Genomic DNA, 70,849 nt, shown 5'->3' on the forward strand with positions numbered 1-70,849 from the left:
TTATAGCAGAGCCAGCAATCACACCTGTTTTAATCACATGCACTAAACTAAAAAAAAACAGAGTGCAATGACGCTCACCACCACCGGGGGAAACTAGAACTGAAAACACCAGTGTAATGACCATAACGGCCACCGGGGGCAAAATCCAACTCTGAGCACACAGCTCAAGGGAAAAAAAGGTTACTTTGTGCATTTAATCTGTCAGATCCAACCTGGATCATGACAACTACCTTTTGTCTTGAGCCAGTTAGGAGTGATCACAGCTAACAATAGCATAACACAACAATCTGATGATTTAGGAGAGCTCTGATGAGCCACCAAGAGGTTTGTGTAGGAAACGCTCCATTCATCAGGGATAGTTATTAGGCAAATCTGGGCAAGAATTCGGCCATATTTTGCACCATGTGCTATTCACTAAATTCATATCTGCTTTAAATATTTCTTTACTTCTACCTCAAAAGTTTTGAACAATGGTATTTATACTGTCTCATAAGGTTATAAATCTTATGCCATTTAATAATGTTAAACACCTCTTCCTTTGCATGTGTTTTGTGCATAGGAAGCTATTGACTGATTAAGGCTCAAAAACTGTTTTTTAGTATTTGTTAATAGAGAAGTGAAATTAGATCAGAGTTGCCAACTTGACTTTTTATTTCTTTCTAGAAAGCCTATCAAAAAATCACAGCCAAGGAATATTTTTTACAGTCACACTGGAAAGCAATAATAAATCATTATGATTATAAGGGATCCATACCTACAGCCCATAATTCTGATATGAAGACATTAACTGCATTCACTGCAAACTCTAAAATGAAGATAATTACAGTAAAAATAATCCATATAACTTTCTACAGCTTAAAAAAATCATGGCTGCCTTAAAAAAAAATTATGGACAGGGCAAAAAGGTGCCATTTTTTACAGACTGTTTTGGAATTTCTATACGGTTGGTAATCCAGAATTAGACGTCTTCTTCCTAATATACTCTATCAAATCTTCATCTTAGGAGCTATTTCCCAAACCTTAACACAGCAACAACAGTTCATCAAAGCTGTAATGTTTGGCTTTGTACCATGTGTACACCTGGCTGTAGCAGGAGTTAAAAATAGTTGATAATTGGGGGTGCTAGGTGTCAGAGTCCCACCAATCTAGGCAAGTCCTTTAAGGGCAGATGTTATTTTGGTTTCTGTCAATGGGATTCTGTTATCGCTAATGCTCTTCATGTATGCTCTAATTGACTGATGGCATAACAAAGATTATGGGAAAAGAGGCGAAGATATATTTTACATGAGCGGTAATAGGTTCACAATATCCCAGCACTCTCTTTTGTAACATGAACATGTGTCCCCAAAGTTTTTATGATCGAGATAACATACGTGAGAGATCCCTGGACCATGGCCATTGTTCTATAGGATTCATTTGGAATCTCATAATAGTGTCAAGGTAGATTTGGCCTTCGCAAGGACTAGAATTTTCTATTTTTCTCATAATCCAGTAAACTCAACTCTTAGGTTGTTCTTCAAATATATATAGTGGCTTGAGAAAGAATTTACCCCCGTGGCGTTTTTTTGCGTTTTGCTGCCTCACAACCTGGAATTTGACTGTTTTTTTGAGGGTTTGTATCAGGTTTGTATGTAAAAAACATGCCTACAACTATGAACATTTGTTTTTCTCTTTATTTGTTGTTTGTTTCACAACAAATAGGAAAACATAAACAAACAACAAAATATTTTCAGTTAACAACAAACAACAAATAGGACAAAATAACTGAAAACATCAGTGTGCATGACATTTCACCCCCCCCTAAAGTCATTACCTTGTAGAGCCTCCTTTTGCGGCAATAACAGCTGCAAGTTGCTTTGAATAGGTCTCTACAAGCTTTCCACATGTTGCCACTGGGATTTTTGCCTATTCCTCAAGCAAAATGGCTCCAGCTCCTTCAAGTTAGATGATTCCTCTGGTAAAAAGCAATCTTAAAGTCTAACCACAGATTCTCAATTGGATTAAGGTCTGGGCTTTTACTAGGCCACTCCAATACATTTACATGTTTCCCCTTAAACCACTCGAGTGTTGCTTTAGGCCATTGTCTTGTTGGAAAGTGAACCTTCGTCCCAGTCTCAAATCACTGAGAGACTGAAAGGTTTTTCTCACCATCCATCTTCCCCTCAACTTGGACCATTTACCCTGTTCCTGTTGCCGAAAAACATCCCACAGCATGATGCTGCCACCACGTTTCAGTGTGGTGATGGTGTTCTTGGGGCGTTGAGCTGTGTTGGTTTGGAGCCAGACATAGCGTTTACCTTGGTGGCCAAAAAGTTAAATTTTGGTCTCATCTGACACTAGCAACTTTCTCCATACATTTGGGTAGTCTCCAACGTCTTTTTCCAAACTCAAAATGAGCCTTACAATTTTTGTGTGTAAATAAAGGCTTTTTTCTGTCCAGTCTTCTAAAAAGGCCAAAAAGACCACCTATATGGAGTGTATGGCTTATTGTGGTTGAATGGACAGATACTTCAGTCTTTGCTTGGGAACTTTGTAGCTCCTTCAGGATTACCTTTGGTCTCTGTGCTGTCTCTTTGGCTAATAAAAAAAGACTGACTGTCACTTCCAAACAGAAAAACTTGTGTGTACAGGTGCAAACTGAGAGTCTTGCACTCTGTAGTGCTATATATAGCATGTAAACAGGAAATATATGAAATTTGAATTGCATTACTACTCTAGATAATAAGTAAAAAATGGAGATGCTGAGCACATAATTTGGCCAATTGATGCGGGCCCAGCAGCCAATGGCAAGGCGATCTTTGGTTGCTGGGAACCTGTATCTAATGTGAATCCTCTCCTAGGCTGAAGTCTGCATTTATGGGTAGGATCTTGCTGCAACTAAAAAAAACGCCACAGGCTGGTGGGTGGAGTGCTCAGTCAGAGAGCCAATATACAAATATCAAAAGACCAACTGTCACTTCCAAACAGAAAAAATGGAGATGCTTAGCACATATGTATAAGTCTGGTTAAAATACATACATATTGTTGTCTTCCCCGCCAGGTTCCAGCTCCACTCTTTTTCCCACTCACATGAATGCAATGCCGGCTCGCTGGATCACACTGGGATCTATGTGTGAGCCGGAAGTCACTTTTCCAATGTAAGTCTATGGAGCATTCTGACTCTGCAAGGGCTCTAACATGAAGACCACAAAAAGAGGAAAAAATCCTCCAAAAAATTCAGCTACAGACCAGACAGGCCCAAATGCATCTGCACTAATCCAGGGTGCAGCTGACCCAAGTAAAATGGCAGCTGCACAGGTGCATAAATACAAATGAAACAGCCAGCCTACAATCAGGGATTGGCCGTGTGGTACACCAGTGCAGAAGAAATAATCCGCATGTGGCAGTGTCCACACAGGGAATGCAGGGCTTCTGGCTAACAACCTCTTAGTAACACCATATAGGGGGGCTGCCCAGTGCCAACTAGAATGCATCCCGTGTGAACAGAGGCCACAAGTTTGCAGAACCATTTGGGCCCAACTGCACCCTGGAAAAAATATAAAACGTGCACAACAAACATCAATATATGTAAGGTATTGGTTGATATTAAGGCCTTAATACGGAAGCTGACAAACTGCGTCAAAGTTCCTTACACTTGTCAGTCCCTACTTAGTGCAGATGCATTTGGGCCTGTCTGGTCTGCAAGGGCTCTACAAGCTTACACTGTGAATGGACCCATAGAAGCGCAATTTGCAGCGCAAAACAGCCTTCCTCCAGCTTATCACTATCCCGCACACGCCTTGCCCACCGCTCCCCCTGATGTCCTCATTTGAATAAAGGATTATGGTTTCTGAAGCTTTGGTGAGTGCCACCTTTCTTTGCTCCACTTTACATTGTAAAACTGACTTCCATCTCATACATAGACTTCAGTGTGATTTGGTGAGTCACAATTGTAGTCACGTGAGTGAGAAGAGGAGCGGCGCTGGAGAGAGATCAAGATACAAACAAGCAGCTGTACAATGTGGGATTAGGGCTATATAGATTGGCTTATTGACTGTAACCTATTTTAGGAAGATGGTGTCATTGTATATAAAGCACAGTACAAGTGTAACTGTATAAGGAAGACACATCCAGCTATTAAGGGATGCATTTTGCAGACACTCTTTATTTTAGCTTTGTTTACATGGTATGTACAGTAGTTTCATAATCTCTAGAGCTTGAAGGAACAGATCTATTCTTCATCATGGAGTTTTTGCTGTTGAAATAGAACACAAAAATAAAGTATATCAGAAACTGATGAAACTTTCAATAAATCAAGTAAATAATTACAATAATTTAGAATAATGCCATCTAGCGTCGGTATGAATCGGCTCTCAGGATCTAGTCTGTCAAACACAAAAGTAATCTGTAGCTGCTGAACAGGAGCCTTAAGAATCACCTACTACCTTCAAAAATCTATAGCTCTTCTTTTGATTTGCCAGCCTGGCAAGGTGTCATATGTGTATCACGTCATAACATTGACATGACATTGCACCAGGCCGCTTAATTAAAACAGAAGCCAGTAATGCAGTCATATAAGAGGTGATTCTCATCTAGAGGCTAGAGATTACTGTCATGGCTGATAAACTGGTTCCTGTGAATCGATTTGCACCAACTCTAATGCCAACCCAAACTGTCCATCATTAACGTGGACTGTCATGGTCCGAAATGCTTGTGGATGATAATATTCTTCATACAGGCCTGTTTAGTTTTATGCATACACGATAGACCTTTTATAATTCACACTTAACTAATGTATGACAACATATGATCAGGGGGTTCAATATCATGTATCTTTCTATCACCATTGATGGTTGCATAAGTAGGAAACAGTAGCAACAGGAGAGTCAAGACCAAATATCAGAAAATACTAACATAACTGACTTATTTTGTCTTATTTTTCTTGAGTCTCAGAGATGATAACTAATTTACTACTTATTACTATTCTATTATAAAACGTACTAAGTTTATCGAGATTGACAACACTGACCTTGCCTCCCACATCTCTGCTTTTGGCTCTCAACTTGTTGACTTGAGACTCTGCAATGTCTGCCCGTTCTTCGGCTTCATCAAGCTCATGCTGGACTTTACGGAATTTGGCCAAGTTTGTGTTGGCTTGTTCCTCCTATAGGTGAAATACCAAAAATTTGTTTAATAACATGTTTCATAACGAACATGGAAGAATGGACCAGTTTGGGTTAATTAATATACTTACAGCTTCTTCTGCTTGTCTCTTATAAGCCTTGACTTTTAGTTGCAGCTTATCAACCAGGTCCTGCAGACGAGCCAAGTTCTTTTTGTCCTCTTCAGTCTACAGAAGAAACAATTATATCAATAAAAATATACACATTAATGTATTTATACACATTTAACCTTTTACATGATCTTAAAGGGAATGTGTTGCAATTTTTGTATTTGTATTTATAATTATTGCATATATAATCAATTATTTTTAATATATTTTTATTGCTTGTGTGTAAATGTCTGGGCACAAGACTTACATAGTGAAATACAGCAGCCCTTGAGCATAGCAGACGCGGTCAGTGTCTGGCTGCGTCTCCTATGTTGGCTGCCTCTGTTGTGAACTGGATATGCCCGCTGTGCTGCCCAGTTCACACCTGTGGGAGGAGTTGGGTGCAGTTTTATTGTAGTCCATAGCCGTGCTCTGAACTACAATTTCCCTGTCACCGCTGACAGTGTTCTGTGGCAAGCGGTGACAGGAGCAGTGAGTAGTGAGTGGTGACGGTGTAAATCTGGTGTGTACAGGATGGGCTGCAGCTGTGACAGGAAGTCCGGGGTCAGGTTGTCAAGCTGTACTTATCGCTGGAAGAAGTCACCGCCACAGGGCTGCTCTGAATGATGAGAGCGGTGCTGCAGCAGTAACGTCTTCCAATGGTGAAAACAGGTCAGTAGCCTGGAAGTAGTGCAATGTCAGGCTGCCGACCTGTGCTCACCACAGATGCCACCGCAGTGTTCAGAACATAGCAGTGTAATCATCATGCTGCTGTGTTCTGAACACTAACTCGGCTCTACTCGCTCAGTGTAATGCCTCTTTCAGACAACTGTGTGTGGTGCCTAGACGTCTGAATGAGGATTTACTGCTGCGTCTGAAAGCACATTGAAGTCAACAGTAAAGCCTCATTCAGACATCCCTGCATATCAGACATCTGAATGAGGCTTTAGACTGAACGAGCATAGGCATGCATCAAATCCCATCATGTGTGGCATGTCTGCTTGGCTGTGCATCTAAGGCTAGTTTCACACTTGCGTTTTGGAGCGCAGCGACGGCCTGCGCACGGCCGCCGCTAAGCCCCGCCCCCGCCGGTAGCTCCGCCCACCGGCGCATGACGCTGCATGCGCCCTGCGTCCCCTATCTTTATCACAGGGGGCGCAGGCCGTGCGCAGTATGCGTTTGGCGGCGCATGCGCCTTTTTGACGGTGCGCCGACGCAACCAAAATGCAGCAGGTTGCGTTTGGCGCAGGTCGGCGCACCGTCAAAAGGACGCATGCGCCGCCAAACGCATACTGCGCACGGCCTGCGCCCCCCTGTGATAAAGATAGGGGATGCAGGGCGCATGCAGCGTCATGCGCCGGTGGGCGGAGCTAACGGTGGGGGCGCGGCAGGGGGCGGGGCTTAGCGGCGGCCATGCGCAGGCCGTCGCTGCGCTCCAAAACGCTAGTGTGAAACTAGCCTAAGTCCATAATGTATGACACAGTCCGCTGATCTGTGCATCAAATCCCATCATGTGTGACATGGTCCGCTGGTCCGTGCATCAAATCTCATCATCTGTGACACAGTCTGTGTATCTAACCCCCCATATTGTGTGATACACTACGCTGAGCCTTGTATCTAATACTATCATGTGATACACTGTGCTGAGGCCTGTGTGATACCCTATACTGAGTCCTTTATCTAATCCCATGTGATACACTCTGCGAATCTAATCCCAGCGCATGATACACTCCACGTATCTAATCCCAGGTCGTGATACAGTACGCGTATCTAATCCCAGCACCTGATACAGTCATTGTAGTTAATCCTAGTTTGTCATACAGTCAACATACCTAATTCCAGCCTGTGATAAAGTCTGCATATCTAATCCCACCGCGTCATACAATCCGCATATCTAATCCCAGCGCGTGATATGTGGAGCAGCACCAACAGAATCAGTACTGTTGGCCATCCTCAGTGACACTATCCACATCTCAGTATCACTTTGCAGTCACCAACAAAATGGCTCCACGCTGTCATGCTAAAATTCATCTTCCCTTAATCTTTTGCAAACACCCATTGGGGGAGGAGTTACATCAGACACATGCAAACAGATCCAGCCCACATTTACTGCAGTGGTAATGCGAGCTAGCAGTACACTAGGTTTTCCTGACAAATTAAGTAGTTGCTCCCTCTAGTGTTTTAAATTGGAAAATATCAAACTTTTCTAAATTATTTTTCATATTTTATACTATTAAAAAAAATATGAAAAAATAAAATATTATTACTTTTTAAATAGTTGAAAAACATTTTTATGACACATTCTCTTTAATTCAGCTTTCAAAAAACTTTAATCTTTATATCATACCTGGTAAGTGAGCTCTTTAATGCGTCTCTCATACTTTCTGACCCCCTTCACAGATTCTGAATTGCGCTTCTGCTCAGCCTCCAGCTCATTATCCAGTTCCCGGACTCGAGCCTCCAGTTTCTGCAGCTGCTTCTTACCACCCTTCATGGCAATCTGCTCAGCCTCATCCAGGCGCTGCTGGAGATCCTTGATTGTTTGCTCCATATTTTTTTTCATTCTCTCTAAGTGAGCACTGGTGTCTTGCTCCTTCTTTAATTCCTCCGCCATCATGGCCGCCTATCAGTAAAAAATGTGAAAAGTATTACTATTTCTGAATATTTTTTTCTGCCATCATGAATAGGTCACAAAGAACTGAATATTTTCTGTTTACATACATCGGTAATTGCTTTCTTGGCCTTTTCTTCTGCATTTCGACATTCCTGAACTGCCTCTTCAACTTCCGTCTGTAGTTGGCAAATATCAGACTCCAGTTTCTTCTTCTGATTAATCAGGCTTGTGTTCTGATGGGATTATTAGGTAAAAAATGCAAAAGTTTGGAATTAAAAAATAAACCTACTGTAGCAATAAAAAGGATACAAGTGGTATGTGGGAGTTGTTCCAAGAATTTGAGGTTATAAAAAAATAAGGAACAATATGAGATTTGGGGACAGTAAGATATTAAGGCTTCTTTCTGACCTGTGAGTGCAGAAGTTGGACTCTTTCACTGGTTTCTATCAACTCTTGCTCTGCAAGTTTGCGTCCTCTTTCTGTCTGCTCCACCAGAGACCGCAGTTCCTCTAGTTCAGCTTGGAGAAGCATGTTTCTCCTTTCCACAATTGCGATATTTTCTTTTAAGTCTTCGTTAGCCCTTAGAGCATCATCCAGTTGAATTTGACTGTCCTATGAATGGTATCCATGACAGATTTCAATTTATGTTGACATTTGGTTATAAACAAACATTCATAATGTCTCATAAAAACAACTTACTTTAAGACTGCTGTGTGCCACCTTCAAGTGTTTGTGAGCCTCAGATGCAGAACGATTGGCCTGACTAAGCTGAATCTCCATTTCATTAAGGTCTCCTTCCATCTTCTTTTTAATCCTAAGAGCCTCATTGCGGCTTCTAGTTTCTGCTTCTAGTGACGTTTGAAGTGAGTCCACCAAACGCTGGTGGTTCCTCTTGAGTTGTTCCATTTCTTCATCCTTCTCTGACAATTTGCGCTCAATCTCAGACTTTAACTGGTTGAACTCAAGTTGGGTACGTAAAATCTTCCCTTCTTCATGCTCCAAAGAGGCCTGAAAAGGAAAGTCAGATGTTATTAGGCTATAGTAATGAAAAAAGACTATATTTTAGTATCTAAAATAACCTATTTTTCATCAAATACAGTGATGTGCAAACCTCAGCTTCTTCCAAAGCAGACTGAAGTTCCATTTTCTCCTGTTCTAGTTGTTTTCTAATTTTTTCTAGTTCGTGTATGCTCTTTCCACCTTCTCCAAGTTGTTCTGTTAGGTCTGAGATTTCCTCTGTGAAACAAATCTTTCTTGAATTAAATTCATTTTTTCATTGCTTTCCACAAGTCTCTACATTGTTCATATAGAAAGCACTGCCATTGAAGTTTGTATCCTCTTAATATATTGCAATCATCATATTCTATAGCACTGTGTTCTTACAATTGCTCATTTTCCCTTTCTACATAGATAATTATTCTCTTTTCTATGTAGAAACAGGAAGTCTGTTTTCCATGCATGAATCATTCACCACTGCACCTCCTGACCCAGCTGCTCCTTCCTCCCCCTGCCAGGGACTTTTGCAGTAACTTATGACTCATGCAGGGAAAATTGACCTCCTGTATCTACATAAAGCTTAGAAGGATTCAGCTAGTCAGTTTTTAATCACATTATGTCATAGACCTAATGGAAAAGAGAAAGCTGGGTAGAAAGGCAAAATGAACAATTGTAAGTACACAGTATCATATAATATCATGATTACAATATATTAAGAGGATAAAAGTTTGATGGGAGGAGTGCTTCTTTAACAACCAATAAATCATCCATTGCTTTTATTAACTATTGCAACCTAGAATACCATGTTAAAACTGCAGTCATTGCCTAAAGGTTACACATTAGCTGCTGGGACAACATACACATTAGGTTAATGCAGGCTAATAGTCTATGGCTAGTTGGAGTTAAGGATCTAGCATGTTTCATTTTGGATAGCCGATCCTTTTGTTATCTTGAGTTAAGCCACCTTCAGACATGTCTGCAGTGACTTTGTTATACAGAACAGAGGCGTGCTCTGCAAAGCAATATATGGGAGAGACGGCCGAGACAGCTTCAGTAATAACAATTGTCCAAATCATCGTTCAGCTGACAGCCATCTAAGGTGTATGGGGGGCTTAAACCACTCTGAGACACCTTTGGTACCATCTTATCGCCAGGAAGAACAAAAGATAAGATGCCTTAATTCAAAATACCTTATCCGATTCCTAACATAAAGGGGGTTTTACACTAAGCGATATCGCTATCAATATCGCTAAAACGTCAATGGTTTTGTGACGTTATAGCGATATTGCTAGCGATATCGCTATGTGTGATACTTACCAGCGACCGGCTCCCCTGCTGCTCATCGCTGATCGCGCGAGAATGTCCGGCTCCATTTCTCGTCGTCTGCTTCTTGCTGGGCTTCCTGCTGTGACATCCAGCGACGCGTGGAGGCGGGCGGGAGGACGCAGGATCGCTGTGTGTGAATGGTAAGTATCGTGCGCTGCGTCGCTGCTGCATCGCTGTGAGATCTTTCTGTATGAAAGCTCACTAGCGATCATTTAGCGATGCACCAGCGATCCTGACCGGGTCGGATCGCTGGTTGGATCGCTGGTGCATCGCTAAATGTAAAAGGGCCTTTAGAGTCAAGAGTTAACAATACACATCATAAGGTCAACCGGTCTTGTAAAAAGTTAAATTGTAATTGCAGATTAAATTGTAATGTGCATGGGATTCTTTAAATGGGATTTTATTTAAAGTTTGCCCATATGATTATTATGAAGATTATAGTGACATATTTATTACAACGTACCTTGGAGGTTTTTGTTCTCTCTCTTAAAAGTTTCAAGATGCTCCAGGGACTCCTCATAAGCATTCTTTAGCTTGAATAGCTCAGTGCTAAGTGTACGAGCTTCTTTTTGAGACGACTCTAACTCAGTCTGTGACTCTTCAAATTTCTGTTTCCACTCTGCTAGGATCTAAAAATCGACATGTCTATTACATATTTGCCACAAGAGATTTTCCATGTTTTTCTCATTAGTTAATTATAATCACCTTATCAAAATTCCTTTGTTTTTTGTCCAGTGCTGCAGATGCAGCATTTGACCTCTCCAGGTCGACCATCAGGTCCTCAATTTCATTCTGCAAGCGATGTTTTGTCTTCTCAAGAGATGAACATTTTGCATTGACAGCCTCTACAGCCTCTTCTGCCTCCTGAAGCCTTTGTGCCAGTTTCTTCCTATCAAAAAAGGTGTAATGACATATAGGTTTTCAGATTTGGAGGCTACGCCGATGTGTAATCAAGATGGATAAATGAGCAAACATCACTCATGCAAATATTAGCAGGTGTCGTGCATTATTTCACCCACCTTTGCTGCCCCGAATGAAGAAGAGCCTTCTAACAAACAAGCTTTATGCTCGTCTTATACAGAAGCAGGAAACATAATCCAAGCAAAAAGCTTCTCTGTTGGAAGGAATTTTACAGCTGGGACACATTCAGACACTTGCCTGTGTTAGAGAAGCAGTAGATTACTGGAACAATATCAGGATGGAGCCAAGCAAAATTCAGCAAAACAACACACATCAATCAAACCAAGGAAGCAAGTAATGATACATGGGTTCAAGTAAATAAGTCCTGTTAATTCCATATAAACTGCATAATCAACATTAATGTGCTAGTATCTTAAATCATCTCACTCACTTGGCCTCCTCTAGCTCCTCAGTCCTTTGAATGGCATCAGTTTCATATTTGGTTCTCCATTGGGCCACTTCTGAATTGGCTTTAGACAAAACTCTTTGCAACTCAGCCTTGGCTTCTTGTTCTTCTTCATACTGCTCTCGGAGCAGATCACAGTCATGGCGGGCAGACTGAAGAGCATGAGCTAGGGCATTTTTAGCCTTTACAGAGAAAGAGATTTTGAATTATATTAATAATATGAGATAACAAGCTAATAATCTATTAGCCAAACATCAGTTACTCCCGTCCCATACACAGGTACTCTGGTTCAGCTGAAAATGCATGTTTTTATGACACCTTTGGTTGCAGATTCTCTTCCCTGAGAACAAAAGAATTTGGTACTGAAATTCAACGTGACCAATTACCAAACATTTTTTGTCATGATATCATCTCTTAGGGGAGAGTTAGGAAGCCCCTATACACATAACACAATTGGCTGGTTTTACTGATATTGGCAAACGTTTGCTGACTTTGTAATGTGAATGGGTACAATAATACGCAGTTTAAAACATTTCTTAGATTACCTTATTCTCTTCCTCCAATTGTCTTTTAAGGTCTTCCAACTGTTGAGTGTAAGTTTGTTTTCCTCGTGTCAGCTGAGATACTAATGCTTCTTTCTCATCTAGTCTACGTGACAACTCTCCATTTTCTGTTTGCAGTTTTGCCTTCTGTGATATAAAGTCATTCAATGATCTTTGCGCTTCTTCAAACTTAGTCCGATGCTCATTCATTTGGTCTTCTAAAGTGCGACACATCTTTTCTAAGTTGGCCTGTGAACAGATAATTACGATAAAATCAAGTAATCTAAAAAATATGTTTCTAAATATATTAAATCAAAACAACTACAAATGTAATACATTAAACCTGATGACACACAGGAATAAGCATATGAAAGTCGTCGTTTTCGCAAATGCTCTTTGTAATATTCCTAATGTATTCTGATCTAATTTAGTCAACCATTTTCATCCAATATTTAAGTTCTCAATGTTATTATATTAACAACTAGTTTTAATCTCAAATTTACAGAGCCATGTTTTGGGCAAATAATGCTTATATAGCTACAAGCATATTTTTTACATATGTTATTGGTTGTACAAAAATACATTTTCTGCGTCAGAAAGGAGCTATAACGACTATACACAGATTTAAATCTCCGTTTCTCACCTTGGCTTTTACCACCTGTTCCATGTTGGATGCTACATCATCTAGCTCAAGTTTGAGCTCACTCTTCTCCTTTTCCAATTTCTGTTTTACCCTTTGCAGGTTGTCAATCTGCTCACTGAGCTCAGCCACCGAGTCCGCATGCTTCTTTCTTAGTGTAGCAGCGGTGGCCTCTGATTGCAAAGTGGATTCCTCTAGATCTCTCCTGAGTTTCAGGAACTCTGCCTCTCGCTTCTTGTTAAGTTCAAGTTGCACTGAGGTGGCTCCTCCAGCTTCTTCTAAACGTTCACTGATTTCCTCCAACTCTCTGGACAGGTCAGAGCGTAGCTTCTCTACCTTAGCCCTTGCAGTTCTCTCTGCTTCCAGTTCCTCCTCCAGCTCCTCAATTCGTGCCTTAGGAGAGATGAAATATATGCATCAATTATTAGTCACCAAAGGAAGCATAAAAATAATACTAACATGGTCAATCATAAGTGTATGTTCAAAGGCCCTACTATAGCTTTGTAAAGTGTATTTGAAATCATATTGGGTCAGTTAGCATCAAATTGAGGATACAATTAAAATGTCTTGCCTTACCTGGTTCTCTTTCAGTTTCTTTTGTAGTTGCATGCCCAATAATTGCTCATCTTCAATTTTGCTGCTTTGCTGGCTAATCTCAAATTCTTTCCTGTAACAAGAAGATAATGATAGCATGTATTATATAAATGTAATGTAGGAAACATATAAAGACTATTTGCATGTTTGTAGTGTAACTGCATAATGAAAATATAATTAAATTACGGTAATCATACTTCTTCAACTTCTCCTCTAGTTGTTGCTTGTCATTCTCAAGATCCATGACATTCTCTTGTGTCAATTTTAGATCACCTTCCAGTTTACGCTTGGCTCTTTCTAGATCCATTCTTAATTTCTTCTCCTGCTCCAAGGATCCTTCAAGCTGTGCAGAACAAGCAGATAGTGGCCAGATTCAGCTTCTTTACCTGTTTTACTGTTATATCGTTTACATTTTTAAATGATTTGCACAACTTACGTCATCAACCTGCTGCTCAAGCTTGGCTTTTGATTTAGTAAGAACGTTGACTTTGTCTTCTTCTGCTTGAAGGTCATCAAGGGTTTGCTGATGAGCCTCTTGGAGAGCCTTTTTCTCTTTGGTAAGTTTAGCAATAATTTCATCTAAACCTGCCATTTCTTCAGTCAAGTTCTTGACCTACAAAAAAGCATATACAGTATGTATATCAGAATTAATGTAATAGGAAAAAAAGAAAAACATGTGGTGGCAAATAAATGATCACCTTATTTTCGGTGGCATGTTTCTCCTTTTCCACTTTAGCTAAGGTGAGCTCTAAGTCATCAATATCCTTCTTGAGCTCAGAACACTCGTCCTCCAGCTTCCTCTTCTTAGCAGTCAGTTCTGCATTCATCTCCTCTTCGTCTTCCAGCCGTTCAGTTTGCTCTTTTAGCTTGGCTTCTAGCTGTATCTTACTTTTGATCAGCTGGTCACACCTTTCCTCTGAATCATTTAAGTTGTCTTGCTCCTGTATTATATCGAAAATCAATTTTTTTTATCAATTTTTCCTTTTTCAACTTGTTTCCTAAACCTACATACTATTTTTTTTCTTTCATATTTTCATATTTTTAAACTTTTATATTTTAGTACGTACAGCTTGAACTTGTAGTTGCAGATCATTTTTTTCTTGCAGCAAAGAGACCATCTTCTCCTCAAGTTCCTTGCGTCTCGCATCAGATTTTTCCAGGGCTTCTTTCAACCTCAGGAACTCTTCCTTCATGTTTGCCATTTCTTTTTCTGTCTCTGCACTCTTCAGCAGAGGCTTAATCTTAAAGTACAACTTCATCCATGGCCAATTCTTGACTCCCATGAAAGCACGGATATTCCATTGAATTACCAAGAGAGCATCTCTGAGATGTAACAACACAAAGTAAATTATAAAATGAAATAATTATAATATAAGTACCGTATTTCACATATCCTACATAAAAAAAATGGAAACCCATTGCCGCCTTATAATACTGTATGGTTTAATTCACCTGCGCTCCAAAATCTTCTTAAACTCCCTTCTCATTAGTAAACCTCGAGATTGTGCTTGAATTCGTGTAATAATTCTAGAGAGTCTCTCGTCTCTCATTTCCTCCAGCAGACCCAAGAGACCGGCTTTGAAGAACACCTATGAGCAAATTTGATATAGTACTTGATATTTCAATCAAATGACAAAGCTATATCATGCTATCATTTTGTTTAAAAAATATTAGTATTTAATAGCAAAAATGATGCTACATTTTCTTTAACTGTTACAAAGTCACCTTTGTATGTCCAAACTTGTACTGAGTGTGATCAATCTCCAATGATCCTAGAAGTTTTTCTGCCCCTTTTTTACTATCTATGAACTGCCCTTCAGGAATTGCTGCAGGATTCAAGATTCGATATCTATTGAGAATAAAATTTTTATTGAAAATGTTAAATTATATTTTTTTTATACAATGTAAAAGATAACAGGAATGTCATCCTACCGCTGTCTGAAGTCACCATAAAGAATCCGATTGGGAAATCCCTTTCTACAGATTCTGATACCTTCCAGCACACCATTACAACGGAGCTGGTGCATTACCAAGGGATTGTCCATCTCCCCTACAAAAAACCCACACACACATTGAAAGTGTTTAAGTAATGAAAAAAGCCTTTTATCGTACTTAAATAGGTTCTTCCAATAGCAAACGTTTCTAAAATGATAAATAGGTTAGTTAATTGAGAGTCCAAATGCTATGATCCTCACTGATCACTTGATTAATGCACCCCAAGCTTTTCTCCCCCCAATAACAGGTTTCTGATAGGAAGCAGTTGCATAGACCTGTGATATGTCCATCAATGAGATGAGATTGACACACCAAAAGCTTTTATTGTACTGTACACAACCAAGGCATATTTCATATAACATTACCTGGAGCCTTCCTTTCATTTGGGATGATACAGCGAACAAAATGTGGGTGAGTGGTTTTCAAGTTGGTCATTAGTTTGTTAAGATTCTCCTGTTGAAATAGAATGGATGATCACAAAAGATGTATTTCCTACAACAAACATACTGTAGGCTCTACTGTGAAAAACAAACATCTGAGATATATATCATTTGTGACAATGAATAGGACAGAAATAGTAATGGAGTTGGAAACTTGACCCTCACCCTATGTAGAGCAGAAACTGTCTGGAAGGAAGAACCCTTTTTCTTTCCTCCTTTTCCCTTGCCACCAGTGTCTGTAAGTTGATAAGATAGCATGCTATTGGTCTTCACTTATAAACAAAATTAATAAATTATTAATGGAGAAATATCCCACCCGAGTCAGCGCCAGCGTAGTTGGCAAATAGAAGAGCCAGCAGCTTGAGGGATGACTTCTGGTACAGCCCCACCACAGTCTCATTCAATGGGTCTTTGTTCTTCTCCAGCCAGCCCGTAATGTTATAGTCCACAGTACCAGCATAGTGGACCAGAGCAAAGTGAGCCTCAGGCTTCCCTTTGATGTTCCTTGGTTTCTGGAAGTTGTTGGACTTGCCCAGGTGATTATCATATAGTTTTGCTTTGAAGGTCATGTCTGAGGCTTTAGGAAACATACACTCCTCTTCAAGAATGGACATGATACCCATAGGCTATGGAAAGAAATAGTGTGCTAGAATATTGGTCAAGCAATGAAAATTTACAAACATACAGTATGCATACCCAGAGCATAAAAACTAAAAAGGAAAGTTGGATTTTACGTTAAACATCATGACTCCCTTGTTGCAATGCTCTCACCTTCTCTATTAGATCAATACAGGCCTGCAGGTCCATGCCAAAGTCTATAAACTCCCATTCTATCCCCTCCTTTTTGTACTCCTCCTGCTCCAGCACGAACATGTGGTGGTTGAAGAACTGCTGTAGCTTCTCATTAGTGAAGTTAATGCAGAGCTGCTCAAAGCTGTTAAACTAGAGAGAAATACATAGACCATAAGTAAAATCAATGGGAGAGACTGATGTGCAAATTCAAAACTAAAAAGGAAACAAAAAATTTGCAAAGGCTTTCAAAGATTAAAGGGAACCTGTCACCAGTTTTTGAGCCTATGAACAAATGCCACCACTTTTAACTGCTCCTGTGCTGCATTCCACAAACGTGTCTGTCAGCTACTGACTCCCCCTGAATGCCCCCAAAAATACCATTTGATATGCTCCCGCACTGTATGTAAATAAGAGTGGTCCAGTCCTATGCGCATCTTCTATGAATAAGAAAATAAGAATTTGGAGCATCTTATCAGTGGCATGTGTCTCACCAGACTGGAGTAACATATCGCAGGCAGGATACTCTCTCCTCCTGTACCAGTTATGACTTGTATTGTTCAACATTATTGTACTTGTTTTTATGTATACCCCTCCCTACATGTAAAGCGCAATGGAATAAATGGCGCTATAACAATAAATAATAATAATAATAATAATAATGTGCACCGCTAGTTTTGACAAATTTGTCAGGTGAGAGTTGCCAAGACCTGTCTTGCCCTGTTTCCTCCCAGTTCCACCTACTTTGGCAAAGCTGGACAAAAGTGGCTTAAGAATGCCAAAAGTAGGAGTTTTTTTTGTGCAATTTCACATTGCTCAAAAACTGTGTGACTTTTCAAAGCGCTTCGTAAACACTATGATGAATCGGGGCTAAAGTGGAAAGGGTTAATTGAAATAACAGTCAATTAAATCAGATTAATTGGATTCCAAGTCTTTTTCCAGTCAACTTAGATTAATACATGATACTCATACACATTAATATAACAGTAACATTAAACATTAATACATGCGTTATCGCACTAATTTTTAAAACTTAATCTATTGAAATTTAATATAGCATATGTAAATATTTTTGCTTTTCCATGCTTACATCGAAAATCTCAAACCCAGCAATGTCCAGCACACCAATGAAGTATTGTCGAGGCTGCTTGGTCTCCAGAGTGGTGTTAATTCTCACTACCATCCATAAGAACATCTTCTCGTACACTGACTTGGCCAGAGCACCCATGGAGTAGTTCACCTGAACATAAAAAAAGAGTCTACAATGAAATGGGGTGGACAAGAAAAATCAAGAAAAAGCAAATGGCAACATTAAATACGTATTCCTAACCTGTTGGACATTTTGCCCCTTGGTGACATACTCATTCCCAACCTTGACACGAGGGTGACACAAACCCTTAAGGATGTCAGCAGAGTTTAGTCCCATTAAGTAAGCAGCTTTGTCTGCCTCTACATTTACAAGAAAGGATCATTAACAAAAGGCCCAAATATGGGTCATTTCGCATCTATTACACAGGCATATATGTGTTCAGCATATACAGTATACAGTACTGTGCAAATTTTTAGAGAAATAGCTGCAAAGTAAGATTTTTTTCATAAATAGAAGTTTTTATAGTTTATTCCTTTATTAATTTACAATATGTAATTTAAATGAACAAAAGACAAATCTAAATCAAATCAATATTTGATGAAATCATCCTTTGTCTTCAAAATAGCATCTAAGCATTGATTCTTCTAGGTAAACTTGCACATAGTTTTTGAAGGAACTCAGTAGGGAAGTTGTCTCAAATATCTTGGAAAACTAAGACAGAATCAGTGATCTTGAGATCAGGACTCTCTTGTGGTCATGAAATCACTAGCAGGACTCCTTGTTCTTCTTTATGCTGAATTTAGTAGTTAATGACATTGGCTATATGTTTGGGTTCATTTCCCTGCTGCAGAATCCATTTGGAGCCAATAAAACACCTCCCAGATGGTATTGCATTATGGATAAGTATTTGCCTGTATTTCCCAGCATTTAAGACACCAAGAAATGGGCAAAATTGAGAATCATAGATGCAGTGATTGGCCAAAGAATTGTAGTGAAGCAGATGAAAGACACAACATGCTTGCTTCCCTTCAAAATCTCTGTATGTCCAGCAATGCCATCAGCTTAGAAATGGTAGTAAACAGTGGAACATAGATGCACCCATCTACTGTTTGGAGAAGTCTGGTCAGAAGAATTGCAGCCAAAAACCACATCTTTGACATGTAAACAAAACCAAATAGCTTAACGATGCAAGAAAACATATTGACTACGGGGAAGAAAAATGCCAGCAGGATGTCTGCACTTATGAGTCAAAATTTGATTTTTTTGGCTGTAACAGAAGTAAGTTTGTTTGCCAACAGGCAAGAGAGCAGTGCAATAATGAGTGTCTGCAGGCAACAGTGAAGCATGGTGGAGGTTCCTTGCAAGGTTGAGGCTGCATTTCAGATGGAAATCGAAATAGGAAGTTTGTGAAAGTTAATTGTGTCTTCAATGCTGAAAAATACAGACTGATACCTATCCATCATGCAATGCCATTAGGGAGGTGTCTGATTGGCTCCAAATTTATTCTTCTGCAGGACAACAACCCCAAGCATATAGCCGATGTCATTAAGAAATATATTCAGTGTAAAGAAGAACAAGGAGTACGGGAAGTGATAATATTGACCCCACAGAGCTCTGATTTTAACCACATCAAGCTTGTCTGGAATTACATGAAGAGACAAAAGGATTTGTGCAAGCCTACATCTACAGAAAATCTATAGATACTTCTCCAAGATGTTGGGAACAACCTTCCTGCTCAGTTAATTCTGTTTACATTCAGCCATTAAAATTTTATGCAGATATACCTTCAGTTCCATCAGGCTCTGCCTGCTCTTCCCTTTGCTTCTGCTTGAATTTCATGTTTCCAGAATGCATAATGGCTCCAGTTAGCTTGTAAACCCCAACTTTTTCATCAGCGGTAAAGCCCAGAACATCAAAGGCATTCTTTGTCCAGGAAAAAAGGAAAGAGAGCAGAAATGTCATATTGAAACTAAACTGAATATTTTGGGCAGAGGCAGACAGTTCTAAATAAGAAAAAAAATGTTGACATAAATTTGGGATAGATTAAATAGAAGAGAAAGGAGGATTCTCATGATAGGGTATGTAAATCACAAATCTTACATCTGTTGCCATAAGTTCATCAGCGTCATCTATGGAGGCAACTGTGACTTCTCCTTGGGAGATATAGGCATAGTCATATGGATTGTTAGTGACCAGAAGCATGTCTGCAATTAAGAAGCCCAAAAAAAGTGATAAGTAAATTAAAATTCTATATAGAATATAATAAAAACCTGGCATCTAAATTCTGACTATGTTGGCTTATAAGCAATGAAATGCTCACCAAGAAGTTCTGGCTTTTTATTAGATAAAATCTGGTAAAAGATGTGATAATCTCTTTCAGACTTCAGCTGGAAGATGACACGGGATTTCTCCAGGAGATCTGGTAAGTGACAAGAGCTTGAGTTATAGAAGTTAAAGGCGTTGCATCAAATTTGGAAAGTTATCCCCTATTCATAGGCTAGAAGATAACTTCCAATTGCTTGGACTCTGATCTCTGAGATCCCCACCGATCCCAAGAACGGGGGCTCCAAAGAGCCTGTGTGAATACAGCAGTGGTCCAACATGTACAAATCTGCTGCGTTCTTTTTTTTAATGTGAGTACCGAAGACCACCTGATCACTGAGCTTTGCTACCTCCTACAGAGAATGGATGGAACGAAGGTGTGCATGATTGCCCACCACACCATTCACATAGGGAACTTCAGAGCTTTGGTTCTCAGGATCAGTAGGGGTCTCAATATAAATAGGGGATAACTTCCAATCTCGGAAGGACCTCTTTATCGAAGAGGGTAATAGGGTATAATAAAAATGAACCTGTAGTAGCTAATTATCTTAAATAAGACTTCACTTGTTTATCATATTCATAGTAGTGATGAGTGAGTATACTTGTTGCTCGGGTTTCCTCCAAGTATTTTGTAGTGCTTGGAGATTTAGTTTTCGTAGCCTCAGCTGCATGATTTGCGGCTGCTGTACAGCCTGAATACATGTGAGGAATGCCTGTTTGTTAGGGAATCGCCTCATGTATCCAGCCTGTCTAGCTGCCGCAAATCATGCAGCTGCAGCAATGAAAACTAAATCTCTGAGCACTACAAAATACTTGGAGATCACCCGAGCATGCTCGGGGAAACCCGAGTAACAAGGATACTCACTCATCACTCGTTCATAGTAATCAGAACGTAATAAATACTGTATCATCCATGTGGAATACTGGAGATCCCTGAAACACAGTCTGAGGTTCTCTAGCAGAGGACTCCACATTTAATTAATTTAAAAATGTTTAGAATCGGATGTACAAAACATTCTACGTTGGAGACATGTAATGCTTAAACTGCCGTCACAATGACAGCCTTGTGCTAAGCCCAATATTATACAGAAATATAGAGCGATTTTGATGTGTACATGATAGTTCATTCTTTCCTCTTTGGCAGAAAGGTTTTACAATCACTGTTGTAGTCAGTAGTTCTTTATAATCCTAATTTATATGTCTTGGAAAGTTGAAGAAAACTCACAGGTTTCTATGTCAGCAGAAGCCAGCTTTCCAGAGGCTCCAAAGTGGATTCGGATGAATTTACCCTGAACAGTGATGAAAAAAAAAGAAATGGAGGTAGAAAAAGTGAACACCTCTGACTAGGAATCTAGGAAATACACTTACGTCAAAGACTAAGGAAGAAAACCAAAACACGTAGAGAATATAACAAGGGTACAATTGATGTACAATAGAACTATAGACATCAGGGTGTATAGTGATAAAGAAACTAGTCAAATAAGACAAGAGGGAAAACAATGGAGTATAAAAATAAAGACTTACGAATCGGGAGGAGTTGTCATTTCTGACAGTCTTTGCATTGCCAAAAGCCTCCAATGCAGGGTTAGCCTGGATAATTTGATCCTCCAGAGTTCCCTAAAATTAAGTTTTATGGGTTATTGCCACATACATCTACTGTAATAATCATTATATTTCCAATTCCTTGCAATTAAAATTCCCATAGAATAGGGGATAAATGTATGATTGCTGGAGGCTTCATCACTGAGTCCGTCACTAGAACAGGAGTCCTTGATTCATTTTCAACCTACACTACATGACCATGGTGAGGAGCAATTTGAGTGGATCAGCAGATAAGCTTGCACATGGGGCTCATAAAGAAAGACATAACACATCAATTTCTGTGTGCAATGAGGCCTTTGGTGATCATAATTGTATTACCTATCATTTATATAGGTCATAATGTTCATAGTGGGAATTTTCCTGTAACTGTGGTTATTACTATTATACTCTCATTTCACCTCCTTATTTGTACTTTCATTGACTTGACCTACCACCCAATTGTATTGCCCATTACCTTGTTGGCACCTGCTGCATCCTTTTTTCCTCCAATGGCCGCAATACTGGCAAAGTACTGGATGACACGCTTAGTGTTCACAGTCTTCCCGGCACCAGATTCTCCACTAAGGAGCATTAAGTAGAAAACAAGCAAATCAGTGATTGAACGGCAAATTACACGAATAACACAATCTAAATGACAAACTCACGTGATAAGGATGGACTGATTCTCACGATCTGAGGAAAAGGAAAAAATCCTATTAAGTGTCTCACTTTCCTCAGAAAACATTATAAACAGCATTTTATATGGTGTGTATATTACCGTAAATTTATTTTTCTTGTAGTTGATGGTGAGAGACTAAATATAATCCAGAAACAGTAGCAGTACATACATTGCTGGTTGGTAGGTGATCAAAAACTTATTTCATGCAACAAAATGCAAATTAATTATACAAAAATCATGCAATGTGATTTTCTGTTTGTTTTTTTTTATATTTTTAGATTCTGTCTCTCACAGTTGAAGTGTAACTACGATAAAAAATAAAGACCTCTATATTCCTTGTAGGTGCGAAAACTTGCAAAATCGGCAGTGTATCAAATACTTATTTTCCCCAATGTATATGGTACAAATACATACAAAAATGAAGGGGTCAGACCTGTCAGCATGTACTGATAGGCATTGTCAGAGATGGAGAAGATGTGAGGTGGAGCTTCACTCCTCTTCTTCCCACGATAAGCGGCCACAACCTCTGCATTATACACAGGAAGCCACTTGTAGGGGTTCACTGTCACACAGAACAGTCCTGAATATGTCTGAGGGGCGAGAAAATAACATATGTTTAACTTAGAATTGTATCTTTTGTAACCTACGTTTTTTTCATTATGTAATATATATAATATTACAATATGACGGGTGACAAACAGCTTTAGTCACTCACATAGATCATCCAGGCTGCATAACGCTCTTTGAGGTTGTACAGCACGGCTGGTTCGTGCAAGAAAGTCAACATCGCCATGTCCTCAATTTTATCAAACTTGGGAGGGTTTTGTTGGTGAATGTCAGCTTCTTTCACAGTAACCGTCTGGAATAAAGAAAAATATATATAAATACACACTCACTGGCCACTTTATTAGGTACACCTGTCCAACTGTGTGTTATGACTTAATTTCTAATCAGCCAATCACATGGCGGCAACTCAGTGCATTTAGGCATGTAGACATGGTCAAGACAATCTCCTGCAGTTCAAACCGAGCATCAGTATGGGGAAGAAAGGTGATTTGAGTGCCTTTGAACGTGGCATGATTGTTGGTGCCAGAAGGGCTGGTCTGAGTATTTCAGAAACTGCTGATCTACTGGGATTTTCACGCACAACCATCTCTAGGGTTTACAGAGAATGGTCCGAAAAAGAAAAAAAATCCAGTGAGCGGCAGTTCTGTGGCCGGAAATGCCTTGTTGATGCCAGAGGTCAGAGGAGAATGGGCAGACTGGTTCGAGCTGATAGAAAGGCAACAGTGACTCAAATTGCCACCCGTTACAACCAAGGTAGGCAGAAGAGCATCTCTGAACGCACAGTGCGTTGAACTTTGAGGCAGATGGGCTACAGCAGCAGAAGACCACACCGGGTACCACTCCTCTCAGCTAAGAACAGGAAACTGAGGCTAAAATTTGCACAAGCTCATCGAAATTGGACAGTAGAAGATTGGAAAAACGTTGCCTGGTCTGATGAGTCTCGATTTCTGCTGCGACATTCGGATGGTAGGGTCAGAATTTGGTGTAAACAACATGAAAGCATGGATCCATCCTGCCTTGTATCAACGGTTCAGGCTGGTGGTGGTGGTGTCATGGTGTGGGGAATTTTTTCTTGGCACTCTTTGGGCCCCTTGGTACCAATTGAGCATCGTTGCAACGCCACAGCCTACCTGAGTATTGTTGCTGACCATGTCCATCCCTTTATGACCACAATGTACCCAACATCTGATGGCTACTTTCAGCAGGATAATGCGCCATGTCATAAAGCTCGAATCATCTCAGATTGGTTTCTTGAACATGACAATGAGTTCACTGTACTCAAATGGCCTCCTCAGTCACCAGATCTCAATCCAATAGAGCATCTTTGGGATGTGGTGGAACGGGAGATTCGCATCTGGGATGTGCAGCCGACAAATCTGCGCCAACTGTGTGATGCCATCATGTCAATATGGTCCAAAATCTCTGAGGAATGCTTCCAGCACCTTGTTGAATCTCTGCCACGAAGAATTGAGGCAGTTCTGATGGCAAAAGAGGGTCCAACCTGTTACTAGCATGGTGTACCTAATAAAGTGGCCAGTGAGTGTATATAGTATATATATATATAAAAATGCACTTCATATTACTATAAAAAACACCATAACACACAATGGACAATGTCAGTGCCTACAGTACACCCACTGGTGTACATAGAAGTGACGAGGCACCTGTGGAAGAATTGTTTTTGTGCTCCTTGCTGTTAAGAGTTATCTTATAAAGAGACAATGTCACGAAAGAGCACCTTTATCCTTATATTGACTCTAGTCAATCCTAAATCTAATGGTTCAGAATTCAAATATGTTTTGAGTTAAACTATGGAGCCTTTGTTATTGTGTCATTAGTTGCCTGTAAGGCCCCAGTGCATCTGCATATGTTCCACTTATGACATTTCCACCCCGCTACACCATTAACCTCACACCTCATCTTATACAGTATCATACCTTTCCAGATTCAGTATTAGCTGTAACTTTCCCTCCTTCACGACTGGTGATTTTGGCTTTTACATATTCTTCCTGTGGGTCTGGGATGAAAACTTCAGTCTTAATATCAAAAAGACGAGTCTGGGCCTCTAGCCGTTCCTTGTCAGACTTTCGGAGGTAGGAGGCTGCAGCCCCAAAATCTGCCATAGCTGCGTCACCCATTGTGAAATCTGCAAGAAGAGTAAAGAATTCGTTGCATAGGTTATCAGAAAAGACATGGGCCCATCAAGTTCAACCTTTCCCAAGGTGGATACATGCATGGTATAAATTACATTTAAGTCATTCATGAATATTTATGTCTTTTGCAAATGTCATGTCCTTAATAATATACTTGATATAACTCTCTGAATTTGGATTGTAACGTACAAATGATGTATACCAGTGGTCTAAAACCTGTGCCTCTCCTGATCTGGCACCTCACAGCATGCCCAAGTAGGCACTGTCAGGGCTTGCTGGTAGTTGGAGTATCTCGAGAGCTAGGCACCAGTTGGAGACCAGTGATGTAGATAGTAATTAAGATTCCATTAATCACAAACATTTTTGCTTTCTTCTATGTCAAGAAGGAAAAGGAGAACCCAGGTAATAAACATAGTTTTATTGTCACTTTCTCTCACCTTGTTCTTAATAAAAGGACCAGAGAGAAGACAAGTTCTGTAAAACAGAAAGGAAGGATTAGATGTGAAAACTGAGGCATGTTAGGGGCAGCTCATGAGGATGGATCTGGAACTGAGAAGTTAACATTTTCAACGAAAGAGTGATAAGGGTCCATAAGTTAAAGTGAGGAAGGGCACATACAGCTCTGGCAAAAATTAAGAGACTACTACATCAAAACCCTGTCGTGGGCAGCCTATTCTCCAGACCTGAACCCCATTGAAAACCTCTGGAATGTAATCAAGAGGATGATGGATAGCCACAAGCCATCACACAAAAAAGAACTTTTGCACCAGAAGCAGTGTGAAAGACTGGTGGAAAGCATGCCAAGACACATGAAAGCTGTTTTTAAAAATCATGGTTATTCCACAAAATATTGATTTCAGAACTCTTCCTGAGTTAAAACATCAGTATTGTTATTTCTAAAGGATTATGAAATTGTTTTCCTTGCATTATTTGAGGTCTGAAAGCACTGTTTTTTTTATTTTGACCATTTTTCTATGTCAGAAAAAAAAATACAAAAAATGTATTGCTTGGAAATTTGGAGACATGTTGTCAGAAGTTTATAGACTAAAAGAACAATTTACATTTTACTCAAAAATATACCTATAAAGAGAAAAATCAGACAAACTAAACATTTGAAAGAGGTCTCTTAATTTTTGCCAGAACTGTAGCTATTTATAGATGAGAGTCCAAGGACTTAAGTGATAAATGAGGTGCAAGGGATGAGGATGAACACAGTACATTTATGTTACACTACGCTGTAATAGGACATGATCCCTAGTCTGGTCTTACAACTGTGCTTACGAGTGAGAATGTATGAATAATGACCCATCACATTGGAAATTTATCATATACATAACATGGTACTGGTTATATTATCATATAACAATAATGATAGTTACCCTACATTATCACAAAAGCTTCCCTCATTGCATACACCCCATATACTACAAGTAATCATTATTATTATTACTTACAGCTCTGGCAAAAATTAAGAGACCACTTCCAAATGTTCAGTTTGTCTGATTTTTCTCTTTATAGGTATATTTTTGAGTAAAATGTAAATTGTTCTTTTAGTCTACAAACTTCTGACAACATGTCTCCGAATTCCCAAGCAATAATTTTAATTTTTATTTCTGAAAAGCAGAAATGGTCAAAATAAAAGAAAACAAAAACAGTTTTCAGACCTCAAATATTGCAAATAAAACAAGTTTATAATCTTTTAGAAACAACAATACTAATGTTTTAACTCAGGAAGAGTTCTGAAATCAATTTTTTTGTGGAATAACCATGATTTTTAATCACAGCTTTTATGCGTCTTGTTATGCTTTCCACCAGTCTTTCACACTGCTTCTGGTGCAAAAATTTAAGCAGTTCTTTGTTTGATGGCTTGTGACTATTCATCATCCTCTTGATTACATTCCAGAGGTTTTCAGTGGAGTTCAGTTCTGGAGAATTAGGCTACCCATGATAGGGTTTTGATGTGGTGGTCTCTTAATTTTTGCCAAAGCTGTATATCCGTGGCACTCTTATGTTTTTATACTGTCATACAAAATGGCTTTCCTATGCAAGAGAAACATAGAGATGGCAAAGTACAGTTCAGTTCTGGTCCAGTTATTATAAAGCAATCAGGCATTTTTGATATACTTAAGTTCCATTGTCAAATGAAGACAAACCGAGACCCCCAACAGCCTTTTAGTGATTGTTCAGGACTAGAAATTGCCTTGTTACTAAAACAGCATCACATCTCTCCAATGGTTGGACTCTCCAAGATACACATTTAATGCCTTTATTCAATATTTTTACAAACAGTCAATCCCAAAACATTACCGGAACGTACGGTTGCATGATTTTAGACACAACCACAATATGTCATGCTAAAAATAGGGATATAAATGGTATGTAGATGGTATTGCAGCTCATTCCCATTCTCTTCAAAGGAGCTGAGCTTCAATACCAGACATAACCCATGCACAAGTTGCTGTTTTTGTAAGAAAGAATCCATATTCTTTCTGGACAAACCCTCTAAGATATGATACAGAGAAGCAGAAAACATTTGAAAGACAGACATTCTGTGCATCATAATGTGGGCATGTTATCACAAAGTAAGGGATTCCCTCTGTTAGTTCAGAAAGTGCAGTGAACAACCCCTTGACATGAAAAAGGCGCATGGAAATAATTAATCTGGTAATTCTATCATTGAGTAGTATTCATGTACTTCAAGCTAATAGTTCAGCAGCACATATTGCAGTTTAACCTGTTCATTTTGCTTTAAAATTCTTTACTGAGCAAAACAGAACCAGGGTTGCCAACCATCCAGATATTCCAGGATCATAAAATAGGGCACTGTCTGTAAAAAAAATAATTTAAGGTGCCCATGATGTTTTTGAGGCTGAAGAAACGTACTGTATACAGTTTATTTTGAGTGTAATTATCATTTTACAGTGAATGCAGCTAATGTATTCATATCAGAATTATGGGCTGTAGACATGGATCACTTATAATAAAAAAGATTTATTATAGTTTTCCAATATGTCCATAAAAATATTGTCTGTCTGTGAATTTTTGATAAGTTGTACAGAAAAAAATAAAAAGTCAAGCTGGCAACCCTGAATGCAACTTGTTTGATGAATATAATAAAGTGTCTTGTGCATGGGCACATCTTTTGCAAGATCTGGGATGTTTTATTTATTATACTTATTTATATAGTGCCATTAATTCCACAGCGCTTTTCAGACATTATTGGCACTGTCTCCTACGGGGCTCACAATCTAACTGCCCTATCGATATGTCTTTGGAATGTGGGAGGAAACTGGACAACCCGGAGGAAACACACGCAGACACGGGGAGAACATACAAACTCCTTGCAGATGTTGTCCTTGGTGGGATTTGAACCCAGGACCCGAGCACTGCTAACCACTGAGCCACCGGGACATTGCTCAGTTTTTAAGCCACTGGCATGTGGGGAGATGTAACACGATACACAATAAATTACAATGATTTGGCACCAAGAGGTGTGTGTTACCATTATCCACTGTTGACTATACTGAATCCATTATTCTCTCTTCTTGTATCTGATATATCATTTAGATCGGGGTCACACGGATGTACGGACTGCAGTGCTCAGACTGACTGCGGGTCTCCCGGACATTTACAGCCTCATATGAGTCCTGTGGTCTGTCAGGGCATTGCTGTATATGTACAGTAAAATATGCTCATGTGAACCCGGCCGAACCTGCATTCATGGCAGTTACTTACGAGGGCACTGCAGACTGACTTATTAGTTATGGAAATCATTTCATGCTAAACGCTCAGTCATTTTTGCTGATATACAAGATAGGTTTGTAGTGACTGGATTAGGAGAGCTGTGCACGGACCTGCTTTATGTGTATGCCCAATGGACTTACCCCAGACTGGCCGCTCACTCTGCCTTGGTGACAATGCCACATGTGTCCTCGTTGTTCTCTTATATACTCATCTTCCTACCTTATTTGGAATATGTTTTTGTTCTAATTCTATTGTGGGATGCCCCCCTTCCCTAAATCTATTGTCCAGCCCAGCTCCATTCACCTATGGACCATTGTTTCTGCATTTGGGGTGGGGTATGTGCGTAAATGTGTGCGTCTGTGTAACACAACTCCTGAATGACACAGGGCAGATTGTGTGGAGCTGACAGTGACACAAAAAAAGAAGGTTTGCCATGTAAGGACAGGCTGGTACCTCTTAAAAATTCACACCCTTACCCTCCCCTCTCTACTCCTTGACCCCACTGCCCTTTGCAAGAGCTGGATTTAGGATCCACTTGTTCACATTCCTGAGGCCAGGACAATGGACAGAGTGAGAGTGAGGGGCTATTTCAGGATTTGAGGTGGCCTTGAGCTGTCTCCACAGAGAATTCACTCCTCATTGCAATATTCCGTCTTCGCAACCTTTTGTTTCAGAAAGTTATTTAAAGATGCAGCTCAACACAATGCCCGTTGTGTTAACTATTGTGATCCTGTATCAAAAGTGCTGTCTAATGTGTTTAGAGAATTGTATCTGGTATTTTCACAAAGAGCACTTGGTGGGGACGACTTCTTCAGAAAATTTATATAATAAATACATTTTGTTAATATCTCAAGAACTGAAAACTTTTAATACATTTAGGTAGTATTCATTTACTTCATGGGTCAGAAAAAAGCACAAGCATAGGTAAAAGCTTATATTATTTTGGTGTCTTTGGTTTATCTTATTACCTATTGCTTATATTGAGCCAACATATTGCCCAGCATTGTACAGAGGTCACTGTCATCAGTTCCTATACAAAAGACAATGAAGCTCTTTAGTCAAACAGAAGAGAATATAATTTATTGATATGCCTATAGGACTATTGGCCTTGTCAGTGGACTGTGAACTGTGGTAGCTCTGCAATTCTTTTACCTTCTGGGATCCCCAATAGATTAGCTGGGCTGATGATGCGTCATCATTGCGGCGATGTAAGGGGGTAAGATATGATGTATCCCATGCCTCCCTTCCCTCTGATTGTCTTCCAGTTGTTAATGTTTACAGACATGTTTTATGATTACTGCCTGCGGTACTGCTACATTTATAATTATGTATTACCGCTCATTGTTATGGTATTGCCACTTGAATGTGTTACCACTATATAGAAAGCTGTATATATTGTTGTGTGTTCCTGTATGATAATGTTGCATATACTGTATATTATGTGTCCTTTGTACACGTATAGTCAGGGAAAGTTAGTGCATTCTTCTTGGGACACTAGAGGAGGGCACTCTTAGTACATAGTTCCCCCATAGACTGGGTAGTTGTAGTTATGTTGCGGGCCACTAAATGGGGGTATACTATTGGGGCCTGATAGGATGTTCATAGAGGGTTAATTGTAGGAGGGGCTGCTGAAAGTTAAGGTTGGTGCTGAAGGGTGGTTTAGTCAGACGGGGCCAGGGCGCCCAAAGGTCCACATGGGCTACAGGCCTGAACTGCTTGGCAGTCACATAACATTATATTGTTATTGACCATGTTACCCACGGCCACTGCAGGTCTTAGCAGTAGGTCATAACAGGAAAAGAAAGATGTGGCATCTTACCGCCTGGGCCAACGCTTTTAGGGCAGAAGTTGGCTGGACTAAAGAGATGAAAGGAGTTGGAACTTCAAAGCGATCGGTACAGACGGACCGGATGCTTCACCGGGTGTCACCAAGCGTAGTGATTGATGAATTCTTGTCTGGGGTGAAATAGGCTGAAGGAAATGTCATTAAAGTGAGGTCAGACCTGGAAGGAACTGGGAAGCAGTCTAGTGCGGTCCGGTCTTGGTGTGTTCTGCACAGAAGTGACAACAAGCAAGGGAAAGATCAGGAAGCAAGTAAATGTTATGATGTACCAACTGTGGATGTAACGTGCAAAATCCTAAGTAAAGAAAGAGTTAAAGTTGTCTCGGACTGTGTCTCCATTGATGGGGGTCGCCTTGAAGAGGGACCATTGTGGCCAGGGAAGTGCCCAGGTGAAGATGAATCTGGAGATGCAGGTATGCCGAGGAGCATAGCATTTCATGTAGGGGAAGGACTGGACGCAGCTGCCACCAGAGTACAGGTCACGACTATGGTTCTGGCCCTCCCTTATACTTGGTGTAGTCGGCAGGATGTCGACACCGTGCAGTGAGGGAATGCTGCAAGTGATGAACTTGAGAAAGATGAAGTTTGGCAGGATGCGGTTGCCTTGCCATGTGAAGAATCAGTTGGAAAAGATAATGAAAATGTATGTGCGACTGTTGACCTCCTGGAAGATCACCAGCAGAAGGAGCCAGAAGTTTCAGTTGATGAAGAAACGCTGAAATTGTCTACTACTAATTGTTTGACCACACCGGACTTGACTATTGCATCGGATTTGACTGACTGGAGAGGAAAAACTAACACCTTCACTGTAACCAACATGGCGGTGGTAAGAATGGCGGGAAAAGACAAAGAAAACGTAAACAACGAGAACTGCGTCCTTCGTGGTTGTTGTCATCACTCGTTGGTGCCAAACCGGGCCTGTCAATATGGCCGGGTCAGCCCCAGGTGGGCGTGGATGAAGAGAAGGAGACCTCGCCCCTTACAACTGAACAGTAATGGAGTGGAGAAGCGGCTGGAGGTGGACCCCCCTGGAAACGGGAGAGCTCCGAAGAAATATGCTGTGTATAACCATGTCTATTGGAGCTGGCTGCAGAAGGCTAATGAGATGGAGAAGCGGGGACGTTTCAGCCAAGGTTTGAGGTGCTGCGCCTTTTGGAATCATGGTGTTCGGCCGATGATGCGGAGGAAGAATGTAGTCGTGGGATCGGAGTCTGTAAAATGTACTACAGAAAAATGGTGAGAGTGCCCCAGGTACTTCGGCTCTGACTACGCAGGGTCTGGACCAGTCCTCCTTCGTCTGCTCCGGACGTTGGCTCTCAGGATGCACCACTCAGGTGACGGGCGTGGGGGGCCACGACTGGGGTTAACATCGGAGTACCAGTAGACATCCCCAGTGCAACCCCTATCGTCTAGGTCGCCCCTCACCGGCAGGGCCTTTTAAGGCAGAAGTTGGCTGGACTAAGGAGATGAAAGGAGTTGGCATTTCAATGAGATTGGTACAGACGGGCCGGAGCTTCACCGGGGTCACCAAACGTAGTGATTGATGAATTCATGTCTGGGGCAAAGTAGGCTGAAGGAAATGTTGTTGTAGTGAGGTCAGACCTGGAAGGAATTGGGAAGCAGTCTAGTACGGTCCGGTCTGGGCGTATACTGCACCCAAGTGACAACAAGCAAGGGAAAGATCAGGTAGCAAGCAAATGTTATGATGTACCAACTGTGGATGTAATGTGTGAAATCCTAAGTAAAGAAAGTGTTAATATTGTCTCGGACTGATGATGGGTGTCGTCTAGAAGAGGGACCGTTATGCCCTGGGAAGTGCCCAGGTGACGATGAATCTGGAGATGCAGGTATGCCGACTAGTATAGTATTGTTTCATGTAAGGGAAGTGTTAGGCATCGGGTTCCTGCAGCGGCTCAACAGGAATCCAGAGCCTCACATTCTGTGGTCTCCCATTATCTATCAACCGCAGAGGAGATTGCTCAGCAGTCCCGGCGTCCCAGAAGCTCTGCCCAGACCTGCTCTGTGGGTCTGGCTGTTGCTGCCACCTTTGGGTCAGCAATAGCAATGCAGGCTGCTCAGCAGCAAATCGCTCCAGAGGCTAAGTCACTCCGTCGCTCTACTGGGCATGCTCACGAGACGATCTTCCATTGGAGATCGGGAGTCACATGCCCAGGTCCTTCTCGTGATCTGATTGGTCCACCTCAGGGATCTAGAAGCTTTCGGAAGGTCCCGGCTGTAAAAGGTTCGCATGGCCACTTGGCCATGCGCTAGTATAGACTCTAGTTGCTACCTGTGTGAATGATGACGGATGCATGAACCTGCGAATGACTCATTAAGATCCCCCTCCCTGTGATATTACGTGTGTGGATAGGGACTTAGTCATAGAATCAGCGCCAGTCAGTGGCACGCTACAGACCACAATGCATATCTCCACAGAACTAGCGTCTGACAGTGCGTCCCCTTCCTGGGCATTGTCGTATAGCGGCTGTGTCAGCTGCCACGCTGCAGTCAGAAGCACTTGTTGGCGTTCGCGGTAGAGATGCCGCACGCACGGTAGGTCTAGACGGACACTGACCCTGTGTCTTGGGCCCTAGTCCTGTGACCATATACCGTGCGTGCATGCCGCTGAGACCTGTGAGTCCAACAGGCTCGGTATTTAAGTTTATTGCTTTGGCGCCTCTGTGAATCAACAGAGTACGCCCAACGAACACCGGGTGACGTTCAACCCGCGTGCGATATACCGCCATATTGCATGTCCGCCATTACCTAGCAGCAGTGTAACACCTTCTGCATGGAGGACCCCGGGCGGCGAACACACTTTCTATTATTTATTATTTAGTGCGTTCCGCCGTCCCTAACAGGAAGGGCTGGACGCAGCTGCCACTAGAGTACAGGTCACGACTATGGTCCTGGCCCTCCCTTACACAAATACTGCAAGGTGTGTGGGTGCATAAGGTTGCAAGTCTGTATTAGTGACCAAAGATTGCAAGGAAAGCCGGTGGCACCACCGAAAGAGCTAGGGATATGGCCAATGCGGAAAGTTGGAAGGAGGTGGAAGGTGATGTTGCAAAAGCAGAGGGGAAGTCCAGCCAAAGCCCCTCAAGATGCCAATCGCCGGCGGTCAGTCCCACAGTGAGCCGCTCACCACCTGCTTTCCCTCCAGCCAGGCAGGCTGCCCTGGTCAGTCTCCAGGCTGAGTACAAGGCAACCTATGAGACCCTCATGGCAGAACATCAGCGTGAGCGTGAACACCAGTGACAAATGCTTCAACTCCAACTCCAGCCGCAGACTACAGCCAATTGCGAGATCCCTGAGATCCGGGTTCCAAAGCTACAGGCGGAGGACTTCTTCCTGCTGTAGAAAGGAGGGGACTTGGACACTTTCTTGCTGGCATTTGAAAGAACTTGCCATCAATACCATCTGCTTGAGAACGAGTGGGTCCAGTTCTTAACCCCTCGGCTCAGGGATAAGGCAAAGGAAATGCTTGGGTACCTGCCCAGCGAGATTATCCCAAGCTTTGAGGATATCAAGCAGGCTCTGGTCCAGCAGTATAACTTGACCCCTGAGACGTACCGGAAGAAGCTCCGGCGTATGCAGCGGGGTTTGGCAGACAGCTGGGCAGATCACATTCGGGCACTACTGAGAGCAGTTGATCAATGGACCACGAGATTGAAGTTCACCACCATCCAGCAGCTGAAGGAGCTCATCACAACTGAGCAGTTTTTTTTTAACTACCTGGAGGACCTCCAGCAATAACTCCATGACCGGAAGCCAAAGGGGGCCTCTGCAACAGCAATACTTGCCAACGAGTACTCCAACAACAGGACTTCAGAGGCCAAGAAATCTGCCAGCTGGAGAAGTACTAAGACGAATGCCCAAGGGGGCACCTGTCCATGTGTCCCTCTCAACGTCAGTAGGGGAACTTTGACAATGTCATCTCTGCAAACATCCGTTACACTTCAAAGCCATGTTTTCCAAGCACCAGAAGGGCCCGTCTCAGTCCCAGAGACAATCCATTGTTTTATGTGCGGGTGGGGGTTGTGAGTGGTCCGTTGACAACTTTTAGCCAATCACCATAGGCGAGGCCATGGCCATGGGACTGCTAGACACCGGCACTTAGATGACTCTTGTACGGCTTGAGCTTGTATCCCCACAGGATTTGGTACCTGGCAAAACCCTCGCTATTTCCAGGATTGGGTGAGTTGACCTGGCGCTGCTCATAACCAAGGTGTGTTTGGACTGGGGTGCTAGGAAGGGAGTGCGACAGGGGTTTTGTTCTCATGAGTGTTTTGCTTGGGACAGACTTGCGGCAGCTAGTGTCCTAGTATGTGGCCACTGAACCCCTAATGCCTAATCCTCCAGACAACAACATAATGTCCACTCTTGTGGATGTCAATGTGATTAACATACCTACTGGTGGGGATATGGGGGTGGGTGATGTACTGTGTCCCTCCCCTCTTGGGGGGTGGGGATCAATCAAGAAAGCTGTAATAATGCATTAGAGTGTGGCCATATGGCATGCTGGAACCAGTTGTATTGTGAGGTTGTCACAGAGGGGACAGACAGGGGGCAGACAGCTGCGGAGAGGGAGCATACAATTGAGGGTGGAGCTCTCCCATTAAAGGGAGGTCTCCTAGGTAAGGCCTCATTGCAGGGTTCCTCCAAAACTGGGATGTCAGAGGGCCAGGTTAGACAGTCTGGACTGGGGACTTGGTCAGAAACAGAGGGGAAGTGGGCACTACCCTCTGTTGCAGAGTTGGATACGGTCACGTGCAGTGGCAGCACTGGGGCCCCATTGGCCCCTCAGGGGCCCGACGGCTTGACCCCTTCCGACTGCCGAGTCAGATGGAGGCCAAGAGACATGTCCCTGGGAACTGACAGAAGAAGTGCCGGTCTCTTCTATTCTGGCCATGTCCAGTCAGGGGTTCCAGGAGGTGTTGGAAACTGATGACAGCCTGAAAGCTCTCAGGAAGCAGGCAATACAGTCTCCCTCAGACTCAAACCTTGAGCGGGTGGTCTGGAACAAGGACAGTTGTACCATCGTGGCACCCCCTAGTCCGGTATTCAGCAAATTGGGTTTCCCTGGAGGTGCAACAGCACAAACGGCATGAGATTGACGAGGTTCTGAAGCTGGGGGTCATCCAAACATCAAGCAGTGCTTGCGCCTCGCCCATAGTCCTCGTCCGAAAGGACCCAACAATCTGGTTCTGCATGGATTACATGGGGCTTAACGTTGTTACAGTCACAGATGTGTACCCCATGCCACGCACCAAAGACTTGCTTGATCAGTTGGCGGGTGCCAAGTACCTGACCATCATGGATCTGAGCTGGCGATATTGGCAGATTTCCCTGACCTGCGAGGTGCAGAAACGCTCTGCCTTTATCACACCATTCAGACTGTACAAATTCACAGTGATGCCATTCGGCATGAAGAATGCCCCTGTATCTTTTCAGCAGATGGTCAACACGCTGCTCAAGGGACTTGAAGTGTACGTGGCCACATATCTGGATGACATTGCCATCTTCAGTCCCACCTGCGAGGATCATCTAGAGCATCTGGCACAAGTGCTCAGGCATATATGCAGGGCAGGTTTTGTCCATTAAGCTGGAAAAGTGCCAGCTGGGCATGGGTGAGGTCCATTACCTGGGACATTGGGTAGGCAAAGGGCATCTGAAGCCAGAGCCTGGAAAGGTGGATGCCATCACATCCTGGCCCACCACTAGGAGCAAGAAAAAGGTGATGTCCTTCCTGGCACTGCCGAGTACTATAGGGTGTTCACCCCCATTATAGTAGCCTGACAAAGCCCCTGACGGACCTCACCATGAAAAAGCTGCCCCCTGCAATCGATTTCACAAATGACTGTGAGACGGCCTACTGGGTCCTGAAGCTTCCCAGTACTACGAGCAGCCGACTTTGCATGGCCGTTGTTCTGTGACTTTGGCCTCGGTGTTGTGCTCAGCCAGGTCGACTCTACGGGCTAGGAACACCACGTTTTGTACCTGAGCCAGTAGCTCCTGCTGAGGGAGTTGGGCTACTCCATGATAGAAAAGGATTGCCTGACAGTTGTGTGGGCTCTGCAGTGTCTGCATCCCTACTTGTACAGATGCCAATTCACCTTGGAAACGGACCACAACCCCCTCAGCTGGTTATACACCGTACCTGGAATGAATGGGAGGTTGCTAAGCTGAAGCCTTGTGCTACTGTAGGAGGGTGGACTGATACGTGGACCTGTCTGATGGAGGAAAGATAAAATATAAAATGTGTTGTGTAGAATGCTGCATTGTAACTTGTAGGGAAAACATCAAGAATTAGTTAGAGACGGTGAAGCTAGGAAACGCAGTCATGGTGGGCGGAGTTACAGGGACTGAGAAGGGGAATCACACAGAAAGGGAATAAAAGAAGGGAGACTCTCTCCCAGAGAGAGTCAGTAAGTCAGGGGGGTGGCCCTGACAGGGCAGCTGCAGATGGAGGATGCATGGGTTACCAGACAGCTGGACACCGAAGGGGTAGTAAGTGTCGCAGCAGACGGACTCGACCAGGGGAAGAGCTGTGTCCGTGGGCCTAACGGCAGCCACAGTGAAAGAACCTAGAGGGCCGTCGCAAACAGGAGAAGGAGGAGGTGACAGGTACCCAGGCCAGTTTGCAGAAGCTGTCATATTGCTGTGGATGTTGGAGAAGACACCCAATAAAGAGGACCTGATTGAACGTGCATCTGTGTCTTTTTGCAACCAGAAGGGCCACCCCTCCAGTCGGCATACTATCCTACAAGTGGCGTAGTCGGCAGGATCAATACTGCCCAACACAGGCGGTGAGACGGCGCCGGAAGATAGAAGAAAAGGACCCGAGCTGAGCGGGTTGAAGACTGTGATTGGAATTGCCGGATTTGACCAAGAAATCCCAGAAAGAGACTTTGTGAAACCACAGAAATGGCGACCGTCGGGATGAAGGAGTTTGGCGCCACATTGGACTGTCAGGGGCAGCTAAGTCGAGCCCGCCCCTGGGGGGAGGGTTGGACATTGAGTGACAAGCACCCCTTCCCTCTGAACGCTGGAAAATGGGTGGAGAGGCTGACGAGAGCCCCACTCTGGAACAGGAGTGACACTGCTGGGAAAGCTGGGTGCCACTCCAGGAAAGCTGGGCACCCTTCCACGTTAAAGGACTACAGCGGGAGGTGGAGTTCCCAATAGCCGGACCTGCGGAGCTGGGAGCAGTTACCAAAACAGCAAGCTCTCACTCGTCTTGAAGATGGAGTCACCGACATCTGAGCCTGCTGTCCCGGAGCTGGATCGTCCAGCGGAGATGCATCCACGTTCTCCACAGTTCACGCCGGAGACAGTGCGGGAAGCGGAACCCGCTCTTCAGCCGGAGGAACGACCGCTCATGCTCCCCGCGGAGCCTTCGTGCCCGGAGGCTGTTCCTGCCGGACGGCAGGATGAAGAACCACAGCGCACCCCAGACGGCAGGACCGGAAGCAGCGACGGGACCATGGAGACCTTCCAGCCGGTGGAGGTCGGCGATGCCTCGGAGATCCCGGCCTCACACATGCAGCAGGACCTGCAGGAGCTGAGGGCCAGACGAAGCGGAGCCATGACATCAGATGGGGTGAGTGCATCTCCACCTCAGCCGGTGGTAGACTGCGTGGCCTCAACGCTGTCCTTGTTTGGGGACACGATGCCCAAGGTCCACGCCATCGGGCCCCTGCGCTCCTGCTCAGCGTCCCCTGAAACTACCGTGCCCTCCGGAGAAGATGCTGGTCCCTGTGTGGAGGCAGCTGAGAACGCCTCTGCCCCTGATTCTTCCCCTCGGATTGGCGGCTCTGCAGCTGCAGAGTCCTCTTCGGCCCGAGCCAGGGCCCGGGTCTCCCGTACAGATACAGTACGGGATGTGCACCACGGAACTCTCTGTGGCACCTTCTTGCCCTTCTAGTGCATGTAGATACCATCTAGGACTGTCCCGCATTCCCCCATGGTAGGGAACCCTGCAACACTCGTCGGGAGAGCCCATGACGGTCTACGGGACCTGAGGAAAATTGTTTGTGGGGTGCCTGTTGCGCTCCCATAGCAGAACTACTACGGGGAAGGTAGACACTTGTGACCCTGGAACTGGCAGTCATCCTGGGGGCTCCGCGGTGGCGGAGTTCCCTGCGGCCTGCGGCCATAGTGGGTCAGCAGGGGGAGACCCGGAGCACCACTGAACCATCCGATTGCAGGACTGCTGTGCACGGTTGCTCAGCCTAGGGACTGTTCCATGTCCCCTCAGGGTAAGCAAAACCCTGGCTCTGGCAGCGTGGACATATGCTGTGCTCCCCGCAAAGGAAGGGGGCGCACCAATGTTTGAAGATGTTTTAATAATGTTTGAAAAAGTTTAGTAAATATTTAGTGTATATGCTGAATAGTTTACATGTTGCAAATATAAAAAGTGGTAAAACCATTAACATATGGTATACTGTTAAAAATGTTCAAGAAGGTCCAAGATGCGAATATGTAGAAAATGCCTGCCATGAAAAAATATAAAAGAAGGTATATGACAGTTTGTGGTATTGGAACAGACAGGGGTCCACAGGTCAGGTCCTCGGTAGGAGATACCCAAAACGAAGGAGGGGAAAAACGGTGACCTGGTAGGCCCCTGATAGCCTCGGTCATTTCGCTCCTAGAACTAAACACAGTTCTGAAAGTGGGAAAAGTGGAGGAGAGCACTCGTTGAGGAGTCCAGATGGTCATGCTCCAATCAATGATGGTTCCAGAAGTGTAAAATACGTGGGGGACAGCACCCATCGAGGAGTCCAGGTGGTCCTACTCCAATGAATGGAGATTGTCATAGAGGCAGAAGCGCCTGCAGGTAGCCATAAGCTACTCGGAGCTTAATTGTTCCCGGCTCTGCCGAGCACCTCGTGTAGAGCAAGAGTGCTCTGGGCTCTGCTCGGCAACTGGCCATACAGACAAAAGAAAGTGGGGAAGTACTAAGAAACGAAAGTTATACAATTGTGGGGGACGACAATGGTCACAGGAAGGGGGTATGTAGGAGGGTGGACTGATATGTGGACCTGTCTGATGGAGGAAAGATAAAATGTAAAATGTGTTGAGTAGAATGCTTTATTGTAACTTGTTTATATATGTGGAGAAAACAGCAAGAATTAGTTAGAGACGGTGTAGTACTGAGTTTTGGCCACTAAAGGGAGACACAGGATAGTGAGTAAAGGACCTAACAGCATTTGAAGCTAGGAAACGCAAAGTCATGGTGGGCGGAGTTACAGGGACTGAGAAGGGGAATTCCACAGAAAGGGAATAAAAGAAGGGAGAGTCCCAGAGAGAGTCAGTCAGTCAGGGGGATGGCCCTGACAGGACAGCTGCAGACAGAGGACGCCTGGGGTACGAGATGGCTGGATACCGAATGGGTAGTAAGTGTCGCAGCGGACGGACTCGACCAGGGGAAGCACTGTGTCCGTGGGCCTAACTGCAGCCACAGTGAAAGAACCTAGAGGGCCGTCGCAAACAGGAGGAGGTGACAGGTACCCAGGCCAGTTTGCAGAAGCTGTCGTATTGCTGTGGATGTCGGAGAAACACAAGAGAAAAGTGTATGCACCAAAATACAGGGATCACCACCAAGCCAAATATTCAGGTTTAACAAATTTCTTTATTACAATGAGCAAACAAACACTTGTTTAAAAGCAGTTAAAAAGTCTGGAAAGGAACAGATATGGATCAATAGACAAAAATGGTGTTAAACAATAAAGAGTCAAATACCTAGAGCCCCACAGTAACTCCACAATCAGTGTGCTGTAAACCAATACAAATGATTTCTGGCTAATATTGCCTAGCTCCTGCTATAGCAGTAGTCTATCCGTATGCTGTTTGCATATGAGCCTCAATCATGAATTGCTCTCAGTATTAAATACACAGCCAAAGATAACATAATCAAATAAATACAAAAATATGCTGTGTACCTACAAATCATGAGCACTCAGTTCTAATATGGCAGAAATACAATTATGCCATGCAAACACAGCTTGTTACCAGCAAAGATGGCTAAAGAGGTACAGATTAAATCACTCCTTCCCCCAGCATGATGGCGGTTAGGCCCTGAGCGCAAGCACACATCTCAGTTACATGGGACCCAGGACCCACGCGTATCGACACAATAATGTGTCTTTCTCAAGGTCAGTGTCGGAGAAGACACCCAATAAAGAGGACCTGATTGAACGTGCATCTGTGTCTGACTCCAGTCTTTTTGCAAACGGAAGGGACCACCACCCCAGTCGGCACACGATCCTACACTACAGCAGTACCACTTTGCCATTCATAACAAGAAGGGCTGTGACCATGGTAACATCGACGGGTTATCCTGACAAGGGTAGGTTGCAGACGTGTGGGGGAACACCGGAAAGTGCTGCCACCTAGAGCTCTCTAAAGGGGGGAGGTGTGAAAAATATGGGAGATAAAATTTCTTGACAAACAACTATCATATTTGGTTCAAGATTATAGTCCTCTTACAAAGTGTGAAGCTGAGACAGGAAATCATTCTCTGTGGGTGGTCGAGCTAAATTCACACCTCCAGCAGATAGCTTGAACCAAGCTATTTCTGGCAGGATGAAACCCTATTGAGAGTGTAAAGCTAATTAACTCATGGAAGAGTTTTCCCGGCAGGATGGGAGCTGTAATTTCATAAGGCGATATGAACTTATTGTACGTCCTAGCTGTATGCTGGTTACATTTTTTAAATCACGGGAATGGACCGAACGCCCGCCGGGGTCTCAACCCATTCTAGCACCCAGGTGAAGGTAGATATGTAGAACAGTTAGTAGAAGTGAGGAAGCAAATCCGTGTTTGGTCTCCAAGTGTGGCGGGGCCCGACCAGATCTGATGGTGCCAAAACCGCCGCACTGTGAACTTCCATGAAGAAGTTATGATTCATCATAGGTTTTGGAGTTTCAGCAGTCAGAGCAAGTGGGATGGAAACTAGGACTATCCCGAGAGTCGAGGAAGAGAGTGCCTGACCAAGGGGTTATGTGCACGTGCGACGATAAGGGCTTTCGTTCTGTCAAGGGAGGTCATGCTCTGCAGCATGTTGGAAGAAAACCATAAAAGATGGCCCCACACCTTCTATGTGGTTGCCAGCATCCAATGACTGAACATCAAGTCAGTAATTGACTTTTGTATCATTTACTTATCTTTTGTACTACCATCTGTATCTGCATATCTGACTGTTGTATATGTATAACCATTGTGTATATAGTGCATTGTCTAGTGTGCCCTTAGGGTATGTGCACACGGTGCGGATTCTGCTGCGGATCCGCAGCGCTTCTGCAGCTGCGGGTCCGCAGCAGATTTAGGTGCATTGTACAGTACCATTGTTTTCAATGGTAAACTGGAAAACGCAGTGCACATGCTGCGGATTTTTCAGCGCGGTTTTGCTGCGGTTTACAATCCGCAGCATGTCAATTCTTTAGTGCAGAAGTGCTGCAGTTTCACACCTCATCCATTATGAAGTGTAAAATCGCAGGCAAAACTGCAGATAAACCTGCGTTTTTTACTACAAAATCCGCAGAGCCAAAAAACTCTGTGTGCACATAGCCTCAAGGCGATTTTATATATATTTTAAACTTTGGCTAATCCTTTATCTCGATCCACAAATCCACACGTAGTGATGTTTTGGAATGCAGACTTTGATGGAATGGTCAGCGGGTGTCATGTCGTGATTGGAGAGCCCCTGATGTGCCTAAACAGTGGAAACCCCCACAAAAGACCCCATTTTGGAAACTATAAAAGTTTATAACCATGGGCGTGAAAACAAAAAATCATATTTTTTCCACAAACATGATCTTTTAGTCCCCAATTATTTTTATTTTCTCAAGGGTAACAGGTGAAATTGGACCCCAAAAGTTGTTGTTCAATTTGTCCTGAGTATGCTGATACCTCATATGTGGGAGAAAACTACTGTATGGGCACACGTTGGGGCTCGGAAGGGAAGTAGTGACGTTTTGGAATGCAGACTTTGATGGAATATTCTGCGGGTGTCATGTCGCGTTTGGAGAGCCCCTGATGTGCCTAAACAGTGGAAACCCCCCACAAATGACCCCATTTTGGAAACTAGACCCCCCAAGGAACTTGTCTAGATGTGTGGTGAGCACTTTGAACCGCAAAGTGCTTCACAGAAGTTTATAACACCCAGGTGTGAAAATAAAAAAATCATATTTTCTCATGATCTTTTAGTCCCCAATTATTTTATTTTCCCAAGGGTAACAGGAGAAATTGGACCCCAAACGTTGTTGTCCAATTTACTCTGAGTACGCTGATACCCCATATGTGGGGGTAAACCACTGTTTGGGCGCATGGCAGAGCTTGGAAGGGAAGGAGCACCGTTTGACTTTTTCAACCCAGAATTGTCTGGAATTGAGATCAGACACCATGTCACGTTTGGAGAGCCCCTGATGTGCCTGAACAGTGGAAACCCCCCAATTCTAACTCCAACCCTAACCCCAACACACCCCTAACCCTAATCCCAACCCTAAAAGTATCCCTAGCCCTAACCCTAGCCCTAACCCTAGCACTAACCTTAACCCTAATGGGAAAATGGAAATAAATACATATTTTTAAATTTTATTATTTGGGGATTTGATTTACTATTCATAGCGGGTTTTTATGTTTGGCAGCTGACACATGCTAAAAGATGCTTTTTATTGCCAAAAATAGTTTTTCCATCACCACATTTTGAGAGCTATAATTCTTCCATGTTTTGACCCACAGAGTCATGTGAGGTCTTATTTTTTGCGGGACGAGTTGACGTTTTTATTGGTACCATGTTCGGGAACATGACATTTTTTGATCGCTTTTTATTCCGATTTTTGGGACGCAGAATGAAGAAAAACCAGCAATTCATGAATTTCTTTTGGGGGGCGGCCTTTACACCGCTCCGCATGTGGTAAAATTGATAAACCAGTTTTATTCTTTGGGTCTGTATGATGACAGCGATACCTCATTTACATCTTTTATTCTGAGAGCTATAATTTTTTAATTTTTTCACTGTTGATGCTGTATTGCGGCTCATTTTTTTCGTGTCAAGATAACATTTTCAGTGGTACCACGTTTATTTATATCCGTCTTTTTGATCGCATGTTATTGCACTTTTTGTTTGACGATATGATGATAAAGCATTGTTTTTGCTTTGTTTTTTTTTTAAGGGGTTCACTAAAGGGGATAACTATTTTGACAGTTTTATAGGGTGGGTCGTTACAGACGCGGCGATACTAAATATGTTTACTTTTATTCTTTTGTTTTTTTTTATTTACAAAAAAAATAATTTATTAGGGAATTTTTTTGATTATTTATTTATTTAGGAATTTTTAAAAAATTATTTTTACACATGAGTTTTTTTTTCTTTATTATATTGTCCCAGTGTGGGACATTACTATATAAAGTCAGATCGCTGATCTTACACTTTGCAGTGCACTGTGTCAGATCAGCGATCTGACAGGCACTGCAGGAGGCTCTTCAGCGCCTGCTCTCAGCAGGCACTGAGAAGCCACCTCCCTGCAGGACTCAGAAGGCCCCCCGTGGCCATCTTGGATCCGGGAGCATGCAGGGAGGAGGCCCTCAGAACAACACGAGCATATCGCGTTGCTCCGAGGGTCTCAGGGAAGCACGCAGGGAGCCCCCTCCCTGTGCGTTTCTTCTCTCTGCCCCCGATACACTGCGATCATGTTTGACCGCAGTGTGCTAGGGGTTGTTGTGCCAGGAGCGGTCCGTGACCGCTCCTGGCACATAGTGCCGGCAGTCAGCTGTGATAGTCAGCTGACACCCGGCCGAGATCATCTGCGCTCCCCCCGTGAGTGCAGTTGATCGCTATTACGTACTATCCCATCCACGGTCATACGGGCCCAGGGCACCTGGACGGAATAGTACGTCAGATGTCAGGAGGGGGTTAATCAGCGAATATTGGAAATTCGGCGAAGGTATCCTGAACCGAACATTGAAATATTTGCTCATCTCTATTTATTACCACCTCTGTATTGACAACCCTTTTCCTCTAAGGTCAATTGGATATGTATATTTCCTTTTGGTAAATTTACTTACAGACTTTCATGTTTGAAAAGATGTTAACTGTACAAAGTGTAAACTGCAATGGTGGAAGTAAAATAATCCATAATATCTGTACAGCATGCTATATAATCTCAATTAAGCTTCATATTAATGCTTAGAAATATCCATAGCCTTGAAAATAGGTATCATTGTTTGTTATAGAGCTATAAAAAGGCACAAATCTACTTCTAACTTTCCCATTGCAGATCATAGAGACGATGAAATATCTTGTTTTTCAGCACTATACAGTACACTGAGTGTTTGTGCCCTTGAGCCTGAAAAAAGCAATCATTGTTTGCCACAGTAGCCGTACAAAGCTTTGCATTTCACTCTAGAAGAAACAAAGGCACCCATTTTTACCATAACAAAAAATCTGTGTGATTATGTCAGTCACATTTAGAGACAATTTTACTCCATGTATAAGTAAGCCTTATTGTATTTTTGAAAAAAAAATATTAATTAAAATGTATAGAAATCCATTCTTCTATACACACAACTATTGTTAGTGCCTTCGAAACCATGGCAGATACGTAGTTGCTGAAAAATGTGATAATGCTCGCAAAGACATTTCTGAAAACGCTCTATGATTAACCCTTTAGTGACCGGGCCAATTTTAACCTTAAAGAGCAGGCCAAATTTGTGAAATCTGACCAGTGTCAATTTATGTGGTAATACCTTTGGGATGCTTTAACGGATCCCACTGATTCTGAGAATGTTTTTTCGTGATATGTTGTACTGCATAATAGTGGTGAAATTTGTTCAATATGACTTGTTTTTATTTGTGAAAATATCGGAAATTTGGTGAAAATGTAGCAATTTTAAAACTTAATTCTTATACCCTTAAATCAGAAAGTTATGTTATGCAAAATAGTTAATAAATAACATTTCCCACATGTCTACTTTACATCTGTATAATTTTTCAAACTTTTTTTGGTTAGGAAGTTAGAAGGGTTAAAAATAGATCAGTAATTTCTCATTTTTCCAACAAAATTTACAAAACAATGTTTTTAGGGACCACTTCACAATTGAAGTGACCTTGGGTCCTATATGACGAAAAATACCCCAAAGTGATACCATTCTAAAAACTGCACCCCTCAAAGTACTCAAAACAACATTCAAGATGTTTATGAAACCCTCCAAGTGCTTCAAAGTAACGAATGCAATGTGGAAGGAAAAAATGAACAAAAATTTTACTTTAGCTCCAAATTTGTCACAAGTATAACAGGAGAAAACAGGCCCTAAAATTTGTTGTGCAATTTCTCCTGAGTATGATGATACTCCACATGTGGGGAAAATCCACTGCTTGGGTGCACAGCAGGTTTCCGAAGGGAAGGAGCACCGTTTGATTTTTTTAATGCAAAAATGGCTGAAATTGATGTCACGTTTGGAAAGCCCCTAATGTGCCTAAACAGTGGAAACCGCTCCACAAATTATCTCATTTTGAAACTAGACCCCTCAAGGAATGTATCTAGATGTGTGGTGAGCACCTTGAAACCCCCATGTGCTTAACACAAATTTATAACGTAGAGATGTGAAAATAAAAAATAAAATTTTACCCAGAAAAATGTACTTTTAGCCCCAATTTTTTTTATTTTCAGAAGGGTAACAGGAGAAAATGAACAACAAAATTTGTTGTGCAATTTCTCCTGAGTAGGAGAAAAACTACTGTTTGGACACACGGCAGGGCTCGGAAAGGAAGGAAATGACGTTTTGGAACGCACACTGATGGAATGGTTTGAGGGCGTCATGGAGTACCCCTGATATGTCTAATGTCACACTTGAACAAGGGTAAGTCCGTCGGGCAATACAACATACTAATACGATGGGATGGAAAAGGGAGAGGAAGGCCCTAATGGTAGGGAGCGAGCGATGGGACACCTCCTGACAACAATCCGTTCCTATCCCTAAGCTCTCCTAACGCCCTTTGCGGCTCCTTTCCCCCGCCGCTTTCATGTGCCAAGTACCTGATTGTCACCTCAATAAACCCTGGCTAGTGCACTGGCTGGCAAGGATGCTAGCCTGACTACTGCAGATGGTAAGGCACAGGGAATGTGACAAACACAGGACAGACAAAGAAAAAGGTAGAAATACTCAGCTTCAGACTCTGCTGCTAAGCTCCAAAGCAGCAGAAAATACGGCACCAGGAATATGTACTCCCACAGCAGCAACACCACCCATATAGTAGAGCTCCAAACACCTAGCTGGGCTTCAAAGCAGTAGCTCTATTATGGACGATCAGCTGATGGGTCATGTGACTATTTAAAGGAAAGTGGGAGTGGTTACCAACCAGCATCAGCTGACCAACCTAAAGGAACAGCCATCAAGAGACAGACATTAACTCATGCTGGACCAAAAGAAAAAAAAAACATTTAAATGTCAGCAGAACCAGAGCTGCCACGAATAACAATGAATCGTGACACCTAAACAGTGAAAACCCCCACAAGTTTCCCCATTTTTGAAACTACACCCCTCACGGATTTTATCCTGCATTTTTAACTCACTGGTAATATACAGAATTTCATAACATTAGGTCGTCATTTTTTGTAAATTTTCATTTTTTTTAACAAAGATATTGTTTTAGCCCAAAATTTGTATTTTTTACAATGGATAATAGGCTCCATAATTTGTTGCGCAACAAACCCAAATGTGACGATACCCCATATATGGCAGAGCTAGGAAAGGAAACAGCGCTATTTGACTGGGAAAGATTGTGACTGCCATTTCGGATTTGAAGAGTCCCTGTGTTAGGCATCGGGTTCCTGCAGCAGCTCATCAGGAATTCAGAGCCTCACATTCTGCGGTCTCCCATTATTTATCGACCGCAGAGGAATTTGCTCAGCAGTCCCGGCTTTCCAGACTCTCTGCCCAGACCTGCTCTGTGGGTCTGGCAGTTGCTGCCACCTTTGGGTCAGCAATAGCAATGCAGGCTGCTCAGCAGCAAATCGCTCCAGAGGCGAAGTCCTTCTGTCGCTCCACTGAGCATGCTCACGAGACGATCTCCAATTGGAGATCGGGAGTCACGTGTCCGGGTCCTTCTCCAGATCTGATTGGTCCATCTCAGGAATCTGGAAGCTTCCTGAAGGTCCTGGCTATAAAAGGTTTGCATGGCCACTCGGCCATGCGCTAGTATAGTCTCTAGTTGCTAACTGTGTGAATGATGATGGATGCATGTACCTGCGAATGACTCATTAAGATCCCCTCCCTCTGTTATTATGAGTGTGTATAGGGACTTAGCTTTAGAGTCAGCGCCTGCCAGTGGCAAGCTAAAAGCCACATTACCATCCTCCACAGTGCTAGCGTCCGACAGTGCGCCTACAACCAGGCATTGTCGATTAGCGGCAGTGTCTCTCGACGCGCTGCAGTCTGCAGCTCCTCTAGGCGTCCGCAGTAGCGACGCTGCACACACGGTAGGTCTAGACGGATGCTGACCCTCTGTCTAGGGCCCAGCTCCTGTGACCATATACCGTGCGTGTACTTCTCGGACCTGTGACGTTAACAGGCTCAGCCTTTTCTGTTTATCATTTAGGCGTCTCTGTGAGTAAAACAGTGATCGCTCAGCGCACCCGGGTGATGTTCAACCCGCGTGCGTTATACCGCCATATTGTATGTCCGCCATTATTTAGCAGCAGTGTTAACACCTTCTGCACTGTGGACCCCGGGCGGCGAATGCACTTTACGTTATTTTATATTTAGTGCGTTTCTACCAGTAAAGTGGGAGCCCCCTATTGTTCCAGTGACAAATGATGGACCTGAGTGGGGGCTGGTTTTGTGTGGGATAAATTAGGGTTTTTATTGGTAACATTTTGGGGTGCATAATAGTTTTTGATCGCTTCCAGTACAATGCTTGAACACATTCTTGTGTTCTACGTTGAGCACTTATGTTGGGGTTTCCATGTAAATCCCGCAAAAATGCTATTCAGACGAAACCCGCAATGGAACCCCCTCCACAATGAGGCAGATGGAGACACTTTGCAGTCCGTGTAGCATTTGCTTCGGTGGTATCCAACTTTTTAAGCATGCACAGATCTGTAGTTGCCCACACTTGTGTGATAAAAAGATGCCTAAAATGATGGTGTGATGACACGGGGACAGTGTCACCAGGGCTAAGCCTGGGGGCGCTAACAGGGGATGTGCGCCTATAGAAAGGGTGTGTGAAGGCCAAGGAGCGCAGTGCGCACAGGACCTGAGCTTAGCCAGTCACGTGATCACAGGGGAGGAGCTAGCCAGTCACGTGATCAGAGAGGGCGGAGCTACCCCATGCAAGGACAGGGAGCTGTCCAAGGTCACAGAACACAAAGGACAAAACCAATAACGTAGTCAGAGAGCAAAGCCGAGGGTCAGAAGCCAGACGAGAATGAGGTAACCAGAGATTAGACAGAGAGTAAATGTTGACAAGTCAAGGGGTCAGATAACCAGGAGAGACAGGCAGTACAAAGCAGGATACAGAGGCAAAAGTCAGGGGACAAACCGGGTCATACACAGCAAGGTACACAAGCACAGAGGCACAATGACTACGGGTGAACCACAAACCAAGTATACGGAAGCATCACCAACACTGAACCCAGGAACTACAAGCATTAAATATCAGCCCCAGAACCAAAGAATGGTGAACTAAAATTAACCCTGACCTGACCAGGATGGGGACGGAACCATCCTGTCCAGAGTCATGACAGATGGGACACCGTCGTAACAGAGACCAGTCCAAAGTGACTCCATCTACCTTATAAGTGAGTGGTTCCATCTGGGGTTTTGTCTAAATTGCGTTTTCGAGGAATTTACACAGAAACCCAGACGTCAGCGGAGAGCGCAGGATAAATGTGAGCTGAGCCTTGCTCTGATTTTTGGGAGATAGAATGAACAAATAGACAGCAGTACATGAATAGTTCTTATTTTTATTTTTATGTGGTTCACTGTGCAGTATAAGTGATAAGCCAGATTTATTTTCGGGTTGGTGGGATTACAGCGATATCAAATTTATAATTTTTTATAGGTTTTGCTGCTATCATATAATACAAATGCTTTTTTTTATAAAAAGTAGTCGCCATATTTTTAGAGCTGCAACTTTTTTCATTTTTTATTGAACAGAGCTGTTTGAGAGCTTATTTTTTGCGGGACAATTTATAGATTTTTTTTGTACCATCTTGGGGTATATAATATTTTTTAATCGCTTTTTATTCAGATTTTTCAGACACAGAATGAGCAAAAATAGCAGTTCATTTATTGTTTTATTCAATTTTTTTACGCCATTCACAAAGTAGTAAAAGTGATAAGACCAATTTGTCCGTCCGGTCAGTACGATTACAGTGATACCAGATTTATATTGTTTTTTCTTTACGCTTTGCTATTTTTACAGAGTAAAAACAATATTTTACAAAAATGAATTTGTGTTTGCATCACCATATCTTGAGAGCTGTAACTTTTTTATTTTTTGTCAAGTGAGATATACTAGGGCTTGCTTTTTGCGGGACAATTTGGCGTTTTCAATTATACCATTGTTTTTTATATATGACTTTTCAATCACTTTTTTACTTTTTGGTGAGTCAGTAGGATGAAAAAGCAACATTTTTGGTGTGCTTTTTTTCACAGCATTCACTAAATAAATAACGTGCCAGTTTTATAGTGCGGGTCATTCAGGGGTGAACCTAGCCTCTCTGCTGCCTGAGGCGAACTGCAAAATGGCGCCACCCCGTAGTAAAATCAGTACAAATAAATCTGGTTTACTCTTTACTAGCCTAACCTGACGCACATGTAAAAAAACATACACTTTTAAATAGGAATATATTTGAAACATCGATCTTTACTCTTCTTCAGGGACTCAATGCCGCCTGAGGTGAAGTGATCAACTTGCTTTATTTTAGGTGGCCGGGGAACAGTGCTTACTGTAGAGCTTCTTCGCTGGCGGCCGTCCATGTGGTACTGATGTGGCACACAGTTGCCACACGTATTACACACACGGACAAGGATATCTCCAGTACCGGTTTTTCCGGTACCGGAAATATCAGGATGTGTGAAAGCCACATTCACACGTTCAGTATTTTGTCAAGTATTTTACCTCAGTATTTGTAAGCCAAATTAGGAGTGGGTGATAAATCCAGAAGTGGTGATGCATTTCTATTATACTTTTCCTCTGATTATTCCTCTCCTGGTTGTGGCTTACAAATACTGAGGTAACATACTGAACATGTGAACGTGGCCTGATAGCATGTTTCTGTTACTTCTGACTTTCCACAGACAGAAGTTGCAGTCACAAGATGGCGCCAATAAAAGGTGAAGGCAGCAGGGAGTATAGGAGCAGGGCAGGGACCTTAGGTTAGAAGCACCACTCCAGGGCAATCCCTCAAAAAAAAGTGGTGCTTAGAGTGCAGAATCCAAGCATTAAATCTACATCAAAAATACATATGTTGCGCCCCTGAGGCTCAGTCGCCACAGAGGTACTGCACCTTCTCCTAAGGTGTAGTGCCCCACCATCCGGGTAAGGTGGGAACTCCTTTCCACACTCCAACACTCGCACCCCACACAACAGGGTAGTTCTGCACAACCACATTGCAGCTCCTTGCTCAGAGGGTAGCAGAGCACCATTGGTGGTTCCCTGCTTGGAACACTGGACGTGCTGCGAGGTGGGTGGAGTTAAGATACATAAAAGAGTGGGAAAGTGTAGGATGACAGGTGCAGTCTGACAGAAGATCAGTCGGGTAGGAAGTCACTCAGACAGGAGTGAGGATCCATGGAAGAAGGGATGGAGGAAGGAGTGCTGCAGCTGCCTCAGTGATCTGAGCCAGCTGGCACAGGAAAGGAAAAGAAGGAGAAAGACGTAGAACTGAAATCTAAGCTTCCATAAGAAAGAAAGACAAGTACGGAACGAAGGAGTAGAGAGAACAGATAGGACATGGGTTAGAAGAGGAACCCTGCCTATAGGTTCTCAGCACAAGGCCGGGGCCCGGTCCCCAAGGTTGTATGGACACTTATGTGTTGTGAGTTCTTTTTCTCCTTCCAGGCTCCCTCTGCTGGTAACAGGAGGCAGTGAGGCTGATTTAATCAGTAGAGATCTGCCACCTGATAATGAGGATGACGATTGGACATCAGGAATCTCAGATTGGATTTAAGACAGCCGACGCCCTACTCTGGTGCTGGTGATTCCTTCTGCTTGTCAGGTCTTGGTTCTCAGCTCTGTTCCAGTCAGCTCAAGCTAAGTTTCTCTGCTAATGTTCACACTTGATTTTGTTGTTCTATTCAGTTTTTTGTGTGGTCAGCCAGCCCCGGCTTGGGCTGTGCTGAATTTCCACTCTTATATATCTGTATTTGCCAATTTGCTTTTTGTCCCTTATTAGATTGGCCTCTTTTTGCTCTGCCTCAGAATATTTCAGAGTGCTGATATAGTGGGAGAAGTCTAGTGACTTCAGGGTTAATTTTGTTATCAGAAGTGTTGGACATTATTTTGTAAGGTTTTGGGCAGATTGCAGACAGTGTCTTTCCTTTCCTCTCCTTTCTAGTTAGTTTGGGCCCCATCATTTGCTCAGCCTATTTTCCTGCCTGAGTTTGTGTTTTCATCTTGTTTCACCGTCAATACATGTGTGGGGGCTGTCTATTCCTTTGGGGTCTGCTCTGGGGCAGTTAGTTTTCCTCTTTTCTTGCTTTAGGCTTATTTAGTCCTCCGGCCGTGACGAGGCATCTAGGTTCATCATAGGTACGCTACTCGGCTACTGCTAGTTGTGTGGTTAGGATCAGGGATCTGCAATCTGCATAGTTACCAACCTTTCTGGTTTTTCTGGGCTTAGCATGTTTAGGTTTTTCCTCCTCGGTGACCCATTCATTACAGAATCACCAGCCATACCGCAGATTCTAGGGTACTCAAAAGCAGGAAAAAGTTGTTAAAAAAAAAAAGTGTCAGAATTTTTTTTTATATGTATTTTTTCCTCTTTTTCTCTGGGGCCGTAGGAGGATTTTTTTTCCCCTAATGGAGATTAAGCAATTCTATGATCGTGTGGAGCAACTTGCTGCTGAAGTGCAGGGAATTTCCACCTACCTCATTCAGTCACATGCTGCTGAACCTAAGATCCCTACTCCTGATGTGTTTTCTGGGGATCGGTCTAATTTCTGAATTTTAAGAATAATTGTAAATTATTTCTTGCCTTGAAGCCTAACTCATCGGGGAGCTCTGCGCAGCAGGTTAAAACTGTCATCCCCTTGCTGCACGGCGATCCCCAGGATTGGGCTTTTCCTCTGGTTTGACAATATCAGAAAAATTACCTAATGACACCATTTTGGAAACTAGACCCCCCCAATGAACTTATCTAGATGTGTGGTGAGAACTTTGAACCCCCAAGGGCTTCACAGAAGTTTATAACATACAGCAGTACAATTAATTAATCATATTTTTTCCACAAAAATGATCTTTTCACCCTCAATTCTTATTTTTCCAAGGGTAACAGGATATTTTTCCAAGGGTAACAGGACCCTAAAAGGTATTGTGCAATTTGTCCTGAGTACGCTGATACCCCACATGTGGGGGTAAACCACTATTTGGGCGCATGGCAGAGCTCGGAAGGGAAGCAGTGCCATTTGACGTTTTTGGCTGGAATTGAAATCTGACACCATGTCGCATTTGGAAAGCCCCTGATGTACCAAAACAGTGGAAACCCCCCACAAATGACACCATTTTGGAAACTAGACCCCACAAGGAACTTATCTAGATGTGTGGTGAGCACTTTGACCCCTCCAGTGCTTCACAGAAGTTTATAACGCCCGGGCGTGAAAATAAAAAATTCGTATTTTTTCCACAAACATGATCTTTTAGTCACCAATTTTTTTTATTTTCCCAAGGGTACCAGGAGAAATTGGACCCCAAAAGTTGTTGTCCAATTTGTCCTGAGTACGCTGATACCCCATATGTGGGAGAAAACTACTGTATGGGCACATGTCGGGGCTCGGAAGGGAAGTAGTGACGTTTTGGAATGCAGACTTTGATGGAATGGTCTGCGGGTGTCATGTTGCCTTTGGAGAGCCCCTAATGTACCTAAACAGTGGAAACCCCCCACAAATGACCCCATTTTGGAAACTAGACCCCCTAAGGAACTTATCTAGATGTGTGGTGAGTACATTGAACCCTCAAGGGCTTCACAGAAGTTTATAATGCCCGGGCATGAAAATAAAAAAATCGTATTTTTTCCACAAACATGATCAATTAGTCCCCAATTTTTTTATTTTCCCAAGGGTAACAAGAGAAATTGAACCCCAAAAGTTGTTGTCCAATTTGTCCTGAGTAAGCTGACACCCCATATGTGGGAGAAAACTACTGTATGGGCACACGTCGGGGCTCGGAAGGGAAGTAGTGATGTTTTAGAATGCAGACTTTGATGGAATGGTCTGCGGGTGTCATGTTGCTTTTGGAGAGCCCCTAATGTACCTAAACAGTGGAAAACCCCCACAAATGACCCCATTTTGGAAACTAGATCCCCTAAGGAACTTATCTAGATGTGTGGTGAGCACTTTGAACCCCCAAGGGCTTCACAGAAGTTTATAATGCCCGGGCATGAAAATAAAAAAATCGTATTTTTTCCACAAACATGATCAATTAGTCCCCAATTTTTTTATCTTCCCAAGGGTAACAGGAGAAATTGGACCCCAAAAGATGTTGTCCAATTTGTCCTGAGTACACTGCTACCCCATATGTGGGAGAAAACTATTGTATGGGCACACGTCGGGGCTCGGAAGGGAAGTAGTGACGTTTTGGAATGCAGCCTTTGATGGAATGGTCTGCGGGTGTCATGTGCGTTTGGAGAGCCCCTGATGTACCTAAACTATTGAAACTCCCCACAAGTGACCACATTTTGGACATTAGACCCCCCACGGAACTTATCTAGATGTGTGGTGAGCACTTTGAACCCCCAAGTGCTTCACAGAAGTTTATAACGCCCGGGCGTGAAAATAAAAAAATCATTTTTTTCCACAAAAATGATATTTTTGCCCCCAGCTTTTTATTTTCCTAAGGGTAACAGGAGAAATTGGACCCAAAAGTTGTTTTGCAATTTGTCCTGAGTAGGCTGATACCTTACATATGGGGGTAAAACACTGTTTGGGCGCATAGCAGAGCTTGGAAGGGAAGGAGCACCATTTGACTTTTTCAAATCAGAATTGGCTGGAATTGAGATCAGATGCCATGTTGCATTTGGAGAGCACCTGATGAGCCCAAACAGTGGAAACCCCTAATTCTAACTCCAATCCTAACCCCAACACACCCCTAACCCTAATCTCAGCCCTAACCCTAGCCCTAACCCTAGCCCTAGCCCTAACCCTAACCCTAGCCCTGGCCCTAACCCTAGCCCTGGCCCTAACCCTAGCCCTGGCCCTAACCCTAGCCCTAACCCTAATGGGAAAATGGAAATAAATACATTTTCTTTTAATTTTATTATTTTTCCCTTACTAAGGGGGTGATAATGGGGGGTTTGATTTACTATTTGTGGCAGGTTTTTATGTTTGGCAGCTGTCATACGCTAAAAGACGCTTTTTATTGTAAAAATAGTTTTTGCATCACCACATATTGAGAGCTATAATTTTTCCGTATTTTGACCCACCGGGTCATGTGAGGTCTTATTTTTTGCGGGACGAGTTGTTGTTTTTATTGGTACCATTTTCGGGCATGTGACATTTTTTGATTGCTTTTTATTCCGATTTTTGGGACGCAGAATGAACAAAAGCCAGCGTTTCATGAATTTCTTTTGGGGGGTGTGTTTACACCGTTCTGCGTGCGGTAAAATTGATAAAGCAGTTTTATTCTTCGGGTCAGTATGGTTACAGCGATACCTCATTTAGGTCTTTTTTACTGTTTTGTCGGTTTTATGCAATGAAAACTATTTTATATAAAAAATAATTATTTTTGCATCACTTTATTCTGCGAGCTATAACTTTTTTATTTTTCGCTAATGATGCTGTATGGCAGCTTGTTTTTTGCGGGACAAGATGACGTTTTCAGCGGTACCATGGATATTTATATGCGTCTTTTTGATTGCGCGTTATTGCACTTATTGGCGGTATGATAATAAATCATTATTTTTTGCTTCGTTTTTTATTTTTATTTTTTAAGGGGTTCGCTAAAGAGGTTAACTAATGGGACAGTTTTATAGGGCAGATCTTTACGGACGCGGCGATACCTAATATGTGTACATTTATGTTTTTTTTGTTTTATTTCTAAAAAATAGTTTTATTGGGGGATTTTTTTTTTTTTCTAATTTATTTGGCGATTTTTTAAAATTATTTTAACACTTTTTTTTTAACTTTATTACATAGTCCCAGGTGGGACATCACTGTCCTGTGACAGATCGCTGATTTGCTGATCTGTCACATCACAGATCACTGTGACAGATCAGCGATCTGTCACAGGCACTGCTGCAGACTTCCTCATGCCTGCGCTTTGCAGGCACTGAGGAAGCCAGCTCCCTGCAGGCCCCCGAAGGCCCCCGTCGCCATCTTGGATTCGGGGGCCTGCAGGGAAGGAGCCCCCCGCAGCAGCGCTGCACATTGCGCTGCCGTGGGGGGCTCAGGGAAGCACGGAGGAAGCCCCCTCCCTGCCGATGCTTCCCTTTAACCCACGGTACACCGCGATCATGTTTGATCGCGGTGTGCAAGGGGTTAACGTGTCGGGGGCGGTCCGTGACTGCCCCTGACACATTGTGCCAGGTGTCAGCTGTGATAATTAGCTGAAACCCGGCCGCGATCAGTGGCGCTCACCACGTGGGCGCCGCTGATCGCTGAGACGTACTATCCCGTCCATAGGCATAGGGGCCCGGGTCCCATGGACGGAATAGTACGTCTGATGTCAGGAAGGGGTTAAGAGATCCTGGGGTCAGAACCACAGAACTCAGTGGAAGGGTCCTAACTTCCATACCGGGGATCCCTTTAAGAGAGGCCTGGGGTCAGTACCAAAGCGCAGAGTCGATTTGTCCTCACTTCCAAACCGGGGATCCTTTAAGAGGAGCCTGGGGTCAGAACCAGAGCGCTTAGTGGAATTGCCCTAGCTTCCATACCAATGACCCTGGGGTCAGAACCACAGAGCTGAGTGGAATGGTCCTAACTTCCATACCGGGGATCCCTTTAAGAGAGGTCTAGGGTCAAAACCAAAGCGCTGGATGGATTTGCCCTGACTTCCATACCAATGATCCCTTTAATGGAGGCCTGGGGTCAGAATCAGAGCGCTGAGGGATTTGCCCTAACTTCCATAACAGAGATCCCTTTAAGAGGGAAGATGTGCCTATGGGATGGAGGATGTGTGATGTGTATATAGGCAGGGAGGGGGTGATTCATTTATGTCATGTGCTCTCTACTCCTTTCTGGGGGGCAGACAATGGCTGGGAGCTTATGTTTCCGGGAATGCTAGATTTCTCCCACACGGTCAGTGTCTGCTGAGGTGTTTTGGAGAGGGAAAACTGTTGCTCATAGCAACCAATCACAGCTCAGCTTTCCATCTATTAAACAGCTCTGGTGAAATTAAAGATGCTTAGTGATTGGTTGCAAGGAAAACTGTTGCTCAGCAACCAATCACAGCTCAGCTTCTTTTAAACAGCTCTGGTGAAATGAAAGATGCTTCGTGATTGATACACACATACATTCAATTTTATATATATAGATAGGATACTAGGGAACAGTAGTGTTAGTGTGTTTACTTTATAGGAAATTTAGTTGGGCTCAGTTTTCATGGGCCTTAGGCTACTTTCACACTTGCGTTTTTTTTTGCGCTGCGTGCACAGTGCAAACGCGCATAAAAAACGCATCATGCGTTTTTAATGCGTTTCCTTGTTTTTTGCGCATGGTTTTTACCATGCGCACGTCAGCTTTCCCATAGACTTCAATGTGTGTTTGGGTGAATTCCGTGCGCATGCGTTTTTTTGAGACAGGTTGGGCTCACCAAAAATGCAACAGGTTGCATTTTGTGTGCCTGGGTGCACACTACAAAAAAACGCATGGCGTATAAGAGCGTACAAACGCATGACAATGCGCTCCCATGTTAAATATAGGGAAAAAACGCAGAGCAAAAAAGTGTGAAACCAGCCTTATGGTAAAATTCTTTGCTCATTTAAGCTGGCTATACAATTATATTGCTGCTGGACACGTCAGCAGGTGGCTTATCTCATGTAGAACAATGCAATTGGCAGTCTGAAATTTGACATGAGTGATCAACATCTCTCCTGACCATCAGTCAGCCAGCACCCCCAATACGTATTTGCCCATCATCCGTATCAACAAAATCGCTGGGTCAGCTGACATTAGTCTAATGTGTACCATTGAAAGTGGAAACACTGAGCTATAGATACCTAAATAGGCTACCACTAAAAATACAAGGTCCGTGGCCCTGGGCGTCCAATAAAAGGGATGGCGAAAAAGGGGATAATAAAGTTTGTAATAAAGTGTTCATCACGCCATTCGTGGTATTCGTTCAGGGGACCAACGCTGCAATGCAGATCCTCTGTGGTGATGATACGGCAGCGAAGATGGTTAAGCTCTCCACTGGTAAAGCTGTGTCCCAGGGCAGTTAGGATGATAAAGGTGTTGGAGTTGAGTATGGTGCAGGGCATGTGATGTAGGAATGATTCAGAAGACACAGCAAGTTGTAGTTTCCTTTACCTTTTACTGAGCAGTGCAGGTACAGTCCAGGGCTCAGGTTACAGATGGTTCTGGAGCTGGTCAGCCTGGAAGCCATTTGGGAATTTCCTTAGGTGGGTTGTGAGGCCTCCTTTCTAGCACTATTCTCTGAGGTACTTGCTGCTGTAAACTCTATTCAAGTCCCTCTTTCTGTCTGATGCTAAGGTAGAATTCCACTCGCATGACAGGCACCTGGAGCCTGCTTTATGGGTCGCTCCTGTCGGGCATCTCCGGCTCACACGTGCTGCTGTGTCGTCGAATATTTAGGGCTTTAGCACCCATGCAGCCTCAGGCTCTGGTGCACGGTCACTGGCGCTCAAGCTTGGGGTGAGCTCAGATGGAGCTCCTATCCCCAGCTCCTCTCCGCACTTCCTCTCTCAACCTTGTTCAGGCTCTAACTCTCTCCTGTTGTGAAATCCCTTGCTCGAAGTTCTGAGCCGAAGCTCCCTCTGGTAGTTACTGAAAGCAGTGGAGCTGGCCAGGTGGATGGAAGTTCTCCACCTGACGACAATAATTGGGAACCTGGGATTACTGGCTGGGAGCATATAATTGAGCTGTCTGCTCTTGGAGGTTGCTGGTGATTTCCTCCGTGTGCATTTGGAGTTCTTTTGTCCTCTGCCTGATCTGCATTGTTCAGCTAAGTGATTATTTTGCTAATCCTTTGCATCTAATTTGGTTGTGTCTTTTTTTTGCTTTCTGCTTTGTTGCTAGGGTTCAGCGTGCTCCCTGCTGGGGGCAGCGCTGGGCCCTGCTTCATATGTGGCAGCTTGTTCAGTCCCCTGTTATGTTAGTATCTTTTTGCTTTGCTGCCAGTTTATACCAGAGTGCTGATCTAGCGGGGGTGAGGTCGTGTGACCTCAGGTTTTCTTGTATATCAGAAGTGTTGGACTTTTTCAGGGTTTTGTGCGTGATTGCAGACAGTATCTTTTGTGTCCTGTCTAGACAGCTTGGGCCCACCCTTTGCTCAGTCTGTTCTCTGCCTGTGTTTGTGTTTCATCTTGTCTCACCGACAATATATGTTTGGGGGCTGTCTATTCCTTTGAGGATCTGCTCCGGGGCAGTTTAGATTTCATCTTTCTGTCTTTAGGCTTAGTTAGTCCTCCGACTGTGACGAAGCATCTAGGGCATTGTAGGAGCTCTCCACGGCTACTGCTAGTTGTGTGGATAGGATCAGGGGTCTGCAATCCGCTTAGTTACTAACCTCCCTGGTCTTCTGGTAGCTTAGCCTGTTCCTGCCATCCTCCTCAGTGACTCATTCATAACAGAATCACCAGCCAAACCGCAGACTCTAGGGTACTCAAAAGAAGGAAAGAATTGTAAAGAAAAAAAAAGTGTCAGAATTTTTTTATATATTTTTTCCTCTTTTTTCTCTGGGGCTGTAGGAGGATTTGTTCTTTAATGGAGAAGTGCGGGGAATTTCTGCCTATCTCGCTCAATCATCTGCTGTAGAACCAAAGATTCCTACTCCTGATGTGTTTTCGGGGGATCAGTTAAACTTTTTAAATTTCAAGAATAACTGTAAACTATTTCTTGCTTTGAAGCCTAATTCATCGGGGAGCTCGGTGCAGCAGGTTAAAATTGTCATCTCCCTGCTGCGCGGCGATCCCCAGGATTGGGCTTTTTCTCTGACACCTGGAGATCCTATTCTGGCTAATGTGGATGTGTTTTTTCAGGTCCTGGGGTTGTTGTATGATGAACCTAATGCTGAATGAACCAGGGTCAGGATGCTGCGGAGTTATACTGCCAGAAGTTCCTTACTAAATGGAATGATGATGCCCTAGCAGCTCTCTTTCGGAAAGGTCTGGCAGAAACTGATAAAGATGTTATGGTGGGATGTCCTGTCCCCTCTGGTCTTAACGACTCCATGTCATTAGCCATTCAAATTTTTTCGACGTTTTCGTGAACGTAAAGGTACGCGAGAGGCGGTGCTGCCTTTTGAACAAACTTCTGAACCCTTGCAATGTGATAGAGTTTTGTCTAGGGCGCAACGTCAAGAGTTCAGTAGGCGTAATAAGTTACTGTATGTTGTTTTTTGTGGGGACGCCTCTCATGTTATTTCTGTCTGCCCTAAACGAGAAAAACGTTTTGCTCACGCATTTGCGGTGGGCAGTGTACAGCCTAAATTCCTGTTGGCAGTTACCTTGATCTGCTCCTTGTCTACTTTGTCTTCTAAGGCCTTTGTTGATTCAGGAGCAGCCTTGAATCTGATGGATCTTGACTTTGCCAAGCGTTGTGGTTTCCCCATGGTGCCCCTGAGAACCCCTATTCCCTTGAGGGGGATTGATGCTACCCCTTTGGCGGAGAATAAACCCCAGTTTTGGACCCAGGTGGTAATGCGGGTCGCCCCGGACCAACAAGAGAATTTTTAAATTTTTGGTGCTGCACAATTTACATGATACTATTGTACTGGGTTTTCCTTGGTTACAAACTCATAATCCTATTTTAGATTGGAAATCTCTGTCTGTGGTGAGCTGGGGTTGTCAGTGTGTTCTTGGTGACACTCCTGTTTTCTCCACCTCTCCCCAGTCTCAAGACGTTCCTGATTATTTGGCTGATTTTTCTGATGTGTTTAGTGAGAGTAAGTCCGCGTCTTTGCCTCCGCATAGGAGTTATGACTGCGCAATTGAGTTAATGCCCGGTTGTAAATTTCCCAAGGGTCGGCTTTTCAATTTATCTGTACCTGAACATGATGCTATGCGATCTTATATCAAGGAATCATTGGAGAAGGGTTATATCAGACCATCCTCTTCGCCTTTGGGTGCTGTTTTTTTCTTTGTGGCCAAAAAAGATGGCTCATTAAGGCCATGTATTGACTATCGTTTCCTTAACAAAATCACTGTTAAATATCAGTACCCGTTACCCCTGATTTCTGATTTATTTTCCAGAGTTAAAAGTGCTTGTTGGTTTACCAAACTTGACCTCACGGGCGGGTATAATCTTATTTGCATCAAGCACGGGGATGAATGGAAGACGGCGTTTAATACTCCGGAGGGACATTTTGAGTACCAGGTGATGCCTTTTGGGCTCACTAACTCACTAATGCCCCTTCCGTCTTCCAATCTTTTATGAGCGATATTTTCCGGGACCTTGTGGATAAGTTTTTGATCATTTATCTGGATGATATTTTGATTTTTTCCAGTGATTGGGATTCTCATGTGGAACATGTCTGGACTGTGTTCTGGATTTTGAGGGAAAATACTCTGAATGTTAAGGGATCGAAATGTCTTTTTGGTGTACAGAGGATTTCGTTTTTGGGATTCATTTTGCCCCCATCTGCTATTGAAATGGACCCGTCCAAGGTACAAACCATTTATGATTGGGTTCAGCCCACTTCTCTGAAGGCTCTTCAGAAGTTTTTGGGTTTTACTAATTTCTACCGTAAATTTATAAGTAATTTTTCTAGTATTATTAAACCCCTGACAAATTTGACCAAAAAGGGCGCTGATGTGGTGAATTGGTCGCCAGAGGCAGACGTGGCATTTCAGGAGCTTAAGCAGAGATTCACCTCTGCTCTGGTTCTACTGCAACCTGATGTTTCACTCCCATTTCAGGTGGAAATAGATGCTTCTGAGATTGGTGCAGGAGTCATTTTGTCTCAAAGAGATCCGGTAACCTTTAAGATGAGTCCCTGTGCCTTCTTTTCTCAGAAATTTTCTCCATCTGAACGTAACTATGACGTGGGGAATCGGGAATTATTGGCCATGAAGTGGGCATTTGAAGAGTGGAGACATTGGTTGGAGGGAGCTAGACACCAAGTTGTGGTCCTCACCGATCACAAGAATTTGATTTATCTTGAATCAGCCAAGCGCTTGAATCCTAGACAGGCTAGGTGGGCCTTGTTTTTCACGCGTTTAAAATTTTTTGGTCTCCTTTCTTCCGGGCACTAAGAATGCTAAGGCGGACGCCCTTTCTAGAAGTTTCTTTGTGGATTCTCTTGACGTAACCCAGCCTACGACCATTCTAAATGAGGGTGTAGTTCTTTCCGCCATCTCTCCTGATTTGAGACGTGCCCTGGAGGAATTTCAGGAGGATAAACCTGAACGATGCCCTATGGGAAAATTGTATGTCCCTGACTAGTGGAGGAAAAGAGTAATGTCTGAAAGTCATTGCTCCGCGTTGGCTGGTCATCCAGGTATCTTTGGTACCAGAGATTTGGTGAGTCGGTCTTTTTGGTGGCTTGCCTTTTCTCGTGAGGTCAGTTATGTTGTGCAGTCCTGTGGGACTTGTTCTTGGTCTAAGCCCTGTTCTCGTGCTAGTGGTTTGTTGATGCCCCTGCCGGTGCCCAGGAGACCACGGACCCATATCTCAATGGATTTTATCTCTGATCTCCTTGTCTCTCAGATAATGACTGTTATTTGGGTGATCTGTGATAGATTTTCTAAGATGGTCCATCTTGTACCACTCCCAAAGTTGCCATCTTCTTCTGAGTTGGTGCCCTTGTTTTTACAACAAGTGGTTCGTTTGCACAGGATTCCTGAGAACATTGTGTCGGACAGAGGGGTCCAGTTTGTTTCCAGATTTTGGAGGGATTTTTGTTCCAAACTGGGAATTCAGTTGTCTTTCTCCTCTGCATTTCATCCTCTGACCAATGGGCAGACTGAGAGAACAAACCAGACGTTGAAGTTCTATTTGAGATGTTTCATATCTGCTGATCAGGATGATTGGGTCTCATTTTTGCCCTTGGCCGAATTCGCACTAAACAATAGGGCTAGCTCTGCCACTTTGTTGTCTCCTTTCTTTTGTAACTTTGGGTTTCATCCTCGATTTTCTTCAAGGCAGGTAGAAGCTTCTACCTGCCCAGGTGTGGATTCTGTGGTAGAGAGAATGCAGCAGATTTGGGACCAAGCAGTGGATTAGTTGTCCCACTCTCAGGAAAAGGCCCAATGGTTTTCCAACCGGCATAGGACCATTGGTCCCTGGTTTAAAGTGGGTGATATGGTTTGGTTGTCCTAAAAAAATATTCCCATGAAGGTTGCATCTCCAAAATTCAAGCCAAGGTTTTTTGGACCTTATAAGATTTTGGAAATCCTTAACCCTGTTTCTTTCCGTTTAGCTCTTCGTTATGTTTAAGATTCATAACGTCTTTCATAAATCTTTGTTGAAAAAGTTTGTGGAGCCAGTCGTTCCCATGGCAGCACCCCCTGACCCTGTACTGGTTAAGGGTAATTTGGAGTATGAAGTAGAGAAGATATTGGATTCTTGTCTGGCTAGACGGAGACTTCAGTACTTGGTCAAGTGGAAGGGTTATGGCCAGGAGGATAATTCTTGTGTCTCTGCTTCTGACATCCATGCCAAGAGATTGATTCGTGCCTGTCACCGGGCCCATCCTGATCGGCCTGGTGGCGTGGATGAGGGTTCGGTGACCCCTCCTCAAGGGGGGGTACTGTTGTGAATTCCCTTGCTCGAAGTTCTGAGCCGAAGCTCCCTCTGCTGGTTACTGAAAGCAGTGGAGCTGGCCAGGTGGATGGAAGTTCTCCACCTGATGACAATAATTGGGAACCTGGGATTACTGGCTGGGAGCATATAATTGAGCTGTCTGCTCTTGGAGGTTGCTGGTGATTTCCACCATGTGCATTTGGAGTTCTTTTGTCCTCTGCCTGATCTGCATTGTTCAGCTAAGTGATTATTTTGCTAATCCTTTGCATCTAATCTGGTTGTGTCTTTTTTTTGCTTTCTGTTTGTTGCTAGGGTTCAGCGTGCTCCCTGCTGGGGGCAGCGCTGGGCCCTGCTTCATATGTTGCAGCTTGTTCAGTCCCCTGTTATGTTAGTATCTTTTTGCTTTGCTGCCAGTTTATACCAGAGTGCTGATCTAGTGGGGGTGAGATCGTGTGACCTCAGGTTTTTTTGTATATCAGAAGTGTTGGACTTTTTCAGGGTTTTGTGCGTGATTGCAGACAGTATCTTTTCTGTCCTGTCCTGTCTAGACAGCTTGGGCCCCACCCTTTGCTCAGTCTGTTCTCTGCCTGTATTTGTGTCTCATCTTGTCTCACCAACAATATATGTTTGGGGGCTGTCTATTCCTTTGGGGATCTGCTCCGGGGCAGTTTAGATTTTATCTTTCTGTCTTTAGGCTTAGTTAGTCCTCCGGCTGTGACGAAGCATCTAGGGCATCGTAGGAACTCTCCACGGCTACTGCTAGTTGTGTGGATAGGATCAGGGGTCTGCAATCCGCTTACATGCCAACCTCCCTGGTCTTCTGGTGGCTTAGCCTGTTCCTGCCATCCTCCTCGGTGACCCATTCATAACACTCTCCACTAACTTCCTCCTCCTGACCAGAGAGAGTAGCTCCCCTGAAGTCTGGTTTAGAGTTCCCTCTGCTGGCCTGGAGCAGGAACTGTGCTGTATGCTGGAACTACCTGGTAAGGGGATTCCTTCTTTGCTTCCAGGCATGACATCACTCTGGAGGGAGGCAAGGCCATTGTGGCAACCGGACTCCTGGGGTGCCACACTAGCAAGGGTTTAAAGCAAGGCTAATGCAGCTGTTTTAGATCCAGGGCAGTCAGATATGGCTTTCTACCAATATTGAACACTACAAGGTCATTATCACCATCAAGCATGCGTGTTTGTAAATGACAGTTTACACATAAAAGCCGTGGATTTACTTTTCTCATTACAATTGGGTAAATTACATGATAATAAGGACTTTACGTAGAAATACAACACTCTTTTCTAATATATGTTAGCCCTGATTGCAGCTGCTGCTAATCTCACTTCCAGTCCATAGGTGTCTAGTGATAAAGGGATACAAAGAGCAAGAGACGTGTCACAAGTGTAATGTTTTTGCAGAAACTAATGACTTGCACAGAATAAGGTGACCCAGACTGTTTACATATGGGATGGTACAAAATAGGGTGTGGCTAGATGTAACAGGGTCAGGTATTATTTTAGACAGCTTTTTTAGGCATTCTCTCATATTTTTTCCATTTTGAATGTTGTGATCTTTTCTATTAGATTAAGGAGCGCTGAGAACTCATCTTCAAAGATCTTGGTGCCGAGATCGCCATCTGCGCATGCCACGGCAGCCATTTTCCTGGAGTCCACTGCACAGTTTACCATGTAAGTGCTGGGGCTCTGAGCTTTCACAAAATGTCAGTAGAACCCCCGCACCACCGAACACCCACAGCGGCGCATATCGGAACACCCCCTCATCCCAGCCTGCGGCCTGCAGCAACGCTCCACTCTTGCCTCCTCTAGCAGCGACCCTGAGACCCCGCTTCACCGTAGCCATCACCCCCGGTAAGTAATAAGACGCATGGATTATAAGAAGCACCACCATTTTATTAAAAAGAGGTTTTTCCTATTTTTCTCCTCAAAATTTTGGGGTGCGTCTTATAATCCGGTGCGTCTTATAATCCGCAATTCTCAGAAGGGAAAGAGCACCATATTACAGTGTAGGTTTTGCTGAACTGGTTTGAGGGTGCCATGTCACATTGGCAGAGCCCCTGAGGTGCCAGAACAGCAGAACCTCCCATAAGTGACCCTATTATGCAAACTACACTTCTCTATTAATTCATCTAGGTGTGCAATAATCATATTGACGCCACAGGTGTGTCACAGAATGTTATACCATTAAGCAGTGAAGAAAAAATAATTTACATTTTTACCACAAAGATGGTGTGTTAGCCCCAAATTTTACATTTTCATACTGGGAAATGGGTAAAAATGGCACCAAAATTTTTCCACAATTTCTGCTGAATGTAGAAATATCCTATATATGGCTGTACAGTACAGTTTAACCACACAGTGGGGAGGAACTGAGCGTTATTTGTCTCCTGGTGAGCAGATTTTACTAGGATAGTTTGCGGTTTCCATATACAGAACAACTAAGTGCTAGAAAAGCAGAATTCCCCCTCATTTGACCCCATTTTGGAAATTATACCACTTTGGGAATTTGGTACACTAAAGAAATTGGAGTAAGCATAAAATAGAAACATCTCTACTGTAACTAGCACTGAGAGCTCAATGATACCTATCCCCAAACAGGCGCTTGCACTTTAAAGACAAGTAGAAAAAATTCCAGCTTCTGGAAACAATCCATAAAAATATGAAAATTCCTTATTAAAGACGCTTTAAAATTTTAAATATTCCATGGCACCATGTAATCCTTTTTTGACTCCATATTTTGGTATGGTAGATTTATTGATTATTTAGTATTTATTTGGAAAGGTGAGGTGAAAATTATTCCCCATTTTATAGATTACAACAATAACAAATTTGGTTTCAAATTCACTCATTTTTTGGATTCCACCACTATTAATTTTCTGGGCCTGCGGTTTACTGGCTTGTTGGGTTACTATATTTCTTCTGCCATGTACCGAAAACCCACAGCTGGAAGTACTATCCTCCATGCAGATAGCAGTCACCCTAAGCATTTAATAAAGTGAATTCTGGTGGGTGAATTTATCAGAGTGCGCAGAAACTGCAGTGCCAATTCTGTTAGGCCTGTTTCACACATCAGTTTTTTACAATCAGTCGCAGTCCGCCAAAGTTTGAAAAAAACGGATCCTGTGCAGATCGGAAAAAACTGATGCGACGGATCTGTCGGAGTAGCCGTAGGTTGAGGTAAACTTTGTCCCTTGCGCGTCGAGAGAGAGAGAGAGAGATACAAATTATTCCGGGCATGTTCAGTTTGAAAAATAGAATCCGTCGCTGGATTCTGTCTTTTGATGGACAGCGACGGATCCTGCGCCCATAGGCTTCCATTATAGCCAACGACAGATGGCGGTGGATCCGTCGCTGTCCGACTTTTCGACGTAGAAAAAAAATGTTCCTATGTCCGTTGTCTGTGGCCGAAGGACAAAGAATTTCCGACGCATCCGTCGAACGATGGATGAAACATGTGGCCATCCGTCGCAATCCGTCGCTAATACAAGTCTATGAGAAAAAACGGATCCAGCAGCATCAGTTGCTGGATCCACTATTTTTCAAAAACAGATGGATTGTGTCTGATGGCAAAAATCTGATGTGTGAAAGAGTTCCAAAGAATTAACAGATTTACAGACTAGACTTGTAGATAGGAGATATCCAAGGTGGATGTTGAGACGTGCCTCTAATATTACTGAAAACAAAGATAGGTCACAACTGATTCAATGCGATCGGAAAAAAGAAATTTCTCACACCAATGCTGGCTCACCTAGACCTGTTTTGTCACTGCAATACAGTTCTCAATTTTTTATTATAAAAGGAATAATCAATAAATGTTTGCCATTTCTACAGGAGGATGTCATCTTATCTTCTATTTGGCAATCTGGGTGCAATATTGTTGTAAAAAAAGCTCCCTCTTTAGGTAATGTTTCATCACCTAGTTTTTTTAATCTGTTCAAATCTAGCAGTAGTGGCTTAATTTAAAAGGTTTTTTTCATTGTGGAGCAACATGCTGTAAGACATGCAGTTTTGCTAGTCCCTGTAAAACCTTTTCTAATTTTGATAATACTCAAACTCATATGATCAAACAGTTTATTTTATTAATTGTAGTACCAAGAACATAATTTATTGCATACAATGCACGTCATGCCATTTGTATTATATTGGTTGCACCAGTCGCAGCATGAAAATCAGAATTAATGAGCATTTAAATGATATTTCCAACACTAATAACTTTATCAACAGGAATATATCCTCTGCGTCAAAGCATTTCATCTTGCATCATCAGCGACAGATGATGTCTGTATGGGTCGTCTAGAGACTAGTGATGAGCGAGTACATTCGGCACTATTCGTTACTCACACGAATAGTATGATATTCGGGCTATTCGTTACTAGGTGAGCAATTAGGTATTTGTCTCGGTATATTCGAATGACCCGCTCAGCACGTTTGGCGCTTTATTTGCAGCCAACGAACATGCTAGGCTGTCTTGCCAATCACAGTAATGCCGGCGCCATCTTTGGTGTGGCAATACTGTGATTGACTGGTCTTCCAGTGTCATTGGGGATATTTAAAGGCTGTGAGCACCATCTTGCGCACATTGCAGCTGGAAACAGCATAGGGAGAGCATAGTTTGAGCGTAGGGAGAGTGATAGAAGCTTATAGTGAGCATTATTCGTTCCAAAAAGCTCTTTTAAAAGCTGAAGATTGTGAAGATTAGTTTTTTGTTAGGTGGGGATAGTGTAGTAATCGCAGGTACGCAGGATGCAGTGACGAGGCGGGAGACGGTAGGAACTTTGAGATGTAACATATATATATATATATATACCTATAGGGGCTATCTCGAGCAACCAAACAAGTTAACAGTAGTTATCCTCGCAGGGATCAACACAAGAATACACTGGTAACACAAACACGACTAACCCGACAAAGACCGGTCACTATAGGGTCACGGTATGGCCGACTACGGGTCCAGAATGTTAACTACAACGTGTCACTTATCCTCTCTGTCATCCGGCAGAGTGATGGTCGATGATGCTTCGGCGTATCAGCCGCTGGGCCCAGCCAACGAGGATTTGGCGGAGACCTCTGGCGCTCCTACACTCCGGCGAAGTGGGGGCACAGCAGGCCCCTGAAGAGTTCCTCTGCGTCACACCTCCAGGCGGAGGTGGGATGGCGTTGCCCAGGGTCCGGACGGCATTGGCCGCAGCCGCGGGCCAGAGCCGAGCTGCGGGGGCCGCAGGCGGTAGCAGACAGGCCGCAACTGTGGGCTGGAGTGGAGCGTCAGCAGCCGCGAGCGGCTGCGGACGGACCACACCCACGGGGTGGAGTCGTGTGGTGGCCGCGGGTGGGCCGCACCTGCGGGGTGGAGTCGGGCGGTGGCAGCCGCGAGCGGCAGCAGACAGGCCACACCCGCAGGGTGGAGCCGGGCGCTGTCTCTCGTTGGACGGCTCGGTGCCGTCTCCCTTCTGTTAGTGGTGAGTCTCCCTTCAGTTTCTCCCGTCGCTGCTCTGCTCTACTTGCTCTGGTTCTGGCTCTCGCTCTGGCTCTCTGATGCCCTCTAGCTTCCTCGCTTCTCCTCTCCTGCTGCGTCGACTGACTGCTGCTGGCATCCTCAACCCCTTTTATAGTAGCTCCTCCCCCAACCTTTCTAGAAGTCTCTGCGGTCCGTCCCCCAATTGTGTCCCCCGGAAACAGTCTCCCTAGGAACCTTGGTGACAGCACCCTTGGTTCCGGCCCAGATACACAGTGGGGAGTCCTCCTCCTACACAAGCGTAGGGAGAGATTTAACCCCTTCACTACCAAGGGTGGTTTGCACGTTAACTCCCGGGCCAATTTTTACAATTCTGACCACTGTCCCTTTATGAGGTAATAACTCTGAAACGCTTCCATGGATCCCGGTGATTCTGACATTGTTTTCTCGTGACATATTGTACTTCATGTTAGTGGTAAAATTTAATTCAAATAACTTGCGTTTATTTGTGAAAAAAACGGAAATTTGGCGAAAATTTTTGAAATTTCGCAATATTCCAAATTTGAATTTTTATGCCCTTAAATCACAGAGATACGGCACACAAAAAACTTGATAAGTAACATTTCCCACATGTTTACTTTACATCAGCACAATTTTGGAACCAATATTTTTTTCTTGTTAGGAAGTTATAAGGTTTAAAAATTGACCAGCGATTTCTCATTTTTGCAACACCATTTTATTTTTACGGACCACATCACATTTGAAGCCACTTTGCGGGGTCTATATGATAGAAAATACCCAAAAGTGACACCATTCTAAAAACTGTACCCCTTAAGGTGCTCAAAACCACATACAAGAAGTTTATTAACCCTTTAGGTGCGTCACAGGAATTTTTGGAATATTTAAAAAAAATTAACATTTAACTTTTTTTCACAAAAAAAATACTTCAGGTTCAATTTTTTTTATTTTACCAAGGGTAACAGGAGAAATTGGACTGCAAAAGTTATTGTGCAATTTGTCTTGAGTACGCTGATACCTGATATGTGGGGGCGAATCACTGTTTCGGCGCATGGCAGAGCTCAGAAGGGAAGGAGCGCCGTTTGACTTTTTCAATGCAAAAGTGGCTGGAATTCAGATCGGACGCCATGTCGCGTTTGGAGAGCCCCTGATGTGCCTAAACAGTGGAAACCCCCCACAAGTGACCACATTTTGGAAACTAGACCCCCCAAGGAACTTATCTAGATATGTGGTGAGAACTTTGAACCCACAAGGGCTTCACAGAAGTTTATAACGTACAGCGGTACAATTAAAAAATCATATTTTTTCCACAAAAATGATCTTTTCACCCCCAATTTTCATTTTACCAAGGGTAACAGGACCCTAAAAGTTATTGTGCAATTTGTCCTGAGTACGCTGATAACCCACATGTTGGGGTAAACCACTATTTGGGCGCAAGGCAGAGCTCGGAAGGGAAGGAGCGCCATTTGACGTTTTTGGCTGGAATTGAGATCGGACACCATGTTGCGATTGGAAAACCCCTGATGTACCAAAACAGTGGAAACCCCCCACAAATGACACCATTTTGGAAACTAGACCCACCAAGGAACTTATCTAGATGTGTGGTGAGAACTTTGAACCCACAAGGGCTTCACAGAAGTTTATAACGTACAGCGGTACAATTAAAAAATCATATTTTTTCCACAAAAATGATCTTTTCACCCCCAATTTTCATTTTACCAAGGGTAACAGGACCCTAAAAGTTATTGTGCAAT

General features: G+C 43.3%; 1 protein-coding gene across 1 annotated transcript; it reads right to left on the bottom strand.

The window, feature by feature from the left end:
* Positions 1–4,124: 4,124 nt before the first annotated feature.
* Positions 4,125–24,930, bottom strand: LOC141089105 (myosin-6). The gene is made up of 37 exons (XM_073575398.1): positions 24,730–24,930; positions 22,941–23,084; positions 22,659–22,815; positions 22,212–22,239; positions 22,022–22,127; positions 21,490–21,582; positions 21,191–21,254; positions 19,964–20,062; positions 19,744–19,847; positions 19,428–19,566; positions 17,884–18,002; positions 17,644–17,793; positions 16,536–16,706; positions 16,081–16,390; positions 15,930–16,000; positions 15,690–15,777; positions 15,262–15,379; positions 15,055–15,178; positions 14,782–14,918; positions 14,397–14,652; positions 14,028–14,270; positions 13,766–13,942; positions 13,527–13,672; positions 13,312–13,402; positions 12,739–13,128; positions 12,099–12,344; positions 11,539–11,735; positions 10,893–11,076; positions 10,651–10,816; positions 8,977–9,101; positions 8,565–8,873; positions 8,274–8,477; positions 7,973–8,098; positions 7,599–7,874; positions 5,234–5,329; positions 5,009–5,143; positions 4,125–4,234 (listed from the first exon to the last, which is right to left on the bottom strand). The coding sequence occupies exons 1-37, from the start codon at positions 24,928–24,930 to the stop codon at positions 4,211–4,213; spliced, it is 5,814 nt and encodes a 1,937-aa protein (XP_073431499.1). The 3' UTR covers positions 4,125–4,210.
* Between the last annotated feature and the right edge of the window lie 45,919 nt (positions 24,931–70,849).

This window comes from Dendrobates tinctorius, unplaced genomic scaffold (genome assembly GCF_039654945.1).
Source record: "Dendrobates tinctorius isolate UK_male_01 unplaced genomic scaffold, ASM3965494v1 ptg000044l, whole genome shotgun sequence".
NCBI classification, from domain to species: Eukaryota; Metazoa; Chordata; class Amphibia; order Anura; family Dendrobatidae; genus Dendrobates; species Dendrobates tinctorius.

What these genes read in the sequence shown, in the direction of transcription:
- LOC141089105 (XM_073575398.1), bottom strand. Translation starts at nt 24,930, where the DNA reads ATGGGTGACGCAGCTATGGCAGATTTTGGGGCTGCAGCCTCCTACCTC. An exon ending in AATCAGTCCATCCTTATCAC is followed by an intron (nt 22,128 to 22,211) that starts GTGAGTTTGTCA and finishes AATGCTCCTTAG; the next exon opens with TGGAGAATCTGGTGCCGGGA. An exon ending in AGAGAACAAAAACCTCCAAG is followed by an intron (nt 9,102 to 10,650) that starts GTACGTTGTAAT and finishes TTTGTTTCACAG; the next exon opens with AGGAAATCTCAGACCTAACA.